Source organism: Anopheles nili, chromosome 2 (genome assembly GCF_943737925.1).
Source record: "Anopheles nili chromosome 2, idAnoNiliSN_F5_01, whole genome shotgun sequence".
Classification (NCBI taxonomy): Eukaryota; Metazoa; Arthropoda; class Insecta; order Diptera; family Culicidae; genus Anopheles; species Anopheles nili.
In genome coordinates, this window is record NC_071291.1 from 36,658,979 (window position 1) to 36,730,879 (window position 71,901).

Consider the following 71,901-nt stretch of genomic DNA (forward strand, 5'->3'; position numbering starts at 1 on the left):
AGGATGGAAAGCCAGCCAAAGAAAATGTTTTCCCCGGTTGCACCATAAGCTGGGGTTGGTTACGGTTCTAAGAAGGAACGGATAAAAAGCTTACGAGTACTGTTCGTCCGAGTCGAAAATAGTTTGATAAAGATTTTAGCCAACCAGACAAGATGTGCTCATTCACCGGCAGGTAGCACTTCAAAGAATGGCGCTGGCGCCGACCATCTCATCGCTGGAAAAACATCCTTCGAACGTTCCACGAAGATCCCATACGTCTGTGAAGCTTTTAACGTATCAGCTACTCACTGTTACAGCCTGTAGTAGGAGCGATGTAAGCATGAACCATATTTCGATTAAAGATGGATGGACACACTCCAGCTTAGTGCATGCGTTTTGGAAATTCTATTTACCCTTTCACGATTACAAACATTCGAAACAATCGCTGCGCTGCTTGTCCGTGTTTACAGAGTCAACATAAATACGTTTGAAATGTATTTGCGATTTGTTCACGCTTACGAGCATCCATGTTCCACCAGCTTAAGCAAAGCATCGGCTTCGGTACAGGTTCCGTGTGTGTTGAATAATCGAAAACCTGCGATAGTGGAGCGTGCTGGAAAGTAAATACACGAATGTGTGTTTGCTCTTAGGGGGCAATCCCGAATCGGGATACTCCTCCACGTACATATCAATACGTCAGCTTTGCGGATTACGATTAATGTTGCATAGCGTGGCAGCGCGCGCGAGAAATAAAAAAAAAACACCGCGATTGCAAATAATCACCACCCAAATGTTTGTGCTCGCACCGATCGACAGGCCGTGACCTCGTCCGATCCACGGACGGGCCAACGTTCCGCTGTCGACTATCTGCTAATCTCGACTGGCGGTTTTTAGAACGGAGCTTTAGCAGCCGTACAAAAACGATGCGATTGCGAAGGAAACCACAAAACCAACCGCCGGCCAGCAACCGGTTGAGATTATTTGATTGGCAGTTAAAATCGCGTTCTCGCTGAGCCTAAACTGTTATTAATTACCACCGCAGTGCACCTGGTGCGGCGCGCGGCTTAAAGCTTTCGTTCCACGCTTTAGCTTGCTTTCTTGCAAAGCCGCGAGCGGTGGTGGTATAAACGCGGTCCCCACCGGAAGCTTGAAGCGAAATTTCGAAACACGCCAACAGACGCCACACCTTGCCGAAACTGGGCCAGATTAGAACAGATTAGAACGCGATAGCCGAGCGGCGCAAGAAAGCACGGATCCACGAGGCCAATCTAGTTGGTGAAACTTATTCACGGTAGCCTTCTTTCTTTCGAATGAAGTTGCAAAATGTTTGCACGGGGCAAAAACGTAGCACACGGTTGCGGGTTTCTGAAAGCTTGATTCAAAAATCCCGGATTGATTACCGATGCCAACTCAGGCAACCGAACAACCCGTTCGATGTTTGCTGCTCAACCTCACGCCGTGGTCATCTCGAACATTAGCTATTTTTTGTCACGAATATCCCTCTCTCTCTCTTTGTTTCTTCCCTCAAATGCCGGCTATCGTTTCGGTGGCCAACACTTCCCACATGCCGCTGACAAATCCGAAAGAAGGGTGCGCGCAGATTGGGATTTTTATTTATCACCGTTTTACATATGTTTCGTGGCCTGAGCGCGATGAGAAAGGAATCGCGCAGCTTATTGCCGGCACTCGGGGGGACTAGGGGTTGGACGATAAGCCGGCTTGCAATAAGAAGGAGAAAACACACACACACACACACCCTCACGCGCGTAAAAAAAAACATTAAAGGGGAAGACGCCGGCACGACCGGCCAGTGGGGAACCACACTCGAGGGAACCTGCTCCAACAAGCAAACCGGTTCCCGGGGTTGCCGAGAATCCGAGCGGAACAACCAAATCGATCGACGGGGCGGCATGGCATATGCATGAGGTGTTCCTGCAGCCTCCTGTGGTGGGGAGGGGGTGGGGCGTGAAGTTATCCCCGGGTAGGGGCGGTAGAATATTAAGCCCGGCTCAGAGGTGAGAATATTTTTCGACATCGAGTACCATTCGGATCGGCCGCAGTTTGAATGCATGATTTACAAGAGCCCACCCCCCTGTGTGTGCGCTGGTGTGCGAGAGCAGGTTCGATGAACTCACCCTACACGGGCAGCATAAAGCTTGGCTTTGTGGTGGAATGCAATCTTCACCGGTGAGGTGTTGCGTTTTTGCAAATCGAGCAAGCCCGTTAACCTTCCAGAACTGGTGGCTTTTGGTCGTCGAGGACGAACGAACGACAATAGGTTCCGCGCGAGCACAATTCGCAGCAAATCCTGTGTGGAAATTCTCGAGACCACAGTCGGCTACAATGTGGTGTCAGGTGTTGGAAACATACCCCTGGGACTGGTGCAGCCACAAGAACAGCATCTCCACGAAATGCGGGCGCGTATTTGCCAACCAAACCGAAACCATACCGCTGACCAGCATGAAAAGCGGCAAAGCGTCTTGTTTGAGCTGCTTCTTACAAATAATCTCAGCAAAGAACCCGAGGCATAAGATAGGGCGCTCCTTGCGGCGTGTGCCCTTTGCCGGGCCCGGGAAACACACATTCATGATGGTATATTTTCTCCTCGAGTTAATCGAGCGAAAAACCTCCCCAAACCCCAGCGTACCGGGCGCAAATCACGCCCACGAAGACGGTCTTGACGAGGTGGAAGCGGTCCACGAGCAGGATGCAAATGATACCCGAGAACGCCGACAGATAGTGGCCTCACAGGGACGTGGAAGGGTCTGCGTTGATGCGAGCTTGCCGTAAAAAGGCCGCGTGCAGGGGTGGAAAAGTCCAATGGCAGAGGGAAAGGAAAATGCGAAAGGTCCAATCTGGCTCAAGGATGAGGCGAAAAAGGAAAAACGCACGCTCCGTCCGTTCGGTCGATGAAAAGGTTCTTGCAACTCGGTGAAGCATGCATCGGGCGGCTATGAGCAGATAATTACGTCGTTAGCATATCCTTTTCTTGCCCTTCGGCCTTTTGCACGTGACCCTTCCCCGGCCACAACGTGGCGAAGAGTTTTGAACGGGCCGGATGTGAGCATTCGGTTGGGTGGTTGTTTGTTTGCTGCCTCTGCTTGTGTATGGCTGGTGTTGCACGTTGGTCGGTTGGTTGGCTCTCGGTGGGCCTTCCTGAACGCCACAGGACCTGATTATGCGATTTTCTCCCGGGGAACACCACGCAGTACCCGGAATCGGTTACTTTCTTTCCCGACGGCAACAGCCCGGCGGCCCTGGATGCTGCACCTGGCGGCGAAGGTGTGCCAAATAACTGCTTTTATTTCTCCCCGGTTCCTGCTCCAGTGGGTCGTTTTAGTTCAAAGGGATCCGTATCCGGCACCCGTTTGACGACTTTTGCGCAGGCTGCACTTGTGGGTGCCCTGGTGAAATGGGATTTTCCAGGGAACAAGATGGCCTGCCTGTGCAAGAGGTACCGACGACGATAAACTTGTAGCCAACCGTCGGTTTTCTTGCGGGATGATCGTTTGTACGGCAGCATCCTTGCTGCAGTGCGCGATGGCGAGACGGTGCTGGATGCGCCAACATATATTTTATGCTTCAACCGAACACGGCACATCCTGGCGTAGGATGCGAGATTTTCCCGTCATCGAAGCATGGACAGAGTGTACAGCGGGTCGAGTTACAGCGTACTGCACAAGGGTGGTACAGCGACATCGCTTGCAGGATATCGTGTTTATTGGAAAACGTCAGGATGCGCTAGCGTATGCATGCGCCTCGTCAAACATCATTAGTAGTTTATTTATAAACCTGTACGCCCAGCAACGCCATAATCAAACGAGGAAAGTACAGGTAAATGTGGCACAAACCTTTGCCTGGGTGCAGCGTTAAAAATTGCATTCAAAAATTTGGCTTCACTCGCGCTCGCATATTAATTAGCACAAACAAACACAAATGACAACAGCACCGAGGTCGCCCATTCCCACGCCTCGCGAAGAAGCGCGATCGTGGGGAAATCTATTAGCATGTTTATTCGCGCCACTCCCGCGCTCGAAATAAACAGCACGAAAGTGGCCCATCCGCACACACAAATGAGTTCCGTTGATTTGGTAAATAATTAACAAATTAGCTTTTCCCATTCATGCGTTCTCATTGTGCGCACATTGTGTGTCTGTCTCGCTGATCATGAGAAGTAGACCGGCCCGGGCGGTTTGGGGGACGGCACACGCCACAGCAGCTGGGGTAATTATCCTTCCGGCTGATGACAGATCGGCCACGGGACAGGGAGCGAAAATTGTCAGTGCGCCTCCGTTGAGATAATTTGGTGATTTTAATGAATCCATTAGCCCGAGCCTCCCTTAATAATGCATGACGTCGAATTGATCATAATGCGTCGGTATTTAGATGGGGCCCGGCTGTCTATTTGAATAGATTACGGATTGCATTGTCTGATCATAACAACCGGTATGTGAATAATTTGGCGTGCGCGGCTATCAAATTCTAACTTAAATGTCGAGACTAGTGAGTAATTTTACTTGGTAGCACTTTAAGCATCGTTTTACCGTTTTCCCGTTTTCCCGTTTTACAAACAAATATTACTTTAATGATAAACAGCTTCTAATACCATATATAAAAAGCATATCAAAAAGGAGTATTTATACTAACTAACGAAAACGATTCTTTAATTCGCATATATTTAAATGTGCACGTTAAACCAATTTTACTACAAGATCAAACCAGAAATACTCCAATGTTCTTGCGAAGATGTTAGAAACCTTGGGACGTGTCCGGAAATTAATGAAAGCATTATTGATCGGATGTGGCCATCCAAGTGATCACACGCATGCTATGCTGATGCTTTATGATATTCTTACTGTTAAGTTTCTAATGCATACTACCGATGCTATCGGGTGAGATTAGTTTGAGTGGCATGCATAATTAGAATGTGCAAATGCTCGGTTGGTTCGGCACGTTCTACGGAAAGACGTCCCAGTCAGCTGGCCATATAAACATTTTCTGGAAAACTCAAACACATGAGCAACTGGAACCCGAGCAGTAGATAAAGGCTGCATCGAGATTTTTACCGGTAGAATACAAATATTGAAATCGATATTCCTTACCGGCTTAGAGCTGTGAAAACTTGAGGGATCTCTTTAGTCAGTTCGGGTAAGCTAGCAGAAGAACAAACCCACCCCGACGCTGACGTGGGATGCGCGTTATTGTATCGAAATTCGACCGAAAAATAAATGGCACATTCGGTGGATTACTTGTGCCATTCAATCGATTGACAATAAAGATTATGCCCGCAAGTTATCAGGTCCTTAAAAGACGTATCCTGCCATGAACCGATTCGGGTATAATAAAAAAAAGCTTGCTACATAGCTTCAACCCGTGGTCCGTTCACCCGCTCTATAATCGGGTGCGGATGTATGAGATGAAGGATTCGGGTACTTCTGGTGGAATCGTCCATCCACCCTACCACCGTAACCGTCTGCTCCACAAGGACCCGACCCGACGGCTCTTCCCACTGTGATGCTCCTTCAGTCGTTACGGACAGATAATCGTTATTAAACGTGACATGCACGGTGTGTGACGACGTGCACGGTGGTGAAACTGCAGACGGTCATTGAACGAACGCCGTCATTCCCCTTTGTCGTCATTGCAGAAGGATTCGATCGATCCGTCGCATGAGCGGTGGGTGGAGAAAGCGCGTGCTGTGGCCTGGTTTGCTGTCTCCCCCATCCAGAAGAAGAAGGCTACACGCTCGATATTACGTCCATATTTCACGGACTGCAGAGCGCCATTTGCAGAACACCCGGCCCTGGGACACACCGGGAGTAGGAGAACGATTGGAATTTGATGCTTTTCACGACGTAATCGCCGGTTGTGCAACAGGCACAGGGGCACGTAAGCTCGGTGCGCATTTCCCAAGCCTGGCCCGAAGGCTGCTGGGAAGTAGAATCGAAAGACCGGGGCTCGACCGCCCGGTCGTTATCGATAATCGGCACCATATTGGTAATGTGAACACTCGGCCGGCTCTTTAAACTTTGTCAGGGTTCGTTTTCAGACGCAAACAATGCCTCGCCAATGCGTCCAATGAGAGCGCAGCATCGCGTCAAGACATCTGCAACAAATTGTGCCCAATCGGCAGCTGTGGCGTGTGGTTTTGGGGTGGTTATGTCGCGCGGAAAAGCACGTGCGCGAATCGGCAGTACTTGAGCGGGAGTTATTGGTGTGTCGGTCATGTCGGGATGTTATTTGTTTTCGATACTTTGGCGGTCTCCGATGCGAGTCTGGGGAAATGAACCACACGAGCGATGATTTGTTCCAGCGAACCGTAAACATGTTTTCAAGCTGGGTGCAATTTCTTCTTCACAAACAAACAAGCGAAATCAACGCGTTTGGCCGAGCAAAATAAGTCGTTCGAAAGGGAAAGTGGAGATATGCAACGAAATGTTCCCGAAAAAAACAGAGGATAACTTTATTTTCAACTACTACATCAAAAAACACACATAAACTCAATTCAGCTAAACTAGACCGTCTCTGGGAAGCGAAATTTTTGTCAGAAAATATCTGATGTACTGTTTTATACGGTAATTAACTAGTACAACAGATAGCGAACTGCTTGCGAAGTTCGGGAAATAGAACAAGATCAATTGGGCACACTTGAAAGCGTCATGAGATGTTACTAAACAGTTCATAAGAATTTCGCAACGAAGTAACGCTGAGCTGTTCGCAAAAAAAAAAAGCAGATCCGTACTACCGCACGAACCAAGAGATAGCGTTTCTGGCACTTGAAACGAAACGAGATACGAAAAATTCCTTCAAGTCATCAATCGTTCTCGACACTTCTTGTCGCGCCATTCACCGGGTCAGCTACCGTGCGACGACAACTTCATCGATACGGGGTCCCACCAGCAGCAGAGGCGAGTGTGAATAAAAAAAATGGCAAAACTGGCTGATCATTGGATGTCAATTTGTAGCTGCAGTCAACACAAATCGGAAAACCTCGACCCACACGCGCTCGTGGAATAACAAAATCGTTCATTCGACTGGCAAGCAAGTTTTTCTTTCGTTCTCGGCTTCCTAGAGCAATCAGTTGTGCTGTGTCTTTTGCGTCGTTCCATTTATGGCAAAAGAAAGAAACTATTGAAAGACGGTTCCGTATGATCGAGAAACGAATGCCCGCTGGCGTCGGTGTCAAACGCCGACCGAACGAAGAAAGAGTGTTCTGTTTGCTGGCTTTAATTAGATTTGTTTTCTTTCCTTTCATTTCGTATTGGATACGGGCGCACGGTACGATCGCAGACGATGCAGGTGGCAAAAGCAGAATATCAAAAACGACGAGGTGAATTTTATTCACGTTGGGAGTTCGTTCCCAGAAAGACGCTGGTATTGGATGTATTTTGATTGACTTGGAAAACAATGAAACAATGTAGCGATTTCAATGTAGCATGTCCATCTTGGATCAGTTCTATTCTCTTGACTTATTTTTTTATGATTGTTATTTACGACTTTTTGATGATCGCTTGTGCGCAAAAGAGCTTGAAGAAAGTTACTCCAACTATACCACCATGCTAAGTATCATTTTTGCTACCAAACTCACACGACATTTTCTACCAATATTATTCTCTTTCACGATCGCTTTAACTTTGCCACTACTCTCATCCGGTGTGCTGATATGATAAATTTTATCGAAAACAGAGATAGTTAGAGGAGAGCAAAAACTGCTCAAAACTTTTTCACATACTCCCGGACTAAACTTCTCCAGCCTCGTAACTGCAAATATTAGTCATTTCGCATCAAACGTCGTTTTCTTCTCAGGCATGTAAGCTATCACTGCCGAATGATAGATCGCATACAATTTCGTGTCGAATCCAAGTGCCCCTTAGCGTTTGCAACAAAACAAAAACAGCAATCAAAGCGATATAAGCACCGTACCGTATATCAACGCAATCCTGTCCGGCTCATTTTTCAAACGCGTCCTTGGTGCGATTGGCCCAAGCGCATCGCGCTGGGTGTGAAGGGGTTCCATCTCCCAATTTACTTCGATCGTTCTTTTTTGCCCACGCCGCGAAGACGGCTTTTACGCCCGGTCGTCCGGATGTGGCTAGAGCAACGACTTTCCGCACAGAATCGTGCTTTTCCCCATCCGCACCAACACCAGCGCGTGCGATGAGTGCAACCGAAGTTAATGGTGCTTTCGTAAAGTCCTTTCTCACTCGAGTTCTGACCGGAGCTTTGTATGAAGCTGGTGAAGAATTTCAAGAACCCTGCGGGTACCGTCGTGCTTCACCACCGTACGGCAACACTCTTGCCGTATCAAAAAGGACGCTCATCTTCCACGTGCACGCCAGCAGGCGTTTAGCTTTTTGTTCCGTTTTACTGTGGCACTGTTTCTGTTGGGGGTTGAGTGTCTCGGCAGCAGCCGCTGGTTCAGCTTTTGTGGAGCCGTGAAGAACGCGCGAACGCGCGAGGCATAAGACACAAGCCGGCTTTTGCATGCATATTTTCGAGCTGGCGGCGTCGTAGCCGACGATGGAGGATTAGGCCGCTGACACGTTTCGAGCACACTCGAGCCATCGGGGCGAAGCTTGGTGTGGCCTGTGCCACCGGCAGCACCATCGCACCATCGATTGAGCCGTAAAGACGATCGAGCCACCCCATGGAGGCGTCCCTGAGCGAGAATGCGCTCTTAACTTTCTTCAAGACTCTTGTGGCATCATCCCGCCACGAAGCCGTCTGGTCTGGTGAGTGCGGCGACCACGATAAATGAAGAGTCATGTGCTTCTCTCGAAACTTCTAAACCACCCGCGCTCACTAACGCCTCGACTGGTGCGCTTAGGTTCACTTATAAGTATCCTGCCCTGGGGTGAGGGAACGCCAACCGACCGGAGGGAGCCCCAATTGTGACAGTCGCTTAATTAAAGTATCGTTTCGAAATGAATTCCCCAAATTGGTGCGCGACCTTAGACACCGCACTGCACGGCACGACATTGTCAACGCAACACTAGGCCTCGGTGTGGCGGCGCGATACGAACGACGTGAGAAAAGTTGACATATTTATTGCCCAGGCTCAGGCTATCGGGCTTCGCACGAGCTCTCCCTGATCAGGGGCTATAAATTAGAATTTTATCAAAGTCCGCTTATCGATGGTGGGCTTTTTCTTGCGGCCATCCCAAATTTTCCTCACCCTAGTTGATTGGTTGGGCGGCATGGAAAGCATTATGTCGCTTTGTTTTGCAGCACAAGCAACAAAATACGGCTAGTAAGCACGTCAGCAGCAGGAGGGCCATCGTTTATCTTGCATAATCATCGAAACAATGCCACATTGCAAGGAATGTCGGCTGAAAAAGCTTTCGTAAATGCTAAAGCACCTTTCAAAGTGGTATCGATCGGTTCAGCGGGAAGCTCGAATTAAACGCATCATGCAGGAATGCCGTGCCCCCCTTCATAGCAATAATCACTGCGAATTTCCAGTAACCCAGCATACGCGCGATCCCGGTTCTGTTCGGGTCATCTTAATTAAAACGAATCCGCTGAAAGGGACAGTTCATGCAGAGCGCGAGGCAAAAAAAAAGAAGGAAAACTCATTTATTTCCAATTTACTGATGCGTCCAATTAACACGGACACGCATATTTCCCCCGTGCCGTTGTAGGAAACGAAATATGCGCCACTGCACGGGATTCAACTGAAGACAACCCCATTACCGGGTGCTTTTCCGCTGCTTCCCGTTGGGGTGGGGATCGTGCTAGCGGTAAAACGACCCCATCCCTGTCTGTCAGTCGCAATGCAACATAATTCGACAATCCCGGAAAACGGATACAGTCATGCAGGATTCCTGCAGTCCTTGCTGCACCCGTGAAACCGTCGTCGATGATTAATTGGGACCACGATAATATCAAGCTGGGGCAAAGTAAATAGATGAAAAAAAAGAAAACACCCCCAATTTTGACCTTTATGTGTGTCTGTGTGCCCATGCAAACAACGCCCGAAAAACGAAATTGTGCCACCCGTTTTTCCAGACGTGAAATAAAACGTGGGGCAAATAGACGGCGCGAGCGCAAAATAAATATTAGCCCCACGCGTATGCTGCTGGTGAGTTTACAGCGATATACGACAACGGCGATGGGTTCATTAAATTCGTAGAATTTTCCGCTTCAGCATGGACGAGCCACACATCAGGAATATAGCTGCAAACGGCGAAAGAGTGTTAACATAATAGCAGCAGCAAACAGAAGCGCGATGGGAAATGTTGTTTCGTTTAATGTAACGTAACGCGAAACCACGCGAAATGACGAATCGCTTCCAATACATTACGCATCGTGAAGCGACAGGTGAGCACGGATAACTGAATAGCCCATCACACAGCACCACTAAGTTGAACCCAACACAGGGAATTATTGGAAAATCCGGCCGGCGGCTCACGAGTCCGGTGTGAGCAGCAAACATCGATAATCCGACTTGAATGTCACGCCAAGGCGCTGTTTGAGGAGAATTTTTTTTTTCGAACATAGTCGACATGCGTACGGATCTGTGAAGATAACCGTAGAACGATAGTTCGATTTAGTCGTCGAACGAGCCGAACGGAGATTAAGCGGTGGTAGCCGTTTAAGTTTCATTTTCCCCCCATGACGAGTTGCCGCAAGCTCATGTTGAGTTCCGTGCCGGTGTGACCATTTTTGGGCAGTGTCACAACGAAAGGAGCTATATTTTGGCCAAACTCTCATTGAACAGCACTGGAGAGGCGGTGTATTTGTTCGGTAAATTGAACTCGATTCCTCGGCATAACGCTGCAAAGTAGAATCGGGCGCCCACAGTTTGTATGTGCTGCAGAAAAAGAAAAAGCCCCCTACGTTTATTTTTCTTTTATCGTCATTTTCCTCTACAATCTCGTTATTTCACGACAGGCCGACCGCCGTGTGCCTGGGAGTGTCCTCGTTTTCGATGCGGCAACTTTTTCACCCTCTCTCTCTCTCTCTCTCTCTCTCTCTCTCTCTCTCTCTCTCTCTCTCTTTGGCCCGCCAGAATGCACTTCATCATCCAGCCGGCGATGGTTTGAAGCCGACACGGACACGATCGAGCTTCATATTTCCTACGAGACGGTCCATATAAATGGATCAAACCCTCCAGTTCTTTCACCCAAGCGCAGGGTCGGCGGCGGTGGACAATTTTCTTTTCGTCCGCTATTTAACGTGCCACACAGACGGTAGAAGGCGGGTGGGTTTTTGTTCATTTCGCTCCACCCAGGGGGAAACCGATCCATCATGCTCGTCCCATCGCCGATGGGCGGGAAATCCCACCCAAAATCCACCCGATCGAAGAAACTCGACCCGCCGGTTCCCCGGGCTAGCGAGAACGAATCAATAAAATTGTTGACATTTCGCTATTGTCACACGGTGGAAAGGAGAGAAGCGCACACAGCAAAAAAAAAGGCATAAAACAAAAATATGCACCGATCCACTTTCAAAACCCGGCTCTGATGGATGCCGGCTCTCTTCTGCCGTTCGCTCGCTGGTGGCAAAAACGATAACTATGGATCGCATGATGAAGGATTATTTTTTACGGTGTGCATATTCCATCGGCCTGCTGCGGAAGTGTGCGCCATTTTTGTAACTATTTTTTTCTCGCTGTCACCGGAAGGGATTCTTCACAGGACACCCACGGGCAGAGTAGCTTTAGCACCGATGACGTTAAGCCACAAACAACAGCGAAACATTGAGCCGTTCGGCCGCTCCATCGCTGAAACGTGCCGGAAATCGGCTAATAATCATTTCCGGCTTCGAAGTAACGGCGATGGGGTAGCCGGTTGGATAAGCAGTCCTGGCCATGCATAGCCGGCTCGTTTACATGGGATGGTTGGAGACGCGAAAACAACCCAGCTTCGCTGGTGAGCGATTGATCGGTGTTTTTCCACGCAAGAAAAACAACGTCCTTATCGTCTCGCTGGGCGTCCTCGCTGGTGATGATGTAAGGTATTGATCGGGTCGTAACGTAAATCTGCTGCAGCCGACGTAAAGTATCTCATGCGGTTGTATAATCCATTGGCTAGTAGAACAACAGCATCAAAAAATGCTGGTAGATATTCGAAAAAAATATCTACTATTTTCAACAATGAATGGAAAACAGATGCTTATGAAGCTACTACTGCCAAAAATGCGGAAAAACTTAAACATCACTTCCATGGCATTGAGTATCTTATTTTCCTCCCTATAGCAGCTTCTATTTCATGCACATTTCAAGCATACAGATGAGGTTTTAAATACAGTTACGGTTTAATGTACGGAAATAGCTCAACAAACGTTTTAGAAATGGAATAATCTCCATAAAATGTATTTACCATAGCTTCAAGTGGAAATGCGGTTCATTTAAGCTGCTGGTACAATTATTATTGCGAATTTTCGCCACAGCTTTTGCGATTTCCCGCTCTCCCATACATTAGTAACATTTGGCTCACGAAAAGGATAGAACGTGAAACCGCGAAATATAAGACGATTTCGTTCACCCACGGGAAACGACTTGCAACGAAACTTCCTCCGAGGCAATAAACGATGTTGTAGAAGCAACAATGGTAAACAACTTACAACTTTAAAGTCCACCTCTCAGTGTGGGGCAACAGGACGTGAAAACGGCACTATGTATAAACTTCTTTATAAGAGCTTTATAAGATCGGAGATCCTCAAGCAGGTTAGCGATCGTTGGTGCATTCGCTAATGATTTCGTACTAACTCTGCTCAGCTCTATTAAACCAAACATAAAAAAAAAACCCTCTCATCAAACAGATTCGTATTGTTTGCACCGTGTTTTGCACGTATAGTGAAACTCTCCACACGGTGCATCGATCGATCGATGTTGTTCGGAGCAGATGGCGGGCACTCGAGAACACCAATCGTCTACAACACCGATAATATGCAATTCTGTGGGGCATGCAAAATGGAACCCGTGGAAAACGGCAGCCTGGAACCGGAAGTGCGTGGTTGAAAGCATTCCATTCCAGCGTGCGACCTTTCCCAATCGGAGATGCCACTCGCAAATTGATTCGCGAAACGTATTAATTAATTTATACCGCCCCCGGTAACGTCACGGTTCCGCTTTTCCATTGGTGCAAACAAACATTCGCACCGAAGCCGACATGGGTGTATTGTTGCCCTATTTTCTCCGACAAAACACTCCCCAAGGAGGTAAATGTTGCTCGCGCAATACAACCGGCACCGGGTTCGAACTTTCGAATTGGAAGTGAAAACTTCAGTTCGAGGTATCGATACTTGGGCGAGAACGCAACGCTACAGAACGAAGGGCGCACCGAAAAGATGGGAAACTTTGCGCATGAAACTCGCGGATGGAAATGTAATTGAAATTTAATTTTTTGCCCCCCCCCCCCCCCCCCCCCCGCTCTGACCGTCGCCGTTTTCCGAGAAAGGTTTGTTGATTTTCGAACCACCCGCGGAACTGGAAGGCGGAAATATTAATCTCCCGTTCTCCCGGACGGCTCGTCGAACCGAGCTGAAGGTTGCGGCAAGCATGGTAGGTCAGCCCGTTTGACTTCCCACTGGGAAGCATCACGAACTTGCCTTCTTGTAACGCTTAAGGGCAGCGGTAGCCTTCCCTGGTGGTTCTTAAGGGCCGCTGGTGGCGGCACCCAATTAGTAGGAAATTCGCTGCAATTTCATCGCAAGCGCAAAGTGTTATTCGAGCTTTTAATACGCCGGTGGTAAAACTCCGGGAAAACCTGGCTGTTCCGAGCGTGAACCGTTACGCGAGGGGTAATTTTGGGGGAAAACAAATACTTCTTCTCGCCTTGCGGATATTAGCCATGGTAGAAATTGTTGGGTTTATGGCAGATCAATATTTATCGAAAAAAAAAAGAGTACAGCAATATCAATGCAGTGATAGAGATTTTTTGGTGTAATGCGAGGGGAGATATAAATAAAAAAGCTCGTTTCGAACGCGGTAAAATATTATCTGATGAAAATAGCATGCTCGTGTGAATGAAACGATAAAAAAATTCGTGCAAGTTTAAGCTCCACTGGGTTCGATACGCAACGGATGTAACTGAAAAATAAAAATACTTCTTTCAAATAAACTATTTTATTGCGATTGAAATTTTAAATTTGCTTCAAAACTAAAATGAGCGACCAACCATGGAATCACTACGGAAATCATAGACTTGCTGATTGGAAAACTTTTCAAAACTATCATGTTCTGAAGCAGGGCAAATAAATTTCAACCATGTCCTGAAGCAGGTAAAAGCAGTGAAAATGGTTTCTATTTCAGTACTATTCGCTGCAACCGTTAAACAGCACAAGCTCAATCAAATCTAAGACCGTACCATGATGCATGATCAAAACACCCGCACCATCTGCTGCCAAAGTTCACTTGATTAACTTTGCTCAAAGCCACCCGAAAGTTTCAACCGAAGCTCATTGGTATTCGATGTGAAAGGGCGATTTAGCTTTGGCGCCCATCACAGAAGTTTCCCAACAACGTGCCATCGACAAAGGCGAACATATTTGTAATGTCAAAGAAATCTCGTTCTACAGCCGTTCTGGGAAGCGATGGTTCTGGGACCACAAGCATCCCATTCAATATGCCGAACAATGCGCTCACAGTGCACAGCGGCGATTGTTTGCAGTTGCCGGTCCTAGCACGAAATTTACAAGTTATGATTGATTAACTCAGGCTGGTTGCCGTAGTTGTGGCTTTTTCGAACTTATCACGAACAGATCAAAACCGAACATAGTTTCGGTGTAATGGAGAATAGTTTGAGCATGAGTCACTGGTTGAAGTAGAAACTTATTTGCTCTATAAATGCGAACTGGTTCAAGGGGGAAATATGCTCTAAAATTGTATTATTATTGTAAGGTACAGCCTGCGGAATTGGTCCCATTTTATCCAGCTTAGCCCACATTTCACCCGATGCTCTAAAACAACGTCGCATTGTAGCCAAAGGAACTAATGAAGCCGTACCGGTTAGTTGGCTGATTAATTTTCCATCGAAACCCCTGCAGGGAAACTCGCAGCTACTCCCCACGCTCAAGAAGCAATCCACTCCCGACCCAGGGACGGCGCCTTTGTAATTGATCATTTGTTTACGATTCGTTTAATTAACGCATATCAAATGGTTGGTGCTCGTTTACGGATCGCTTCGTATCCAAGCAAACGCCGCCTCACTTGGTTAGCAGCTCAAGTGGAGCCTTAACCGCCAGGTCTTTTAGTTTCCGACTATCCCAATCCGGTTTCCTTCGTTTGTTTGTTATCCTCGCGACATCGGTGTGGGGGTTTTCTGGTGCATGGTAATTGGACGAGTCGGTATCTAATTGAAATGCCAATTTCGTCAGTCATCAGCCAATTATCATTCGCCCGGTACGACCTCCGGCTTTCATGGGTCATCCAACAACGTTTGCGGACACGAAAATACTCCTGCCCATACGGATGATGGAGTGACTTCCTCTGGCAGTACTTCTCGGTTAGACATGCCAACCCCCTGTTACAAGTGCCCCGATGTTAATTTTGACCTTTGAACTACGGTCCGATTGTTCCCAGGAGGGTTTGTACCTTTGTAGGTGGGATAAAAGTCGCGTTTTGCTCTGGCAATAAAACATTGCACCGATGAGGCGTAAATTTCGTAATGAAAAACAACACAGAATGGATCGTTTGCATAACGCCCAGTGCAACCATTGAGCTTAATCAAAACGAAAGCTAATTATTCTCGAATCGAGCTTCGATCGAGTGTGGGTGTTTGAGCCATTTGAGTACTAAAATGGTTTGTTCCATCCAAACTAAAGCATCAGAATGGGTTGTATCCTGCCATGAGCATTTATTGGACCCATCTGCAGCACGTTGGAGCACCGTTTTGACATTGAATGTAGTGACTCTCAACAACAGCACAACATCTCGTTCTGTGCTTGCTCGGGGTCAGGCGGACGTGCTGACCAAAGAATATTCATGGCGCATTTTTGCTACAGCAGTTCTTTTTTCTTTTTTTGTTGTAAATTCTACCATAATCTGGCTTCACTTCCCTTTTCCGAACAATTAACCTCCAATTCATCCGAGGGTTTGCCGCTTAGCGCTCACGTTCCAACGCCACTGTGGGTGAACATGAAACTTCCGGTAAAAAAAGAGAGATAGAGAGAAAAAAATGGTACAGCACTTCCGCCCCTAACCTGTTCGGCTCGAGAGCAACTGCCCAACAAAACGGCCGTCCGAGGCCAATCCCGTCACCACGCGAAATACACCCTTCGCACCCTGGAGGCGCGTTCTGTTTTGTGTTGGCAAAGTCGTGACTTTTCACAGTACGTGACTCGCATAGGAGATGATCACAATTTTTGATCCGCGTACAGCGTTCGGTCTCGCTCTGCACCACAGCTGGAAAAACGGGGGCTTTGTGTGGTTCACTTTTCCACGCCCTGCCATGCATTAGCGGGCCGGCCGGCTTTTCGCTCAGGTGGGAAAATCTGTTCGCTCTTGGGGGAGCGCACCGTGGAGAGAACTTTTCGTTCGTCTTTCGATCATCTCGTCAATCGGAAAGGCGCCACCTCATGGCAAGGGTGCAGCTTTGCGACCGTCACGGATTGTAGTTTGGCGAATGATACACAGCATTAGGAAACAATTGTATCGATCAATACGATTTGAGGGAATGCTTTTTTATAGTAACATTTGGAAAAAAGCCCTTAGGATCACATCGATTCTTTTTTATCGCCTATTAGCTTATTGGGCTTGTTTGAGGTGGCATTTGTTTGGAGCTCTAAATGGGGGACAATTTAACAACACTTAAACCAGACGGTAACACTTACGTTAATAAGCAAGCTGATGAGCGAGCAAACAAATTGCAATACTGTACACCTATTACACGCCAAATTTTACTGCCAGAGCAACCGGTAAACGTATTGCACCATTGGAAGAAGAGAAAAGTGTGTTTGCTTTTCATCCGAAGTACGGCAATCTAATCGAAGCAACGCTTACAAAATGCTCTTCTTACTGTAAGACGCAAGGAATTTTTTATTTGTTCTTCAGCAACAAACAGGACTATTAAACGCCCGAGACCATTCAGCGACTATGTGGCGTCTCATTAAAATGAAGTGAACTATAAAAAAAACCCAAAATACCTCGACTTTCGGTGCCCAGGGGGTTTTTGGCTCTCGGCACAAAGCTCTACGAGCACGGTGTTCCTAAAACGCCAACCGAACGAGGCCATGGAGGTCGACAAAATGGGGGAAAAAATGCAACCACCATGACGTATGTACAGAAACTGGACCATTTTCGGCAGAGAAGCCACGGCCTTTGGCTGAATGAATTCGCACGAATGGCTCGGCATCCGTGGCTCCGGATCGGATCTGACCTCACGGTGAAGGAGATACCGTGGGAATGTAAAGAAGAAAGAATACCAAAAACCGTTAACATACGTGATCGTCGTGTTGTGTCGTCTACTGCAGTGTGGATTTTTTTTTGTTTGATCTGCTACTTTTTGCTGTTGCATTTTAAGCTGTAATGAACGAGCAATGAAAATTGCCTTTTTTTTTTCGAAAGAAGAATATCCATTTGTACAGGAGATACAGTACAAAACATATTCCAGTGTAAAATTTAAAACAGCTGCAATCCCTTTTGTTTCAGCTCATACAGCGCAGAATTTAAAGTTCTACCACAAAACCCTCAAGCAAAAGTTCACAAAACCCTCTCGCCATACCTTCCAGCAAATCGATTCACTTCAAAAGCCTTTCACTTCCACGGCCAACAGCGCGATAATCGCAAAAGAAAACCGGAGCACACGCAGGCGGCAAACGTACACAGCAAAACAGTACACTCACGGGTCGCAAAACCTCCCCCCGAAAGTCGATCGCGTAACACAAATTTGCGCGGGCCAACGAACTCCCTGAACTTGAAAGCGTGGAAAGCACGCGAGTCGCGGTGGCGTGGAAACGCGACTGCTGACCGTTGGTGTCAATTTGCCGCCAACGGATTAACCGTTAATTTCATGTTCGAAGCTGAAAGGCGACCCCGCACACAAGCACGAGGAAGGCATACTTTTTTTTTTGATTCGTCGAACCCAAGAAAACCCAGTTCTGGTGGGAATTTTCATACGCACTGTGGGCCGGATTTCGATTGGAGTGCACAGGCCCTAGGCGGGAGGCTCAACTCAAAGATAATGAAAATACGAATGGTAATGAGGAGCCATCCTGCGTCACTGTCGTCAGCGTTTGCTTTGCGGGCTGAACAGAGACCTGGGGTTCCAGCAAGAGAGAGAGAGAGAGAAAGTGAGTGCTATTTCTAGAGCACCACGCCACGAAGGGCAACCGAAACAATTGCCAAACATATTTATCTCCGGCGCCGAGGGCCATACCGCGCACTTGCCAGGTTCATTTACATTTCCATTCAACTTTCGGGAGGGCTGTAATGCGTGCAGCGAGCACCGTTGGCCAGTGCCGGAGCGCCACGGGACCGGAATCGGCCACCGGAAATCTGTCAATTTATGTCCGCGTGCGCAACGCTTACTGAAATGTGTTTGCAAACGAAGCAAATGGCCGGGAAATGCAAACGGCTCGGGCTTGGCGGGCTTGATTATTACTTTTCCCTGGCCACCATTTTAACGTCCGCCCGTTTACCCGCGGTGGGAAAAACATCAGAACAGAAAACACCAGACGGTGCGCGAAGGACCCGAGAAGGACACGCAGCAGTGGAAGTTTGCAGAAAGTAATCCGAGCGCAGTACAGGTGCCGTTGGCCTGTCGTTTGATATTCCACCAACGCAACGTCAATGTCGTTTGTATGTGTGTGGGTGAGCTTTTTTTATGCTTCTTTTTTTATCACAATTTCACTTCGACTTTGTTATAATTCAGCATGGCTTGCAATGGCTTCCTTGCTAAGCGTCTTAGCAGGCGAATACTCGATAGCGGACGTGAACGAGGCTAAGGAAGCCTTTCTCAAGTGTGCATATGATGTCCTGGCAGCCCATAACCGCACCGAGGAAGCCCCACCCCTTTGTCATCCGCCCTGCGATCGGATGGGTGCGGGTGCGAGCGCTACATGGTTTAGTTATTTAAATATTGCCCGCTCAGTTGGAAGGCATTGTTATTACGTGATGGCACTGAAGTCGATCTCCATATCCGCCCGGCCCGGTCGTCGCTTCCGACACTCGTTGCATAACGCCGCACTCCAGAACGCTTCCGTCCCGGAACGCCATAGGATACGGCCGTCGACACCGGCACCGGAGCGAAAAGTTGGCTTCGGGTGGGCAAACCAAATGCACACGCTTCGCTTTGCGATACAATCGTATTTGCAATTGAAACGAACTGGAAGCAATTTGTTCTTTTCAGGCCGTCGCGAACCGTGTTGGTGTGGCGATTGCACAATGTCTGACGCGCAAAGGTGTTTGCGCTGACATGGTTCCTTTCCTACCGGTAGCACTTTGCTATTGCCGGAGTGAAGTAAGTGACATCCCTGATGAGAAATGTGCGCTTACTGAAGAATGGTTACATGCATTGTTGTGCAATGTTGCATTCGAAATAAAGCAGGGATAATATAACAAACAATTTTCATATAGAACTTCCCTCACGACGAAAATGCTATTATTCATATATGTGTGAATAATGAAACTCACTTTCATATCCTTTATCCATTCGTTATTATTATCAAGCATCTAACAGCTGTTGTAAGCTAAAGTATTAAATATGACCAACAAATTTTGCAGAGAGCACAATAAAGCCTTTGCGCTGATGGAAAAGAACTGCTCATTTTTCAGGAAGCTACCACGGCATTTATGTAGTTTTATTAGGTTTGTATTACAACACCATTTTCTTTGGACCTGAACCTAGAAACTTTAATTAAACATTCACTTAAAAACACTTTATTCAAAACTAAAATTTAAAAAAAATACTCAACGTCATCTGGTCTCTTCGGGTGAACCGTAAAGTATTTCATAATTTTGCCAAATGTTTCAAAAACTGACGGAAACGACCGAATAAAACAAGCCGAATGTATGCATTTCTCCAGTTACATTATGGGAAAGAAATTTAATGGCATTTCAAATGTGCGCATTCGTTGTGCCTGATTGGTTTTCTATCCATATTGCCTGACGTTCTTAGTGAGTGCTTTCTCAAATAACAGCATTTCTAAGTGCAGCTCAATGCTTGGGAAGTGAACACGTTTGTTCTTCCAGGCCACAGTTGTGGTCGACCAACGTCGATCAGACGGAGCCTGGTGCATCATGCTGTAGCAAACACGGCGTATTGGGCAAACAAAAACGACGTCGCCAGCTAGAGCATGCTAGTGCTGAAGCAGGTTACGGGCGGATTATTTCACTTTTATTTGGACTGCATGATGAAACGAAAACATTACACCCACTCTCGCCTTTGGGTGTCGAAAATGGGGAAAAGAAAAATTCGTCCAACATTAGGACGGAGAAAGAACGGAAGAAACATGTGAAATGACGCCAGCCAAACAGGGCGAAAAAGATGCATAGCGTAAACATTCGTTATCCTTCTCATTCTTTACAATTGCGCCTGTGCACAATGGCACAACCTATCAATCTGTTACTAAAGACAAAATGATCATACCGGGGATCCAGTAGAAAAAGGAATGATCAATTTATAAAAGTAAATTTACTTTAGAGTGAAAAACAATAGTCTTTTTGTCTATAAAATCCGCGTTGCCCAATACAAAGCTCATTATAGAAAGTATTAATTCCAGCCATAAAAGGAAGAATTCTCCATACGTGTTACTATTTATATAAAGTGCTTAAATGTGATTATTGTAATAAGATGTGTTGATATGAGGTAAGGTCATTCAATATTACTCAAACAAAACTAGCTGAAGATGAAAAAGACTTCCACAATAATAGCTCCAGCTCTCTGTAGCTCGCAATGAATGAATACCTATTTAATTACTTTTTACAGGAAAAGGTTTGCAAAATTTGAACTACCTCGAATGCCACATGCCAGTCAGACGGAGAATAGAGGAATTCCTAATGGTTTTTGAAGGTTGAATTACCTCTTAAAATATTAATGCTCTTTGTACTGAGTACAGCTACATACAAATATGAAGTGTATTTTTATTTTCTACGTGATTTTCTGTATATTTCCTCAGAAAAATATGCAGTGAACATTGTTTTCTAATATCGGTGGTTTCGCATTAATATTTTATAAAGAATCACCATCAATCATCTTTTATATGTTGGTAATATAGACTAAATTTTGAATGTCATACATGATAATTTGGCTGGACTTACCGGCTAAACGGGTAACGGTGAAAATTAACGAAGAACAGCTGCAGCAGTTGGTCCTTAAATTTTTGTATCTGTTTACCACGCGAAGAACCACAATCGCTTTGACAGAAGGAATATTTTTGTCGAAACACTAGACTTCACGGCGCCCTTAGTAACTAGCCTGGCAGCCTAACCACTGTCGCGAATTGCACATACTATTCGATCTCGGAGTAGTGAACGTTCTCCGTCACAGAAATTGCACCATTTTTTGCACCATGAGTTGGATACTAGAGATTTAAATACGAAAGATTATTTTGTTTTGAATTAACAAATGCTAAATTCCAAAAGCAAAGGACTCTAGTGTGACACAGAGAGGAGCCCGCGAGAGAAAGAGAGAGCGAGAGAACGAACGAGAGAAAATAATGCACGCATACAATCACACTTTACTCCTTTTCTCACATGCTTCTCACATGTTTCTCACAGCAGCCTATGTTTTAGCACTATTTTTCCATTATTTTGTTCCCAATTTGTATCCCCTTTCATAACACAGAATATACGATTTTTATTTATCGATTACACCCGTCCATTTTGTTGCGATATTGGTGTTATTTGTAAGAACATAAGTACTATTGAAACTATTCTGTTTATTAATATTGTTACCATTCATGCTCAAGATAGGTCCTTAATTTCAATTCGACTTTGTTCTTTTTTACGAAATCTGAACATTTACGTATTGGTACTAATTCAATTTGATAAAATTTATCCATGAATTGTTGATCTCGGATCAGCCGTACGAAGAGCAATAAAATAGTTGTATGGAAAACATAGACCAAAGCAGGTAACAACGGATCTTATAATGAAGGTGAATGAGGACAACAATAATCGCGAGGTTCACGCACGCAACTGGCACGGAAATATTTTCAACTATCAATACCCTCCCATCACAAAATATCTCCGTATCCTTTTTTACTCTTTTGATGGAGAAGCCAACACTCGTACGCAACAAATCAGCAGCCAAACACTGAACACTACCGCGCCGCGTAAACAAACAGCCGAGTAACAACGGCAGTGTTGAGATCGGCTACAACGTCAAATTGGTATTGACCTATGCAGTACGCTTTTGCACTGATTTGTCGCACAGTCGGTTGGAGCTTCATAGCCACCAAGGTTCGCTCAGACAGGATGAAGTTGTCTCAGCCGTACGTCAAACGTCAAACATTTGAAAGTTTTACTGTGCCCAGATAAAATAACGGAAAGGATAACGTTGAAGAAGATTATAGATTTCATGATTATTAATGGTTCAATAAACGGTAAGTGGCTTTGCGTTTTAAAATATAGTGCATACTTAATTTAAAAACTGTATATAGCTACCAAAAATAGGAAGCACGTTTGAATTTCGTGAAATCAATTGGAGCAACCAAATAAATCGTAACGTTTGCAACTGACCTGCAATGTTGTAGTGTGTTATTTTCTTAGGTGATTTAGAAGGACAGAATTGGGAAATATGAATCCCAATAGATGTGTGTAAGAAATTACCATAGAAATTTATGAATTTCTTACAACCAGGCAAACATTCAAAAAGCGAATTATGTTCCATATTAACCTGCTTGAATGGTATAACAACCAGCAAAGGTTCTAAATGTTACCGATACATTGCCTCATTTTCATCACGTCATTGCATAATTATTCTTCAATTATTGGCATTGGATAGACAATCCGGTAATTGGTGCAATTTCAGTTAAATATTTTTGTGCATGAATTAAGCGTCGTGGATAAGCACCTAAGATCAGCTGTCAGAAAACGAGGTTTTGTTTACGAATTTTTTCCGTACACCGGTGATATAAGCATAACATTAGAAACGTATACCCTGCTGGAATTCTGGGGCTAAAAATTGAAGTGAGAAATGTCCTTCCCGGATAAAGACGCACGCGAAAAGTGTTGGACCGCTCGGGATCAGTACTGGGCTTGTTTAGACAAGTACGCGCCAGAATATCAATGCACTTCCCAGGCTCCGGAACCGAAGGAGTGCTTACACCTCCGTAAGCTGTATCAGCAGGGTTGTCCTGCCCAATGGGTGAAGCATTTCGACCGCAAACGAACGTACGAGCAGTTCAAACAAAAAATGGCCAAAGGATATGAACCATTGAACGAAACAAAAAACTAGTTTTAGAGCAGCAGCAGCTCGTGTACCATACTTATTAAGACTCTTCATTTCATTCGTTAGACTATCGGATGTTAGGAGTGCGATGGAATAGTGGGTGATTACCAAATAAAGTTATGTATTCACTTAACGAATTATTGTTTGTTACCACGTAAATCGTCCAGTATCGTTTCGTTCTTCTATTGACATTATGTATCGTCCGGGTATCATGACTAGACCGAGAATTCGTTCTTCTCCTCCAATTTCTGTGTATTCGCTGGTGGACTGTAACACCACGTTGGCGTCGGCATCGGTGCATACGAAATATCCGACCAGTATTCGACCGTCCGTCATTCTGATACGAAACAGTTGGTTGAGCCAAGATTTCAGCAACTTTCGTTTGGGATGATCCTATTATGACGTTTTTTAATAAATTGAACTGTAATTCTCAAAACATTTTTTAAGAAAAAATACCTCATCTGTACTACTGTTGTTCTCTGCCAACCAGCGGGTTCTTTCATCGATTTCCATTTGAGCGAATGCTTGATTTAAAACCTGTTGGTATTTCTAAAACGAACTGGATCAGTTCTAAGACAACAAAAAACTTTGTTTGCTACATACGGTTGCTTGTTTTGAAGAGGACACGGTCTCAGGTGTGTCGTTTTCTAAATTCGAACTTTTTTGTATGCTCTGGGGAAAGAATCATGAAATATTACATTTATTATGCAACATTGTGCAATTTCTAGCTATGAAAAAACCTTAAAATATTTTGTTTACTTCGTTCATTGTTGCTACTAATTTGATATACGATACAACCAATATGTTGGCTAAAAATTAACTAACAGGATGCGTTCCCCTAAAACTTTCTCTGCTACTAAATAGTAACCAGCAAATACCGACAACTTTCAGAACACAAGCCGTATTTTTTTATATAATTTAATTCAAATAATAAGATTTAGTTAAAAATGTACAACCAAAACATACATACACAAACATAGCACTTTGACAAATGTCAGATGTTTTTTTTTCAAGTATCGTAAAAGTCATGGATGAAATCCATGAAATATCACAAAACACAAATGATTGTGACAAAGTGATTTTTCCTCAAATAAAGTATCCTCTTTTTTAGATTAAAAGGATACATACTTTTTTATATGAAAAAAATGAATGCTTTGGAAAAAATGTTTACTTACTCCCTTTTTTCTGTTTATCGATAGAAACGCTTCGTTTTGAAATCATTCTAAGCGTTTTTGAATTCTATATTGACAATTCAAATTGCATTTAGTTTACTGGTTAATGTGTTTGATAGAACTATGTCTATAACTATGTGTTTGATAGAATTTTTATTTACCAGATTGATCTGATTTATAGAAAGGGTAATTCGATGGTTTCCACTTGCAGCATAAAAAGCGCTAGCAGTTGTTACGCTTCACAATCTCACTACTAGGTGGCGCTAGATATTATTTGAATATCCTAGATTACAACGTGAAACGTGAAGCATTTGGAAAATAAACAAAAGTAGTAATAATTCAAACGGAACAATGTCTGAAGCTTTGCTAAACCTTTACAATAAATTGCTTGACAAATTCTTGAAAATTATTTTCCCTTTTTGCAATTTTACTTACGCACATTGCCAATTTTGTGTGCTCAATACCCTCAAAGAAAGCCTTTGCAGCACAAAAAGGCACTCTAAATTATTCAGCTCCGATTTGTTTATGGTTTGATGAACATCAAGCTGGTGATGATGGGAATGCTGGAATACTTGAATACAGCTTCCTTGTATTAAAATGAAGTTTGACGGTGAAACTCTATTTAGTAGTTTTCAGAGTTCAGAGTGTCTGGAATCATGTGTTGGTCTGTTTTTTGGTAGCATCTGTTTTTTTTTAACTATCTTTGATGGAAATACCGTTGGTGTTCTAAACAACTGATTCAGGTTAGCAAGATGATCGATAGAAAATTGAATCAATTCCAATTACTTTCAGCCAAGCAGGGATCATTCTCTGCCCATTCTCAACCTGGGGGTGTGCAAACATGACATGAATCGAGCCCGATGCCGATGCAGTCCTTGCATCACACCGAACACCTTTTTGCACACTATCACAGCACCACTGTCTGCTGTTCACCGCACACTAATTAATCCTTCGGATTGGCCACGGCAACGATACGAAGGGTGCACGGCCGGCTGGGCCATCTGTTTTTCGCCGCGTAATGGGGTGTAAATGATTTTGTTCGTTCGTTTTTCGGTGAATGGAGCAACACAAAGAAGAAAACAAAAGGCATGTGCCTGATTATTATATGTTTTACCACCCCCTACCGAACGGGCCCTCGGACAGCTATTTTGGTCCAATTAAACCAAATCGCTTCTCTCGCCGCTTGTGTGTGTGCGCGCGCGCGCTGTCAAATACAAAGAATCCTCCCAGTGGCCCCGGAACGGGTTCAAAGACACCCGGAGGAGGTCCTTTTAAGGATTATGTTCTCGGTGCTCGGTTATTCCTCCTCGTCGGGAACCGATCGACGACTGGAGGGTGTTGGGGGAATTTGAATTGATAGTATTGACCCGACTGGACATCCTTTTTTTTTGTTGATGTTGGCGAACCCCCCCATCCACCCACAGCCCACCTACTGATTTCTTTTGATGAGCGCAAATGCCACTGCCGGTCGGGGAAAAGAATTTTCCACCCACCGAGGGATACTGCCCCGTTCGCATCCAAGGGCCGCTATAATGCCCAATTGCGCAGAGATAATTTGTTTTTGAGTGTGCGTGAGATTGGGGATTTTATTTCGTTCTTCAGGCGGCATGCAAATTTCCTGTGGAATTGCTTTTGTCGGGGAATATTAGAATTAGAAACAGATAACGGGGGGTGGCGTTTTTTTTTCTCTAATTTCATTCGACATTTTCCAATATACGCACAGTGTCGTGTTGGTAGTCTGTGCACCTAATGCACCTTTGCAAATTTCATTTAATTATCTACAGCAAAACAGCGGAAAACCCCAGCAATGGCGATAATTCGCGCGAGAAAAGCCCATGCCAAATCCCAGCCGCAAACACAAGCCTACGAGTCGCTCCCCAAGGGCCTATGGTTGGCGACTTGTTGATACGCGCCACGACAAAACTACTTCGGCCACGGGGTGCGAAACGCCAGCTTCCAACACCGAGAGCCCGTAGGACCGTCGGCCGTTCCAAAGCCGACCAACCGGACGGAAAGAAAACCAGCCAATTGTATTTGCATAAATTGCGCCACTGCTAGTCCCGGTTACGGCACCGGGACCGGTTCTCGGCCAGTTTGCTTCCACGCGTGGCCCTCCGGCCCATTTTGTCCGTTGGGTTTTTTAATTTCGCACGCTCCCATCCGAGCTCGCGCGCCAGCCAGGGAGGGGCTCGGGGCCTGCTTAAATGGAGGGCAAATAGTTTTAAACTCAATGATGAAGTTTAAATCTAATTAGAGCTTCCGGTGTTTAGCTGCGCATTAGTCGTCGCGTGGGGCGTGATGGGCCTGCGGGCACAAAGCTCGCGAAACGAAAACGATGGGAAAATGGAGGGCCCTACCCAGGGCGGATCTGCGTTGCATCTGCGAGGTCGGGTGCGTTTTTCCGGTTGATCGGCTGAAGCGCGTGCTGGAATGTGGGTCTAGTGTTTACAGACGGTTGAGCATTGCTGTCGCGGTGCTAATTTTCTTGCTGTACCGGTGTAGAGAGAGCGAGAGAGAGGGAGGTTAGTAAGAAACCCGAGAATGATAGTACGAACGTTGGTTGGCGGATTTCTTTTTACATGAACAATTCAAGATGAGCAAGTTGACTCACGAAGTACGGTTAAGCGTGGTGTTGGATCACTTAAATGGACGAGAAGGTTCGAAATCGTAGAATGCGACCGAAGATTGGACAATCACGAGAGCTGGACTTAACTGGATAAAGAAAGCCTTTAAAAGCAACAGCGAAACATATTTGAGTGAATTCTATAATGCCGCTATTTCAAAGAATATCACTACTCATGACATCGAACTAAATACAATCATCTTTTTCAAAGCATAAGAGCTTCAAAATCAAGTAAAACTTACGTACTTACTGGGCATTACATCCGCTTAGTGGTCTTGCGAAACCGGAACCAATTGCGGTTGAGCGCTATCGTCCCCGACCTTCACTAGTTCTAATCGTTTTGGACAAAGTCTCCTCGCTATAATTCGACACTGAATCATAGTAGTACATAGTAAATAACGAGAAACAGAATAAAAATTCAACGTTCAATAATGAAGCTAATGAGCAATTATGTTTACTTGTAAAAGAAACCACCTAGAAAATATTATTGTTATTAAACTTTGAGCATTCAACCAATTGAAATTAAAGCAACGTTTTTTTGTTCTAAAGCTATCGATAATACGAAAATAGAATTTATACCATATCATTCTCGATTAAGCTGAAAACCCATACGAAGCTAAAACTGTGGATTAAGATGTAGTCAACCAATGTATAGCGATCGTAGTTGATAATTAAAACGTCAGTGTTTCTACGGACAAGGACATATCAGCAGGACGATAAGGGTTAAAAAATGAGGCTATTTTATTTGAGCACACCGACATACAGGTCCACTGTCCATTGCCATCGCATCCGATGAAACATTATAATTTAATTTCCACCCTTGGGCCCTTCAGGGGGAAGCCATTCGTCACTCCACTCCAACATGGTGGACCAATTTCCCGATAGCCCACGGTGTGAATTAGAATGAACCGTAGCTCGGGGGAATTAACGCGACTAACAAACAACCCGACTCGCCGACACCGGCAATTCATTAGCATGTGACAACAACCGATAAAGCAGCACTCGCCCGCAGTTCCGCGGTGCACCTGATTTGTGGCCCAACCTGATTTCGTCCTTGCCAGCTGCACCCGCTTGAGTCGACAATGCACTCGCTGCGGCGAAAAGCTCGAAAGTGGCCGCCGTCTGGACGGGCATGTTCCGGTGAATCGCGGGGTGGGAGGGGCCTGCTGGAATTATCACCAAAATTTGCCCATTATCGCCACGGTCGTGGTGTTCGGTTTTATCCTGGCCGATCCGGTTCAACCTGAAGCCGCCCTTTTACGGGTTTCGTTGCCATCGCACGTATCGGTGCGATGTTTTATCAGCCGACGCCAACGTGCTATTGTTGTCGCCGGAATTCGCACCGGCACTCGAATGGGGGAGGGTCTCGAAATCACCCCGTAACGATGTCAACCCCTATTTTATTGGGGCACGCGACACGTGGATTTGTGCAAAGGATAATGCACTTCGTACGCCTGGTTGGCGCTTTTGACATGCAGCGTCCCCAGAGAAGCCAGGTTTTGTGTATGTGTGAGTATCCGCGTGCGTGTGTGTGTGTGCTGTTTTTTTGTTTTAGACAGATTTGCATTCCGCCGTGTGTTTCGAGCCCCGTGTATTATAACGACCCGCGATTCACGGCTAATTGAGTTTGGTGCGGCACACGGATGACGGAAGCGAACCTCGGAGCTCCATTGATCCGGATCACGTGGGCCAGTGGTTTGGATCGATCGCTTTATCGGCCCGCTTTATTCGGGGTGGAATATTCGGCACCTTGCAGTCGACGCCATTGTTACCTGGCCGGTAGGTAGATAAACCCGATCGTACGCATTGGGTTTTCGCTTTTTGGGCGAAGCATTGAGCTCACAAAAGAGTGGCTCGGCCCAATTCACGTTGGCATGTGAAATCCCACCGATGGTGGCAGGACTGGGAAGTGGCTTTTCGATCATGCCTGGTACCATTTATTTTGTGACGCGGATTTATTGTTCATACAATCAGATCAGTTTTTTTGAGGCTAAATGTACAACGAGAAAAATTAAATAAAAGACAATCTTGTCAAAGGTGTGACAAATCTGAGCATTTCGTGGATATCTATAACTGAGCGTTACTGTATAAGCCTTCATTTTCAGTGTACATAGTTAAAATATGATTTTTTTAAATTTTCATATTGCATCCCTCTTCATATAGCTTAAATCATGTTAATTTTATTAAAATATAAAATAAACTGTATAGTAAAATAAAGAATAATATTTTTCTAATGAGAGTTTTCCTTGTATAAAATATATTAGTTAATTTTTCATGTGGATCAATACATTAAAATACACCAAGTACATGTTTTAAACGACAGGCATCAACCCTAACGCTTCGTTCTTTAAACCAGCTTGCCTTTAAGGTGAATAAAGAACCTTGCAAAGCGCAAGCAACCGTTCTTTGCCCAGCCCAATCAAAGCCCTCTCCATCGCGTTTAAAATTAATTACGTTTGCTCTTTCCATCGGTGCAGGGGAAAACCTCCAAAATGTGTTTTATCATCGCCGCGCGAAGGGCTTGTATAAGGTGTGTGTGCGTGTGTGTGTTTGCATCCAGCAATTATTTGGCAGCAAAAACTCGCAGCTCCGGTGCGGTTTCTCGGGCTATTGTACGCTCGCGTAAGGGTGCCATAATCATAAACTGCGATGCAAGCGCTGAGCTCGTTGATCTCGCACCAAATGGATTAGTGAGCTTCGTGCTGGAGCTTTCCCAGCGCCACCCCCAAAAGGGAAGGTTGCGAAATTGTTGTTGGGGGCGGCATATGTTGCAATGGCGGATCGACGGTAGCCACAGTTCCCATCCAACGCGCATGGGTTCGAAAGGGTTATGGAGAATAAAAGCGATAAGCTGCGGGTTGTGCGGGTGCCTAGAGAACGTGCAAACAACACCAGCAACTCAAGCATGATCGCATCGGTTCCTTTGGGTACGATTTGCTCGAAGCTTTCGATTTCCCCCAGCAATCAGCATCGCGTACTTGCCGTGTTCTTTCCCGGCGCTGGAAGCAGGAAGCGGATGCGGCACACAATTGACGCCCGTTGGCCTTCGTCTAATGCACTTTCGATCGACGCGTCATTGATCACTTCCGTTGGATCCACTAGGGGACGCCAGTGGTGCAGTGAAAAGGGAAGAATGCGCGGGTTCAAGGCTGGGAAAGCCGTCGGAAGATTGAGATTTTCCAGCGAACAAAACGCTACTTCCACACGGCCACTCGTGTTCGGACATCCGTGGAGGCGTTTGAGGAGTTTAACCGTAAATTGCTTCCTATCTCTGAGCAAATGCTAGCGATGTCCAACTGGCATACGGTTGGCTTACAGCTGCTTGTTACGTGGTGCGTCAGAATATTTGTAAAGTGACTACAAATCCATCCCACTATGAGCTGTACTTAATCGTTTAATGGGTAACATGGTAGAAAAAGAGGTAATATATATCATCGTTATTGCTATGTTATATTCGAATCAACGTTATTGCTGTTGATTTTTGAAGGTTGAACTTATATGAATAATATTTTACTGAAGGATCCAAAAAATATTTAAAGTTTTCTTTAATGTTGAAATAAGTTCATTGATTTTTGATAGAACATAAAATTAATAAGAAATAATTAAGAAATTATACGCAATACTTCAGCATCTATTTTTGCATACATTTAAATTCAGTTCAAAGTAGATCTGCTTTCTTTTATCTTATTCTAATTTTAAGATACCCGAATAGTAATTCATTCTATGTAATGATTGTTAATTATCATAGCATAATATGTTTCTTTTTCTGCATCTTTTATTGTGCATTAAAAAAACATTGTTAGCATTGGTTTCTAAGTCGTTACTTGAAATCCCCTTAAATGCAAAAATGCCCTAAATTGTATCGAAACCCAAACACCATTTTACCGAAACAAGAAACGAGAATTCCGCATAAAACTTCAAAGGTGTTGCTCAAAAAAATGATAAGATATACTACCGCTAATAAACTATCACACATTATGCCAACACATCTGCCACCGCTTTGCTCAGCAAATAGTACCAACATTCAAAGAGCAATTTGTTCGGCACACTGTGCCCAGCCAAGAACGAGCGAATGGCCACGGTCTGCGGCAGAAACCTCCAATTCCGACGGCACGCTCGTACCATCCGACGCGCATGCACCCACTCAGGTGGGTTTTTTGCTGGGAAAATGCATCGCATTGCATAATTAGCATTTTCATCTCGCGTGTGTTTGCCCTTTCCAATACACGCTCTGAAGTGGGAGGTTGTGTTTAGTCTGGGAGGCAAGCAGATAGCTGGCAGAATATAAGAGAATGCAGCGACTACAGCCGACAAACAGTAAGTGCCTATCGTTCAGCTCAAGCCAAAGTGTGCAAGTGTTGCTAGTGACAGCCGAAAAATCTACTCGCACCCATACAACATGAACGTGCTGGTGAGTAGCGGCTCGTTGAAGAGCCGGCGTTTCACAGGATTCAGGCGATGCGCGAACGAAATACCGATGTTGTGACCCGTGCAAAAGGAACGGCTCTTGTCGCGCGGGACCACTTGTTTTGGGGTTGTGAAAATTCAAACGACCTAAAACTAATAAGCCACGCCGATAATAGTGCTCGCAATTTGGCTGCTCGCTTTCATTCCGAGCTTCTGAATTCGCCACCGGATGGTAGCAAAAAGAAACCCACAAGACTAAGATGCTTTCTCAGTTCTCGCGCTGGACAACCGTGCAAAAGAACGCGTTCTCCTTTGTGGCACGGGGCGCGTTCACCCTCGGTGGCACGGTGTCGGTCGAATGAAGGATATTTGCGTTTTGGCAAAAAAAAGTTGCCAGCAGTTCTACGACGGCCGTCGGCGATCCAGCAACAGGGTGGACTTTTCGGCGAAGCCAAAACTTTAATTAGCTGTGCGACAAACAGTTTTGACGCGCAGTTACTTATCGCTCGCAAAGCACTCGCGCGAAATTGGAGCTCGCGTAAAAGCGCGCCGTTTTTTTTTTGCGAGCTTTCATTTTTCTCGCACCACTCGCTGGCGTCCTGGCAGCTGAGGCATCGGCAGGGGTTTTTCAACCGCGAAATGCTGTGCACTGGCCATTTTCCGCTGTACCCGTGCGGTGGTTTTGGCAGAAGATTTTGCCCGATTTTATGAACCCCCCACCCCGTTGGCTGGCACCCGTTGGTGCAAATGGGTCGGTCGGTGAAAAATTGAATTTAAATTGAGATTTTATCCTGCCCCTTTAAAGGGCACTCGGTTCGGGGTTTTTTGGGGGCGATGTTTTAAACGGTGCGCTGGTAGTGCGCCTCCGTACGTTCGATAAAAAGGACGAACAACTAGTTTTTACGATCGCCCATTCACCCACCCATCCAACCAGGGGGTGGAGCGAAATTTCGCCGGTTTCGTTGAGAACTTTAAATCCCCCGCACGGGTATGGCGAGCGGGGAGTGGGAACAAAGAGGAGGGGGGTGTTTGGGTGGTCATAAAATCGATAAGAATTTGATTTCAGCTTTCGCCAACGCTCGCCCTTCTCACGCCACTGTCGGGTGAGGATAGTTTATTTGATTTTAATCTCCCTTTACGATGGCACCGGGATGTGGCGTTAAAAATTCGTGCAGCACTGTAAAACCCAAAAGGGGGGTTTTGAAAACTGGAAAGCCCACCATTCTGAAGGCTTTTTCCCTTGGCAGCCCGAAGGGCGTTTGATCGGGGGCTTCTCGTTAAGCACCGGCTGAGTAAAAATCACCGAATCAAACCGAAACTGGCCGGTGAAAAACGCACGTACCATAATAAGTGCGCTCCGTGGTGTCACAGGGCGCGAGCCTGAGTGGTTCCTGCGCTTTCACCGTTTGTTCTACTTGCTTCCGTCTCGATCGATCGATCGATAATGAACCTGTCGAGTGATGGCGGGTGACGGTAAAAGTTAATGAAAGCTCCTCTTCCGTAGCCCACAACGGGATGGCAAGTGAACCGAAAAAAAGGAGGAGGAAAAAACCAGCAGCGAACGGATTAAAAGCCCGGCTCGGCTTACGGTTGGTGGAGGCCCGGCCTGCACCATCCGGGTCAGCTCCACCGCCACAACAGACCGCAAACCGCGGCGGAGGGTTGAAGAAAATGAGAAACTGCTCATTTGCCAGCATCTCGGTGCGAGTGTCGCAGGCAACGCGCTCGAAAGGCCGGCATCGGAAGGGCAGTAAAAAAGCAAGACGAATTCTGGCATCCTGGGCCCGGTCCTGCGGGTGTGGATAGTCAAACCGTAACATCGAAAAGGTTTTCCCGTGTGTCCTTTGGCCGGGGGGAATGGTTCTGGCTTTTTTTTTGCCTCCCCCACCCACCCCATTTCGAAAGCGGCGTTTATTTTTTATCCCTTTTTCGCCCATTCGTTCGAAAGGGCGGATTTTTTTTTCTTCTACTACTGGCCCTTTCGCCGTTGATCCTTTCGATGGGGAATGATGGCAACTGATTGCGAGAAAAACGGCACACTTGCAGGGTGTTGCGGCTGTGTGTGTGTGTGTGTGGGTGTGTTTTTTTATAGTTTTTCCAAATGGCAACGCTTCATTTGAAAGTTTACGGCTCCAGCGGTGAGGCTAAGCTTTCGCATTCGCTGGTTTAAGCCCCCCACACACACACACACCTACGGTTTGATTATTCATCTTTGGTGGCGTCATTTCCCCAGCGGACGGTACGAGTTGATCGAGTGACTTATGGCGCTCGGGCCAGGGTTTTAATGGACGTGTTTTCGTGTTGCCGTGGTTGAAGAACGAGCATCCAGCACCAGAGCAAACAAGCGAATTTGTTGAGGAAAAGTTAACCGATGGGTGTGCTGGAGAAAGAAGCTTATATTGTTTGTCTAAGTTCGTTGCCGGAAATTAACACCTTTTGCATCACGCTCTGGGGAACAATGTTTCTGAATGAACGCAAATAGTACAATAACTTTTTCCCGTAGTCCTTTTCCCGTAGTGTAAGCTTACTGGTGTGAGAGATACTATTGGAGCCGTTTCAAGAGCTTTTGCTCACAGCTTTGCGTGCTTTTAAAATCATGTGCAAATCTCTTACAACTTTGTTTGAGGTTTTGCCGTACAATGAAAGTCGTTTTGGGCACCAGATTGTACCGAAAAACCTTCGAATGTTCCCGCACAACCAATGGCAAGCACCAGGACGGGTGGCAAACTTAATAGAGCTGCGAAAATCCCCGAATTCGAAATCCAATTCTAATTAAAACGTGCCCTGTCGGAGGTTAATTAGAAGGAAAAACGAACCACCGCCAAACCAAAAGGAACCACCATTCCGAAACTGTCGTTAAGTGCACGCCAACGATGTGACCGCCGCATGCATTCGCGCAACCCATCCGTGCTGCTTTATTTTAGGATGCCAGCACTCCCACGAGCGCCCAGTGGCCATGGCCATGGCCAGCCCGGCCCCAGGGGGCAATAACGAACGCGTGTAGGAAACGTCATCACCTGGTCCGGTACGATCATCACGCTGCAATCCGGGGTCGTCCCGAAACTTGTGGTCGCCCGTTCCGGACGTGCCGCGTGAAGTTTCGCTCATCCACCGCCAGATGGCGTCCCGGAGATGTTCGCCCCACGGGGGTTTGCCCCGGAAATGCTGGCCCGAACCAGATGCTGGAACACCCACACACATACATGTGCACCGACATATTGCGGGCGACTAATGAATATCTACTGGCGTGCGTTCTTGCGCGGTTCACGAGGCGCTGTGGCTCGGTGGCACGTGGCGTTGGCACTTGGCGTGGCGAAACTTCATTACGCCCAGGCGAACGGGTGGCCGGATGGTAAAGTTTCGAGGACCCGGACAAAAGTTTGCCACCCCCCGCGTCGTCGTCGTCGTCAAGAGGCACACCGCTTGTAACGGATGATCCGGATGTTGTAGCGGAACTGGGTGCGAGTGTGGGAAAAGTTTTCCTCACCGAGCGGGTGGAAAATCTCTCCCATGGGAACGGTTTACAAAAAAAAAAAAAATGGAGCCATCGGTTTATGGTTCAAGTTCGCGCCAGCTCCCAGTTCTTGACTAATTACGAACGAAAGCGAGCTGGTGGCTTTGCGTGCCCCGGTTCCATGGCAAAAGGAGACATACAAATTCCCGGGGTCGGAGGGAAAGAAAATTTTCAAATCTCGTACCAAGTGGAATCCGAGCCGTTTTTCAGCAGTCCACAGTCATCGTCCTCGTGATGGTGGTGGTGGCCTTCCAAAGGGAGGCCCCATAATCAGGGCGTACAAGCGCACCCAGCCACCCAGGAAGCCGGAAGTGCTCGCGAGTGGGTCGGTTTTTCCAGCGGCGTTTTAGTGGAATTTACACGTTTTCCATTCCGTCCGCTCGCTCGCAAGAGAGACGCTCTGTGGAGAGTGTGGGACTAAAAAGCTTTCGCAGGTATTCGCTAAGTGAAATCGGTGCCTCGGAAGTGATGTTTATTTTGTACTTTACCGTCACTGTCGACGCGCCTCGTCGGGACGGACCTGACTCGGTTGGGTCCATCGTGTTGCCGGCAGGCTAGTTTTCCCTTTTTCCTGGCATCATGGCGCTTTTCGCGGGCTCATTAACTTCAGTCGAACGGGATGCGATAGATGCCCGTTTTGGGGCCGCGTTTCCGGCGGCGCTAGTCGACCTTATTGCGTTCCCGTCGTGACATCGTGCAGCCGTTGGAGCCGTTCTAAACCAATCATTCAATCAACTGGCGTGCCAGAAAGCCTCCAATCTGGCAATCCGATATGGCTTATGGCCACGATGCAGTCCGTACGGTGGCCAATGATCGACGATGGGCTCGTTTTTAGGTGCCATGGCTGGATCCTGTCCGATTTGCATTTGCTGACCAAAGCTGACCATCATTCGAGGCGGGTTGCGTAGCATTGATTAAAATTTCATCGCCAGGGGTTTTCGGCCCAAATTCCCCGGGGAAGTTCAATAGCTACGACGATAATCGCAATCGTATCTGAGGATGGTTTACCATTTTGCATAGGTAGAATTTTAAGCTGATCTAACAACGGTATAACGCGGTAGGAGCTTTTCATTGTTGGTTCACCTTTGAAGCTGGAGTTGATTTAAAATCCAACAACACCTTTCTTATGCGATCTTTGTCTCTCCAGGTATCTCTCTTCCTGGTGGCGTCCGTAGCCAGTGTCGTCCTCGCTGGTCCTGTAGCAAGTCCGCAGCAGCAGCAGCAACAAATCGCAATGGCGGAGGTCGCGACAGAAAAGCGCCAAGAAAAGCGTGGCATCGGTCTAGCCTATACGGGCCTGTCCGGATTCGGTTGGTACGATGGCTCGATCGGGCTGGCCGCTTATCCAGCGACCGCATACGTCACTCCAACCGTGATCAAATCGACGTACACCTTGCCGGCAGCAGGTAAGGGCGCGTTCTCGTGGCCACAGTTCGCCAAAAGCCATCTCAATCTCACGCATTTTAACTTCCTTCCTTCAGCTTCCTATCACACGGCGGCCTACGATGCGGCTCACAGTAAGCTCGCGTACGGTGGCTTTTATCCTGTTGGGTATGGAAGTTTCGGCACGGGAGCTTACGGTGCTACGTTTGCGGCTCCGGCCACATACAGCAAGATCGTCCATCCGGCACCGAGCACGTACACGAAGGTTATCCAGACATACCCGTCGGCGACGCTGGTTGCGGCCGGAACGCCCGCCGTTGCGGGTTACACCGGTGTTGGCAGTCTCGGAGGCTATGTGTATTAGTTGGCAAAGGAGTTGAAGAAAACGCACTGAAGAAGTATTCTATGAAGGAAAGCTTTTTAAGCGCTGATGTATGGAAATAAAATGTCTGAACATATGGTAGATCGGAGCGTTTTAATCGATGGCTAGATGAATTCATTCATTCGAGATGGCTGATATGGATGACTGATCAGATAGTACAGTGCAGATAGCGACAATCAATAGACAACAACTTTATATCACATTCGTGCCATGCAATAAGGTTTCATCTGTTGGGACAAAAGATTCGTTTGATCTGCCTCGAGTACCATCTCTCGTACTAATTATTGTTGCAGATAACGGTAAAATTATCAAACAATTATGATGGCAGTTTCCATTTTAACTGCTTTTCAAATGTTCGTTACGTGAAGCTATACGACCGTACGATCGTACGTTGGATTATAATGGATCATTACAATCATTTCATAATCTTTGACGGTGATGTGAGTCGTGCATATTTTTCAAGTTTTTAAAGCTTCAGTGTACTACTCATATTTTGCAAGTGCTTTAACAAGCTAGTATAGTCACGCCGTTGTCTTTTTGTTGAACACTTCTCGATTTAGTTGATAAAAATTCGCCTTGGAAAATGATTTTTGCCGTGTTTTAGAGCAATACAAAAAATACAAATTTAAGCTAGCATCTAAACCACGCCATCCGTTAATCAATAATCCCTGAACGATGAAACAACCATCCCTGAGCGCCCGAAAGTGTCGTTTCCATACCTCAAAGATCCACTCGCTGGCCAGCCATCCATCAATCAACGCAATGCCCCTCCAGCAAAGCGAACTGCGAGTATCGTGTTCGCAGCCCGCCAAGACAACTCATCGATAATTTCCACCCGTCAGCAGTGCATGTTTAGCGTGCCGTAATGCATCCGAACCGCAAGCGCTACTTGAAGCGGCAGCAATCGGATATCGGGATTCCCAATCGACGGTGGCAATTACGCTTCACCCTGTTGCATGCAGATGCACGCGACGGTCGGATGCAGCGACCGCGGAAACCCAAGGCATCCATCAGATCGACGCGTCCTGCCATAATTAATCAGCTCGTCTTGTGTGGCGTCTCCGGGTGCACCTCGAGATGCGGTTTTGCCACCCGACGACGGAAATGGCGCAAGGCACGGTAGTGTTGGTGTTGATGGTGTGCATGCAAACCGGTGGCCAAATCGGTGAGCCACCAGCGGAGGTAATTATAACCCGGTACTGGGTACCGACGATGGGGAAGTCTTCCGTTGGTTGAATATGTTATCGAATGCAGCTGGGTTGGGGGGCAAAAAAAAATTAATACTGCTGCATTTGAGCATGTGGTGGAGCTTCTGGTTGCGACGGAAGCCACCGGATACTGCTGGCCAATGTCGATTAGAGGGCGCATTGGCAACGAGCCGGATCGAAGGGCTTCAATTTGCACCTGACAGGCGACGGCTAGGGGCTATCATCATATTCTCGATCACAGCGCAAATCTGGATCGGGTGAAACTTCCGCACACACACACACACACACACTCCACTCGAGTGGCATCGTTTGAAGTAGTGTGTGGTGTCTTCTAATTTGCACCGCAGCCATCGCGGTTGGCCGATCGGTTCCGGAAAATGATTAATGCGTTCCGTTCGCTTGAGTGTTTATGCCGTATCTGTACCAATGGTATTCCGGACGATGTATTGATCGCAAAAGGGGCTCAAATAGTTACGTGGAAGTATAAGCCGCCCTCTTCTGAGAAGGTGACGGAGGATTTATTTTGAGGACTTTGACGTACACCTTTATTTATAGACAACTTTTTTTTGCGTTAATTAAATCGAGCTGATCTTGATGCTATTTTCAAAATTAATTTATCCTCAATCGATAAAATATGCACTGTGATTATCATTAAATAATCTTGAACATCCGGTAACTATTATTATAAACGTTCTTTTTTTTTAATTGATAAACAGTTTTCGATTGTGATTGGGATGTATGAACCAGCGGTGTTGATAGTATATTAAGAGCTTATGTAGATATGTTTAATAGCTTCTCGGAAGAATAAATATTTTCTATTCACAAAGCCACCAATTAGTTGAATTGAATGGACTCAAATTACGAAAGGATTCAGGATTTCCGATGAAATAAAAATAGTAGAATCGGGTTCAATACGGGCCTAAAATTGCACCGAAAGTGTGCCACACATACAAAGTTCGTTACCATTAGGAATTAAAAGTTTGTTTGCCTTACTAAAGAAAACTCCCCTTTCTGCTGCCAGACATTATGGGAAAAGGAATCTACGAATGAATGGAGAAAAACACGCTCGGTTCACGCTTAATCCGCTTAAACCCACCCGTGCGGTAGACACGTTCCCGCGGAGCCGGCGTGCTAAAAGGGATATCGCAATCTTATTTATGAAAATTAGCTATTATAACCATAAAAGAAACGTAACGCTTCTTCGTGCGGTGGCGAACGGTTCACGGAAGGCGCGAAAGGAACGTCGCCCGGAAACGGGTAGCAGCATCAAAGTCACTTAAATAATTGGCCCGATTTGGCGCAATTATCGTCAGTGGTGGTAATTATCAGCTTGTTTTACCTTCTTTTTTTTCACGCCCTATCCACCTTCGTCCCACGGTTCTTCCGGTCGCTCGGTGTGCGAAAAGATGCTCGAAAATGTTATCACCCAAGGAACGCGCGGGCGCGCGCCTTCGAAGGGTCGCTGGAATTGGCAGATTATTGAGCTTATTTTTTTTTTGCCTTCCGTTGCCGTGGGTGGCGTTTTTTTAACTATTGTGTTTTCGTCGACCTCCGCTAGAACCCAGGGACCGTTCGCTATAATTATGCTCACACTTTTTTGTTGCTGCTGGATGCAAAGTCCTGTTTGATGTGGGGTGATGCTAGAATACAAATGATTTGTTCAATTTTGTGTTGTGCAGAAAGATGTTTACAAAAGTACAGCTGTGAATCGTAATACATCAAGTTATTGAAGTTTTATTTGAAAGCTATTAGGATAATACGATTTTATAACTGACAGAAATCACATACGTGTGTGTGACTTTCAAAATCATGGCTTACTTTACATCCAATCGAACTTTTCCACCAAACTATGCAAGATTTTGTTTTGAATCTTTCTAAATAAAAAAAAAAAAAAAATGTGACAATCAGTTCCCGTAAAAATTAATCAAGGAGCAGTTGAAAGTAAATAAAGATGGACTGCTAACACTTTATGCTATTTTGTGAGTTATGCTATTAGCATTCAGATGATCTGTTGATCTGTGCAAAACGAGGCACTGTGTAAAGCATTTTCGACGTATGACTCTTTATATCATTTATTCGATTATTATTTTACAGAGTGCTGTTTTGATGTGATTCTTCATGAATAATAATAATAATAAATAATAATCATAATAAATAATAAAAATAATAGTATCTCTATTATTTTAGTATCCTTTTTTCCTGCATGTGGAGCAACTCTCAGGATTAAGCAATCATTTTAAAAGTTTTTGCGACAAACAAATACGGAAATAACATGTAAATCATATAATTGTTAAAGCGCTTCGATTTCGAAACATATTTACACTACGATTCATATAGCTTAGCTCTTCTATTATACATCTCTTCATCGTTATTCCTAGTTGTTTATGTTTTCTTCTTCTCACTTAGCCCAGGTACGCATTTCTGTAGGAAATCATACGGACGCGCCCGCCGTTCTGGCTCACATAAATTGTGCCCTAAATGCAGGGCAATCGCAAGCGAAACAGAACCAAATTTTACAATCACCTTCTCCCTGGAGCAGCCTCCTCCTAGCCGTTCGATTATGCCACAGATGACTCGTGTTGTTGTTCCTGCTGCCACGGTTGTTGCCTTCTATTTTTTTCCCTCTACTCCTGGCCGTCCTGCGCATCCCGCGCTGCCGAAACGGCGCACCCATGTGCCACCCGTGTGATGGCAATTTGTCTTATTAAGTGTTCCATTTCCATTTCCGACGCCGAGCGGAAGCACCGGATGGTGCCCTCCACTGAACTGTGCTGTAATGCGATGGTTGTGTTTTCAGATTCTTTCCGTCCTCTCGCGTACTTTCTACCACCTCACCGGGCACGCCATCCCATTGGGTGCCATCTTTCCATCGCCACGCGGATGGGCTTGGAAGAAGGCCTTAAACCGTCGCACGGCAGCCGAGAGTGGTGTTCGATGGCGGTGTTCTACGGCCGCAAGACGCCGTAAAGTTGGGCAAGAAATGATGGACAGATCTAACAAATTTGAGCGCAATTGTTTATGCGCTCGCAAGTGCTTGGAAGCATGAAATCCGGGACATGCCGTTGAGGACACGTTGGTGGCATTTCCCCGGTTCGATCCGGCCAGGAGGTGCGTCGTTAGAGCAGTGTTTTGTCTCGTCTCGGGTGGTTTTTTTTTACTGGTCTCTCTCCCTCTCTCGTTACAACGGACTGTTTTTTGAACTTTCAGCGGAATAAAGCCATCGTACCGTGCGGCATGCGGTGGAGCGAACGTGATTGATTGGAGCCAGACGGTCGACGGGCGTCGTTTGGACGACAAACGTCGTTTTCATGGTGGAAACCTTGGATCAACCACATCAACCGTGTCGTGGGTGGGAAGAATACGCGTTTGATCGCCCTTTTGACCAGGATGCAAATATGTGCTTCTGCTGGTACGGTCACTCGCTGGGCAAACATTTGTAGTCACGGTATGTTCGATGATGCGCACGGGAGCACATTTGTCCGATGATTAATTTCTTGGCCTTTGTCGGAGCACACGATCGCAGGAAACCGAACCGGTGTTTGCTGTACGGGCGAAGGATTCTTGTGGCAGTAGAGCATCTCCCACAGGATAAATGCCAACCGAACCGGTCGCTGTGAGGAAATGCGAGATGTGGGAATCATCGTTTGTACCGTAAATGTGTGTTTTTCCGGCGTTACACCATAGAAGCTGATTCACCGTACCATTCTATGGTCTTTTCAATGTGGTTTTTCTGTAGAAGCAATCACATAGTTCACGGTAAAAACACAAGCTGGCACGTTTTCAAAGGAACAGATGGGTTTCCTAGGACAAACGTTTCTTTTTTCTATTAATGTGTGCTTACGTAATTATGCGCAGGGAATGCGTTTATATGAGCCATAACGCTGGAAAGAGGAATTAATTAATTTAATTAGCGTTGGTACCAAGTTTCACATCATATTCATATTCGTGAAAGAATTTCGCAGCCTTATGGAGTCCTTTGATAAAGGTGTTTTTTGGGGATTCATGGAGCATTTGCAACCTAATGCTAGAGCTTTCCTACGAACTAACTTACCAAGTTATTATATAGTACATAAGATTGCTCGTGGACTAATAATAATCATCCATTATCATTTCGTAATGCAGTTTAAAATTCCTGCAAGATACGAGATATCATATCGTGAAAATCCTTTCAAAATTCTTACGAAATTATGAACCTCACCAACATTCTGCCAACGGTGTGTTACATTCGTACGTTTCCAAGCGTATTCTCGTGCTGCATTCTTTCAACAGAATGCTGTCAAGATAAGAGCCCACATTCACCTGGCAGCATCGCGAGTGGAACGTCCCTACAACCAGCTTTAGAGGACAAAATTGTCAATCATCCTTAGCAACGGCCAGCAAGAAGCAAGCCAGCAGAAGCACATAACGTGAAAATTCCGCATTCGTTCCCCAGCGGTTGTGCGGTACCGAGATGCACTTTCGCATTCTTTCCTGAATCCTGGTACGCTACGGTGCGCACGGAAAAAAGAACCAATTCCCCGAAAAGCTTGATGCCGGCAAGGGTAATCGCACCCTCTAGTTAGCGCTCTCCTTGCGCAAGGACGAGACAATGGCCGTATTATGGTGTTTGGTGTTTCTTTTCGGAAATTCGTAGACGTGGACGTGAGCATTGGAGCATCTGCTCAACGTACGGAAGCTAATGAAGGAGGCGTCTGGGTTGGATGGCAACGAATAGCAAGCAAAAAAAAACACGGACGAAATGCCAGGAGTAACCTTGGGAACGAAGTTTGGTGATGAACACCCACCCGGTGAGGTGGTGTGATGTAATATTGCTTCATCAGAAATTGGGTGCAAACTTCTGCATGTCTGTCTGTAACGGTCCGTGTGGCTGCATTGGATCCATGGTGGAGAAAAATGGAACGCAAAAGTTGCACGTTTCCCTTTCGCTTCTTGGGTGAGAAATTACCGGAACTCATGACCATGAATGACCGTTGTTTAGGTGACCGATCTTTTGACCTGCCACGCAGCTTGCCGAGCGTTGATGGAAACTTTGCACCGCAGTGAAGGTGTAATCACAAATCATACAGCCCGGTAAATGGTGTCTGGTTCTGGCAACGTGCCGGAAGCCGTCGGTTTGAAGCCCGGGGAGCACCATGCCATGATACGGGCAATAAGAGATGAACTTAAATTGAGTTCGCATTCCTTTGTATCCTGGTCTTCGGGGAAGTAGTTCGATGTAGCAAGAATGTATTCAAACTTTCCAGCAAGCGTTTCCAATTGCGTTTTGATGCAATTCTCTCTTTGTATCAATTCAATTTGGGTATAACTCGTTCGTAGGTCTTTCTTGAATCCATGTTCCATACAAGCGCTACGCTTTTGTTCTAGTTTTGCTCGACAACCGCACAGTGGTTTTGTCCTCGTGGAAGTTATTTCGTGTCCTTACGGAAGCTTTACATGAATTCAAAGCAAAACGCAGTTTTGTTTGAATCGTGTTTTTCTCGCGAGTATATGCGCGAATATGACTTGCTTCTGGAATTCGTTTATATCGCTCATTTTAATTACAAAATTTCAAACTTCAAAAGAACTTGCAAATGTGTACCGAGAAAAGAAATAAATTCAGCTGGTAAATCACTTTCACGTCGGTGGTCAATCGGTGCCATTGCAAGTGGTTGGATATTAATCAAATCGACCACAGAGTGAACCGACAAAACAGTGCAGCACGGCATATAAAAAAAACCTCATTAATTATTCGCGGGAACGCTCGAGAGCGCTGCAGCAATGGAATTGTATGTGACGAAGTCTTGCTGGAAATGAATCGCTTCTCCCGTGAGACAAAACCCGTGAGGCATTCGAAAAGGTACCTCTGTTAGGAGCTTCAGGAATGGGGGACAGTGCTTAACGTAAAACCGAACGTGAGTCGGAAAAATCAAAGAAAAGTCATTTCTTCATCATCTGCGGAACTAACCCTCGGGATTCTCAGGAATAACGCCTTTAACGGTGTGCGGCAATTCCAGGAGCCGGCCATGCCTCTCATCGAACCTCATTAGCAATAAATTAGAGCCAGTTGCAGAGCCCTCCTCGTGAGCAATCGTATCTGCGGTCGCCAGAAATGGCCGAAAGCTAGGGAAGCCATTTCCTATGGCTTTAGGCTGTTGTACACGAGATTTTGAAGTGCAGGCATCGTGGGTGTCGGTTTGGAAATCGTGGGTGGTTTGTTTGGGCCGTGATGGGGCGCCCGAATCGTGAAACAAATTAATTAAAAATAATGTTATTTCGTGGAATTTCGCACGGAAATAAAAACCACGCTTGGCGATAAATTATGCTGATTTCGTGCCGATCGTCTGCGGCGCAGGATCGTTCGGAAAGCTCGCGGCGCTTCCAGCTGCCGGTGAACGAGTGCTGTCTCGTTGTAATAATAATTTATGATAGCCCAGGTAGCTCAGTGACTGTAATTGGACCGCTGGTGTTGCCGGCTCGGGGAAGATGTCTTTATCGAGATATCCTACCGTTTGCGTTGTATGTCTTGGAATGGAAATCCTGCTTTAAGCCTGCGAAAAATGGCTGGCTTCGAATGTGGACGGCGTGTTTGTGCCAGTGGGCGAGCAAGTGAACAGATGCGTGGGTGAAACGCACGTGCCGTGAAATCTCCTACCACTAGAGAAATTTAATCCCAGTCTGTTTTGATTGAAACGGGTCTAAAAGCATTTCTGAATTAGATTTGTGAACGAAATTTATCCTTGTTATTTGCTGAACAAAAAAAAAACATATAAGATAATTCTGTGATACAATTGAAGAGTGATATGTTTTTCTAATGTTGAAAATTGACAACCCATACAGTGTAGAGATGAAATTCACTTTAAAATGAACAAATAAACATCATTAGTTGCATAAACTCACACGACTGTTGATGGTATTTTGCTTCCCCAACGAGATAGGATCCACTCCGGTCGAGAAATTAATGGAATGTGACCCGGAATGGCTCCCAAACACCACCATCGTAGTTCATTCGCCCTTACATCGCTCATAACACACTCAGGAACGAGCCTTGCAGTTGCATTTTGAACCAAAAAAAGGGGCGTGTGCATCGCGAAAGCATTCCTCCTAACTATCACTCCTCCAATTACACGTTACACAGTGTAAATGTGAGTGCTGGTCTGGTCCTAAGTAGGATTAAATTTTTGTCAAATTAAATATTTACATTAATGGCACCCCGAAAGCATGCAACCCCTACGGAATGAGCGGGTTCGGTGGCGCTATCATCCCTTGGCCAGAGCATCCACATGGCTGCCTGTTGGAGGGACTTTTCCCGCGCTCGGCAAGCTCTCGCATCCCAAGCGCTCGGCAAAGCGCTGGCGCAGAAAATCCTGCGGTTGGTTCTTCATTAGCACCGTTTTATGAAATAAAGCTTACTTTTATGTGTCACTTTATCGTGCGTTCCTGGCAGCGAAAGGGGCGGTTTTTGTATCGACGGTTGGGTGTTATGTGCCTGGCTTACGCTTCGTGGGCGAGCGACCGACCTTGGATGCCGATGCTCGTGTCGACTATTCCAACGGAGATAAGGAATTTTGAGAATTTATGCTTCATTTCATGCGGAGCGATTTACTTTTTCAGCTTTCGGGAAATTGATCTTTTGGATTTTTTCGTAAGGAATTAAACGTTGTTTTTTTTTCTTAAGAAAAATTATAGCTTGCGAATTTACCGTTATCAATGAATTATCGTCTTTGAAAGAATCGTTGTTTCTAAGAAGCCATTTCACACGTTCTAAGCGCACCGCTTGTGTGAATCGCAACCGATTCAGGGGTTTCTTATTTTAAGCAGAACGAACGTTACGAAAGAATGAAAGCTCCATGAAGAGCTAGAGCACCGATTATCTCAAGCTTCTCGTTCACGACTGTGTTCGGATTGGCACATACAATCCAACCCGAAGCTTGCGTCCAATGTCTCACACTTGACGATGATGATGATCATCAGCATCACCACCGTCATCGGTGGTAGCAGTTTGCACGCAATTCGCAACACCGCGAACACAGGTGAAGCGGCAACCGGATCAAAGCGCGATGTGGATGATATCGCACCGTACTAATTATTGTGTAACGAGCGTCGTCGCTCGCATTCCGTGATAAGGGCCCAAACTGGGCCCTTGGGGCACTCTTTGAGACACAGACGGAAATCGGTTGGCCGAAGCGGGAACTCGTTAAGAACTCCCAGGCGGTACGCGGTTCGCAGTGAATTATGACATTTCGATAAGATTATTTAATAACGATGGCGATGGCGAAAACACAAGCACACAAAATTGAACGGTCCTTCGCCGACCGAGCGGGCAATCATTCCGAGCTGCCGGTTGGCAATGGCGGCAAAAGGAATTTAATGAATTTAATCACCTTGTTGCGATACCCGCCTGCGTGGTGGTTGAGCTTTTGCAGCGGAACGAGAAGCCACTGGCTGGGTCGGTTTGTTGGTTTTCGTCGGATCGTAAATTTTCTGCTCTCCTTCGACAGCAATGTCACAACCGTAATCATAATCCTTAAGCGCCGTTCGGTAATAGATAACATGGCCGCATCGGCTGGAAATTATGCGAACTGTTAATGAGGAGAAAATATGGCCCAGCTTGCCAGCATGGCGGTCGTTGGGGTCGGGTATTTGGTTAGGGCTTCAAAGGCTTACCGTGCCTTTGAAGGGTATCAAACGGTGACCATTCTTTACGCGGTGTCAGCGAAAGGTGCTGCCGGTGGTCTGGGTGTAATTGATAGCAACAATTTTATGAAGTTGCGCCGAACGCGGGTAGCCTCGGTTGGAAAAGTAGCAACGTGTTTTGCTTATTTAAGGATGCCTTTGGTTTGGCGTGGATTGAATTTGAAGTAATTGATTTACTGCGGTACCCATTTGTAATTCTTTCAGGAGGAAAATTAATGCTGTGGTAGAGTCTATTTTAATACTTCAGGCTTCCGAATGTAGCGGTCGTAATGTATACAGCAAAATACCGCAAACAGGTATAACAACAGTTGGGCAATTTAACAGATACGTATGGATTAATATTTTTTACACTGAATCGTTGCATAATATCCTGGTTGTTTGAAATAAAAGTAGCAGATTTTCCTTGTTCAAAAAAGCGAAGAATTATGAAAAGAAACTCATTCTTTCTGAATAGATGAACTAGTAAAGAACTAATAATCATCAAAACCGTTCCAGGCTAAAGCATTGGTTTGATTTCTAGCGCATGATGTTTAAACACACCAAACACCGGTAGTGGATTTTCAACTGTAAAAGCTTGTCAAGCAGCAACGCTCTCGGATGTAACAACATCCTGCAAAATCCTGCGACACTGTATAATAATTTCCTGCCCAGCACAGTGCTACTGGCGCCGAGCGGAGTAGGAAAACAAGGAAAAGCTGATCCATGTTCCACTCGTGATACATGAAATATGTTTCACCATTCGTTTTCACCAAGCACACATGGGAATTCCGGGAGAATGCTAGAAATATTCCATTCCTGTTCGTATATCCATAATTTCCTTCAAAATATGCCCCAATCGTTGGCTGACTCCTTCGGCGGTCACTTCGCTTCCGCTGGTCGAGCAAATATGCTGAAACGTAGATAAGCATACGGGCATGCAGTCACACAAGGCACACTTTCGACACAGTGGGGGAATTATTTCACCAAATGGTTTCGTGTTTAGCATGTCGAGGCCCGATGTCTGATGGTGCCATTCTCCTGGCGCTTAGCCGTCGAGCAAGACGTCGGCAATAATGCAATGGATGGGTTGACTATTTGTCGTTCGGTGACCGAAGGTGAACCGTTCATCGCACTATCATCCTGGGGCGGGACCGCCTATGCATGGCATCAGGCAATCAAATTGTGTATTTGCCGAAAGGGACAACCCCTTTCCAACAACAACCAAAAAAAAAAACTGCTGCTCTTAAGCCGTTGTGCTATATTGTCGGGCTGGAAGTCGAAGCAACGCAATGTGTGACATTTCGGAACCGTTCGAAGTCGAGAGCTCCTCCGAGGGCTTTCATTCAAAAATGTCGCTCCCCGAGAGGAACCGGGGACATTGTGGCCGGTGATCGGGAAAAGCAAACACCACGAACGGGCAGGATGAGGCAAAAGGAAAAAAAAAATTGGCTCGAAAAACCCTCCATTTCCTTATCATCGCTCACACTTTGCCCGCTCCAACGGAAAAACCAGCCCAGAAATCAACGTTTAATCTGTGTCTCCTTCAGGGGCTGCGTGTGGCGCGTAAAGAAGGAAATGGAATTGCCAATCGGCCACCGAAGAGGCGGGTGTCGGGAACCAAATGGAAACGGAACACGCCCCGTCTTTCGGTGGTCGGGTTGACGCAGCAAGCCCACGGGAAAGGAGCCCGGAAAAACGGGCAACCTTTTTCTGGCCATGTTCGTCCCCACATTCTGAGGCGGGCGTTGAGTAAGCAGAATGTGAACACGGTTGGTGAGGGGTGGCGAGTTTCATAATTTAAGGCCAAACTCGGGTGCTAACACCGAGCGAACGGTGGGAGTGTTGGCCCGGAATGATAAGCAATCCTTCCGGGGGCGAGCTGGAAAGCGAAAGATACTCGACCGAGGTTTCGCTGCCCCTATCTGATGACCGGAACAGGCCGATCTGGCCGCGGAGGGCAGCCTGGGCCGTTCTTAAATACGTCGAATGTGGACCGTGTTAAGCGCACGGTTAAGGTGCTGTTTTTTTTGCTCTCCTTCTCGACACAATGGTGGCAAAAAGTTCCCGAACGGCCGGCGCGAAATGGTGATGGCCGGTGGTGTTTGGGAAAATGGGCTAGCGATCGAATCACGAAATAGCACCGGCAAGCTGCTCATTCGGCTGGCGGCGTCGGGTGTTGGTTTTGATGGGAAATCAAACACGAATTAGATTTTAGATAGGACGATGGCGCCTTCGTCCTGCGAGGCATCGGTGGGAAAAACAGTGCCGGCATAAAACGGTGCGCTGTTCTCGCCATTTTCGAGAGGGCGTGCAGCTTTTAGCCATGTTGCGCTCGTTCCCGGTCGGCAGCGATAACTGGCGGCAGATAGCGGTGGCATTATTGAATGATTTTGCTCACCGTCGGAATTGCAGTGGAACCGATGCAGAAGACTGTTAAGATTAGGCGTTTCAGATATGACGCTTGACGTTCCGATTAAAAGCTCCCGGTCATGGTTCGTGTGGCCATTAGATTCAATTTGGCGCCAGCGATTGGAATGGTTGGCTGGAAAAGAAACGCATGAAGTCAAATGAAGTGTAGCATTTGAATAACAACTATTTGATGCGATCGGCAGCAGGAGAAATGATAATAAAGGATGCTTTCAAATACATTTTTTTGAATCCAGCATTCGAAATCTATGCCTGCAAACGATTCGAGAACGAGCTTGAAGGTTTTCCTACGAAATAAAACACTTAAGATGAAGACCTCGCAAAACTCAATCTTAACAAGTTTAATGTATTCTACGACTTAATTTTGACTTTGAGCCAATTACTTCTAAGTACGCATTGAAGAAATTAATGACAATAAATCTAAAGCGAAGGTAAAGTAAAAGAAAATAGTAAATTAAAATTCCATGAAAATCGTTTAATGTTGACTCCTTCAAATATGAAACGAATTTCTAAAAATTTTCTTTGCAAAACTTGTTGTTGTGATTTCATTCAAATATCCAAATCGGATTGGTAGCTTTAAAATCTTTTCCTTCTACGAGTTGTATTAGACGTTTGCTTTCCGTTCTTTAAATATATCTCAGTTGATTAACCTTTGCTTGGATAAACTGTCCTAAACAACCTTATTTTAATGATGAACGTCCTGAAACTTACCGCCAAGTACAAATGTGTTTTCGTTAGCTTGAACAACTGTGCATGGTTATTTGTGCTGACAGCTGTGTTAGCTTGAACAACTGTGCCTAGTCATTCGAGAGTTGGATGAGCTTTACACAAATGTTTGAAAAAAGCTGTCAGAAACAAAGTTTGCTGCGCGCTGCATTTGCAGAAGATGCAGAGAAAAGTGCAATTATAATGAACACGTGTTACGGGTCTCATTAAAAAAAATTTCCCTCAGAGAGCAAGGTTAAAGGTAAAACAAAAAAAAAGGGTTCCCTGTTCAGAAGGAGCTGGTGTGTGAATTATATTCTATACTTCATCCGCTCCTCCCGATACCTTCTAATGTTCCAAATATTTCATTCCTAGCCCCGGGTGCGGTTCCGGTTCGGGAGCTCAGTTCAGCGACTGCCAGCGTACCTTAGAATCTGTGTTTGTGGCAAGCGAATGAGGCAAGAATAATAATCCATATCCATCGCCAGCCGGCTCTACTTTTTTGCTGCCAAGCAATGCAGCTCCGATGCAGTAGTTTGCACCGTTTTGTTCGTGTGCACGCTCACGCTCCCATGCATCAGCTCTTTCCCACGCCTACCTTACTCGGGATCGGGTGGCGTCACGTCAACTATTAGAACCGTTCAAGACCCTTCTTTGCGCAATGGCGTGTGAGGGCGTTGAGAGGGCGATCGCGGTGCAACTTTCCGGCTTGCTGGCCGGAAGAATGCACCCTCAAGGGCTCGGTGCATGCTACTCCAAACCACGCTCGCATCACCAGGAAGGAAAACAGTGTTTCGGCCCTTATCCAAGGTTCTCATCGGTTTGCCGGCCGGGAAGTAAATGAAGTCAAAATTTCACCTCGAACCGAAGCGCTTGTCGGACGCACTAGTAGCTGAAAGCACTTACTTATGCCCGGGCTCTCGGTGAACTTCCGGTTCGTATTAACTTCGTTTGATGCGAGGTTAGGGAAGGGCAGCTGTTTTATTTTTTACCTCATTCTCCATCAACTAAGGAACTGACCGTGCACCTTTCGAGTGGATAGCATATGTAAATCTGTATCGTTAGCCGCACACTTCCGCCTTGCGAAAAGGGGTTCAGGTTCAGGTTCGGAATGGTTGGGTGGTTTTTTTTTTCAACCTGTGCTCGTGTGAGCTCCCTTCTCGACGTTTCCCTTGTGAAGTGCGCTCAAATTTACGAATGATTAATTGAATTTATTCAAGCAGTACATCGAGGTGCATGTACCGAGCACGAGCACGAAAACTTGAAGCGATAAATTGAACGAGCGATGAAGATCTCATAAATCACATCATGCCGGCGCTGTGTGAAGGGAGAAAAAATTACAGCAAAACAAAAAAAAAAGAGTTAGCCTCCGAGTTGAAGTTGAAGTCACGAAAACGGCTTCACGCGCAACGGCTTTTCATTGTCGCGTGTGGCAAAATATAATTATTGGCCCGTTTTGGATGGCGCGTCAACGAACGTCGTTTGCCCGTTGCTGTAGAAAATGAGTGGCTAGAGACCGTATGCGAAAGCAAAAAAAAAAGCGAACGATCATAATTAAACGCAAAAGCGCGCTGGAAGGAATTAAAAATTAACGCTGCATCTTCAAGCGCCCGTGCGCGCGTTGTCAGCGTACGGTCGGTTTGGTTTCACCATTATCTGCCGGCAACCCAAAGCGGCCATAAACTCCGCCATTAATTTCACCGAAGCTCCATGTGCTTGTGCTTTCAATCCCGGCGCTCTTCGTGACGGCTCCCGGGCGGCGCTTTCGGTTAGAAACCGAACGGCAGGAAATGGCCTCGAAGCAAAACCCAATGGTGCATCAAATGATGCAATAGTTTCGAGTTCATCGGCCAACCGCGCGGGCTATGCAAACAATCCAGCAAATGGAGTCGGTTCGCACGATCAATGCAAACAGTGCCTTCCAGCGGATGGCCTCGTTCCGGTGTGGCAAGGTTCACGCCACCCTCACCGATTCAACGCCCTTTCCCGGGCGCTCGGGTCGTGTATTTACTCGTGGAAATGAGCTAGATGAGGTAGCTTATCTTACACCCTCGTCGAAGGGCGAACTGGCATGGGAACGAGGGTGACCGATCGATCTCGATTGGCTACGGAATGAAGCTCGCAATTTATGCCCGCGATCGCACCGATACGCCATTATCATTTAATTAGATTTTTCAGCCCATCCGAGGTGAGGTGGTTGGCATTTTTACTGCGTCGTTGTGGGGCAGCTTCCGGCTGGTCGGAAGAAGATGCGCATGGCCAATGACACGTATACGTGCGTCCGTCGGAGGAAGTGTATTTTGTTTCCGCATTTTCCGGAACTCCACGCTCCACGGAAGATGCCTCCGATCGGGCTGCCAGATCGCAAAGCGAGCGGCCCGGACGTGCCGTCTTTTTTTTTTTTACAGCACCCGGTGGGCAATCATCGGCCAAGCGAAAAAGCAAACTAATTGTGCATTCAATTTTTATCGTGTTTAGCAAACGAATTTTATTAATTAATTTGCGTCGCGCACGAGCGCGTCCTGGGGCGATCCTTAATGTGGCCCCTTGTGGGAGGAAGCATTCAGCCGGGCCAGGTTGGCTCATGGTGGGTCGCATTTTTTTTTGGGCTTCGATCGGGCAAACCAACACGAGGAAAATGCTCCCGGGGCCAATTATCCAAACACCGGCCGGGGATACGTTCCGATACGCGACGCGGCTCTGATGAGGCCCACCAGACGTAGGCACATTTTCTGAGAACGCAGGGACGCAGGCACTTGTTGCTGTATTTATTCTTGTCTATTAGGAGGCTGGAACGGCAAGAGTGTATTCACGAGGAACGTTTGAGTGAATTCGTCAGGCGGACGGTCTCTTTATTATTGCTACTTGGTTCGCTTCTTTATTCGCTTCGTCAAAGGAAGTCGTTGCGAACTTTTGAAGACGTTGCAGTCGTGGCAGGTACGGTACGCTTTGATGGTTCCGGTTCTGACCACTGGCGCATCGTAATGATGTTCGGAAAATGGCCCTTGACGATGAGCTTTCGAGAGCAGGAACAAAATTCATTACTCAAGTAGAAGGTAAATTTCGGAGCTATTGCCACATAGTTTTTGATTTCTTTTCCATCGTATACATTGTTCTGTTCCAGGGGAAAGGATGGACGTTTGAATTAATTAAATTATTTACTGGAGCTATATTTGCCGTGCATAAACAAATAATATTCCTAATTTACTGGGAAAGCAAGCAGCAAAATCAAACAAATTTATTTCCTGTATTTGCAAACAAGAAAAACCAGATTTTGAGCAAAAAAGTCACTTTAGAAAAGTGTCCTTAAATTTCGTAATTTTGTGTAACTATTTGTAAAACAGCGTGTTGAGAGATTAGGAACGTAAAATGATGAGAGTCCAAATGAGATCTCTTTAAAAAAAAGGTGGTGATCGAAAACAAATGATCACAACTAAAACTCATGCTGCGGTGATTCTAAGCCTTCCTGGCACCGACCTTACCAACGATAATTGAATGCTAAAGTTTCGAGTTTCACTTGGTTAATCACCCAGCAGAAGAATCAATACCATCCAGCCCCACCAGTGCGGTGTTTTGCTTTAATTAGTCGCTCCCAAAACCAAAACAACCCTCCGCATGGCACCGCACAAGTGATCTGCATCGGCGATCCCGGTGAAAATGCACCGCTAGTTAGGATTTCCCGGCCACTGACACACTCATTAGAGACGCGCGGGCGCGCGTAAGGTTAAAAGCCACTCCCGGGCGCTCCTTACTGCTTTGTTTTCCCGCGATGCCGGTTGTGCGCATTTCGTATGCAACCGGCATCGGCCGTTGCAAATAATGGATCCCGTAATTCATAATGAATCTCATTAACATACGGAGCGCATACGCTCTCGCGGTTCCTCCCTTCGGGCCGGGACAAATTCGCGAGTCATTAGCCACGGCGGTCACGGTCACCCGGACCCGGACCTTCATCTGGCTCCCTGTGATGCCGTGTGGGAAAAGCACGCTTCCCTTAGGGCGCGCTGCATGACAATTCCTATTTCGCTGAATAATTTAGCGCTCTCCGTCTGCCGTCGCACCGTGGATGAGTCGACTTCGATTGTCGACAACCATCCGTCCGGTGGGGGTGGGCCTGCTTAGTGGTGATGTCGTTACGGGTGCCTAAATTGGGCGTCATCCTGCGGCATCCTGCGGACCTGACAGGACCTACCGTACCCGTGGGCTGCAAAAAGCGCCTTATTTGAGGTTGTGCCGCCTCGGGTGGCTGGAGCGGATTTCTTTGCCCTCACTCGCTCGAGAAAGCTGCTCGGAACAGGACGCCAGGACTGCCAGGACGAGTGAGCCAATGATCTCTAGGGAATGTGTAGAGTGAGCACACAGTTATGGCGAGAAGAAATGCCACCATGGCACCATGGTGTGCGTGTGTAAATATTTGCTAAACTAATTTTAATTCTGATGGCTACGGCGGAGCGGCCCAGCAAAAAGGGCACAATGTGCAGGACTAGCGATGTACGGTGGACGCGGCTGAACCGGGAGCGGCAGTTAAAAAGCGATTAAGTTTTGTGATTGTAAGATCGCGCACCATTTCCAGCTAGAAGCGTCGAGGAGGCGAGCGCAATGAAAGCGGACAAACCACGCCACAAAGGGCAATCGCTGCGGCAAAAGCAGCGAGCAAGTCCGTATCTCTGGGCGACCGGGCCGGGCTTCGATTCGCCGAGCGAAAATGCATGAGAGTGGAAAACTAATTTCATTCTCGTTAAGTTTTCTGCCCCCATCGTAAGGCGCGCGGTTTGCATCTCGCATCGTATGATCGTACGACCGCCAAATAAGCAGACGAGAAATGAAGACATCAAAAACAAAGCCACCGGAGCGCGATTGCGCGCGCGGGCTACCATGGCAACGGTGAAATTCGGTGGCAGGATAAAATAATCACATTTGCCTGTGGCAAGCGTGCATTGGGGTGGTTTTTTTTTCCATTCGATCCCCGCACAGTGCTTCCGAGCCTGTGCGCGGCCTGTCGTCCCAAACCAAAAAACGGTCGAACTTTGTGATTACATACTGGCGAAATGACCGTGGGTGCCATCGGAAGATTTTCACAACTCAGCAAAGTGTGCTTAATGCGAAATGGCACCGAATGGGAGTGTGGAACGCACCGTGAAGCGAACCCTTGGTCGTGTCCCTAAGGATTCATGGAGTGAACGAAAAGCACATCACGGAGCAGAACGAAGAACGTTGCAAAAAGCCAAGGTTTGCGGCCGGATGTGGCAAGGATGTGTAGAGCAGTGGTTTTGGGGATTCCGATGCGCTAAAGAAACTGCTCCGGATGAGCGTTTTATATCTCGGGATGATCTTAATTTCTGCTGTTAAAGCCCATTGCGGTGGTGATGGAATGCTTGCTATCAATCATGCTGTACGAATGAAGTCCAGAAATGGCGCATCTCGTTACCTTCGGCCGCAATTGCTAATTCCGTTGCGGTGAGTTATGAGGCGAGTGGAAAGTTTTCGCCATTATTTCTCTCTCTCTCTCGCTCGCTCTCTCTGCAACAAAGCTGATTAATAATGATGCTGCAAGGAGAGCTTAATACGGACTTACAAATTTACGTTAATTGAAGGTGGGTTTGCCTTGATCCAGTAAAATATTATACTGTTTCATTTGTTTGCTGATTTTGATGCGTCGGTACTACGCCGTTGCTGGGAAATGACCGGTCTTTTGGATGAACCGAAAATTCAATTTGGTTGAAATGAAATATCAAACGATTCGGCATTCTATACGTGAATCAAATTTTGATGAATTTATTAAAAGAAACTCTCCGCAAAAGTATATAGCGCAGCCGTACATGGAAAAGGTAAATCAGTGTTGCCGACAAACATTGATGCTGTTTGTAAATGATGGATAACGGGAAAATACCTGTTGAAAATACTGAAAGACGATAACTTTTTATTAAATTGTTGCGAATGTCGTTGACAATTGAATTGCATTGTGTATTTTTGACACTTGCACGAGCCAACAATCCTACGTTATTATGATACTATTTTCAAACACTTTTTGTGCAATACAAACCGAACAAATGAAGCAAATGGATTGTTAATAGTTTTTTCCCCCCCGACCAGAAACAGCCTTTTAAAGGGCGCTAACCTACTCGCATGATTAATTAGCGCAATATATATATTTTTCCCATCCCCGCTCGGGTCCTTCGAGGAAAAGTTTACCACGCCTGCATTTACCTCGAAACGGGTGCGCAATATAACAGAAATTAAAGGAAAGTAATAAGAACGGTTTATTGCTCCTTTCAAAATAGGAAAGCATTCCCCGGCTGCGATGGGGAACGTAATTTACGACAATTTTCCCGGCTTGTGCTGCTGCACCCGAACCGATGCTAGGCAAGAAAAAATTAAACTTCATCCCACGCCATTGCTGGGCCGGGAAAAGGATTGTAAATTACTGGCCACTCGGATCGAGGCCCCACAGCCGATGCTCCCCGGACGCAAGTTCCAGCAGACACATTTTTTCTCTCCTTAGGGTGGCAAGTTTCGCAAGTGGAAAACTTTTCCCAAACATTTCTCCATCGACCAACGGCATCGGTCCATCCATCGTGGCAGCTAAGCTCGATCCATTTATTATTCGATTCGGTATCATAAGTCGCGAACCGAACCATGCGCCATCATATCGTCCCCCTCAAGGTCCTGCCAGGTTCAGGCCCTGTGACGGCCCTTGGAGCCAGCTTTGATGAGCAAAGTTTGATGCCCATGGTGAAAGCATCCCGTTCTGTGTCTCGTGAGCCCGATCGAGTGGATTCGGCAGCTCATCCGTTATCCTTCCGTGAAGGGCAGCCGGTCGGGTGTCTGTCGGAGAAGCCGGAGGACGTAATCACCAACACAAATAGCTTCTCCCAGGACGCAGGGCCCGCTCGATGGGAATGATTCGTGACCGTACAACCGTGAACCGTACACAAGCTGCAAATAAACTGACACACTGACGAGCGAGTAATTTGCGCTCGCAATTTCGCCGGGCCAATGGAAGGAATAGGCGCGATAAACGAAACAAAAAAGTACGCGCATTACCGAACTACACGGTTTGATGAGACTTCTTTTGTTTTGCTTCGGGGATGCAAAGCTTGCGGAGGGAATTGGTAAGGACATAGCCTGGCACACAGAAGACGCTTTGCTTCACCGACGGATGCCAAGATTTGTGCCAACGGAATAATAAAACCGTGATCCATATCGGATGGTACGATGCACTTCGATTTCGATCAGGTTGGCAAATAAAATCCACCCCGGGTGTATTGTTTCGCCACCCGAAGGTAGCTCGCTGCAGTGCGATGATGTTTGCCAAGAGGTTTCTCGCTTTCCTCGGGTTTGTTATTTCGTTCGGTGGGGAAATGCATTCGAACGAATGGTAATGAAAAGACGAGATCGAATTGGTCGATTGTGGGAGCATACTTTGCCAAGGGGAGTGATTGCTTCTAGGTTGCCTGCTGTTTAACCTTGCAGTGGACGATTCGCAGGTGATCGAACCACAATCGTGGAGAGACAATGTTTCTAATCTTGTGATTAGATTTGAGCTGCACGTGACATTCGATGCAGTTCAGTAACAACTCCCTTTCTCGTTTTGTTTGGGTCATTTGTAGGTCAGATGAACTGCAGATGTAGTACGAATAGATTTTTTTTTGAAATTATTTAAATACGAAATGACACGCTTTATTTAGCGATTCAGTTTTTTTTTTTCAGTTTACTACAACGAACTAATGATTTTCCCTGCCAGATAAAAAAGCTTTAAAATTGAGGAAAAAAAAAATTTCCACCAGCTTATTTAAAACAGTGTCATAGTTTTCTGTAACGTTCGATGAGAGTGATATAAGTGAATTTATCCGTACGGCTCTTAAGAAAATGATCAACATTTACATCAGATTGAACATGGAACAGAAAATGGATTGTTCAACATCCCTGTCGACCAATTACGAATGAATATGACATTAATGTGGCTTTTACTCTGTCACATTGCAACCTCCCTTGGTAACAAAGCCTTCCTGGGCTTCTCATTTGGGAGCTACCACATGTTCGCGAAACACGCCACGTGTCGTGTTGTGGGAAAACACTGCAATTCCATGCTTACACCGATCGTTTGTCTTGTCAATCGAGGGTGACGTTGGCCGAGTGGCTCGCAGGATGGCGGCCTGTCCCTAGAAATGCAATCCTGGGTGCGATCCTGCCATCGGAACATTCCGGAACAATCCAACCGGGGCATGTTAACTGTCCGGCATTAGCTCGGGAAAACGATTTCCCCAAATGGCGCCGACACCAGTCCGGCCGTGTCGGGTGTCGGGCACGTCATGTCCGGTCTCATCTCAGAGCGACCGAGGCTTACCGCTGTTGGAATTAATTAAATGCACATTCTCGCATTGCAAACGATGCATCCGAAGGCGTGGGGGCGTTGCATTCGGCAAATGCGTGTGAATTCGTTGCGTTTTTGGATACTGTTCGCATACGCAGCGAGCCGTTTGCAAGCGAACACTAATGACTGTGTAAACGGTCGTCATTTTCTACCAGTCCCGGGACTGCAATTCTTCAGAACGCTGCCTGTCCGCGAGGTCCCAACGATCGGTCACAACGGTACGGTTGGCTGTGGTTTTGCTGCAGCTCCGGAGGGAGCATTGTTCATTTGCGCCCGCGTTGCTGGCAGATTGGCAACCTTCAGGGTGATGCTTTTCGGAAACGTTGGCTCGCCTCAGAAACGGAAACACATCGGCCCGCATAAGGCCCGGCTTTATTGGGTGTAATTTATGCACCCGCGTAGAATGGAAGCCGATAAATGCGTTTTATCGCACCGTTGGAAGGCGTACTGGCTGCCTAAGCTGTTCCAGAACGATGGGCGATGGTGTTTGCCAGCGGTAAGCTAATAGCTTCGCGGGTCGAGATTTGAGCACAAAGACATTTATCATCCCGTGCAGTACAACACCGTATAAATTATTATTAATCAACAACTGAAATTAATTACTTCGCGCTCAATCGTACTGCTTATTATCAGTTTCAAATGCAGTTCCACAAGGCTCCGAGTTCCTGAGAGCAGAAGTTAACGAAGTGGTTCATTAGTGCTATTTAACTCGTAACTCGAGCACAACAATATTGAAAATGCAATACAGCCAACTGTAGCAGTGCGAGACGTATTATCAATTGAATTATGCTGGAGAGGACGTAATTTATTTCATTTTAAATCGACTCACGTTTATCAATTTGGACCCATAATACCGTCAGCATTAGGTGGCCGGCGCTGGCGCCCTTTTTCCCATTTGTCACGTGAGCTTTCGCGTGTGATTGAATTACGCAAACAATAAGGCAACAATTAGCAATTGGACGGGTGGCGGCCGGAATGTAAATCATAACGTCGATCCGCGTATGGCGCCATCGCAGTGAAAGTGCATCCGAATGCAGCGCAAAGAGATGCACTGTGTGTTTTAATGATTTTTATTTCCTCCACACCGCCAGGTGGGATGCGAGGGATCGGTGGTATCGATAATTATGCAACAAATAATTGCAATTATTGCAGGGCGTTCCATAATGATAGTGGCAGCAAGTGTGGCAGCATCCGGTGCTAACGATGCAGTAGCGCTACTCACGCAAGGCTTAATAGAGGAGCACTTTGTCATTGCCGTGCAGGCTGATAAGCTCATGTTATTTCTGTTCGTCTGGCGTCAGGAGTGAAATTGAGATTGATATGAAATAAAATTGCGTCTGTACAAAGCAAAACACATTCTATGTAGAACAGGGCGCTTAGCGAGCTGGTTGCATTGTTGTTTGCATCGGTTTGGAGATCTATGTTTGCAAAATCATATCATGTTTTCGAGTCATGAACAAGCTGCAGTGAATGGTTTTGAACATACTCAATATGGTAAAAAGAATTGAAAATATAGACAGCTAATGCAAAACAAAAATAACTCAAGACACTTTTAACGTTAGTTATTCATTGGTACCGAATTGCGCAACACTGAATCTGTTTTATATTTATATGAATAAACTGGGATTTTTTATAATGCTATATGTAGTTTTTTTTTCAAAATATAGCTCATACATAAACACGTTTGTCAGCATCACTAGGGGAATTTACTTCTCACAAGGGATTATCATCGGCGCAGAGACGGTTTTGCTTGACTGGTAGCAGTCCTTATCTTTCATTGAGCCTTGCTTTTGATTTTTTACTACATTTTTGATTTGTAATGCCTATCCACCATTGGCTAGCAGAAATCCTGCTCATTTCTTAAGATGCATTCCAACTGCATAGCAGTGCATATGGCACCGCTAGCAATTATTTCGATTGCATCGTATCCCAGTACCTTGATCCCAATTATGCTGCACGATTATGTTGAGCGCTGTGACTACCCACTTCCAGCTTCTTCACGGGGCTTTCCACCCTCTCGGGAGCTAATAAAGCTTAATTTTAATTTGCAATGAATCGAGTGCTGACCGCAAGGCAGCGCTGCCATCGCGGCACCGATTAAGCCCGAGCAGATACGGAGCTGTGCCGGGTGCTCGCAAAGTGTGCGAAAGATAGCACCCAGTTTATGCTGCCCAGCGCCAACCCCAGCGCCAATTGGGTGGGGGTTTTCGCGCTTGGGAGGAAAAAATAAAACAAGACCTAGCCAAGGCCGTATCCGCCCGCGGACGGTTGGGAAAGCAGACGATACAAACGCGCTGCAAGATGGTGCGGAGTAAGTGAAAAGAAAAACTATCCCACCACTGATCTGGCGATCGCGTCGCGGTTGGGGTCGTATCCCCTTCGGCCACTTTACGCCGATGCTTGGCGTGCATCGCTGGGCAAGCAGTGCATTTGGTGCTGATAATAACGGGTGAGAGAGAGAGAGAGAGCGAACGAGACGGCGAAATCAAAGCTTGTTGCATGCCCCACCGTCGTGGATTGCGTTTGTTCGCTTTTCCACCAGGGTGGGCCGTTCCCACCCTTCAAATGCATCCCGCGGCTGGCACTAATTAAAATTATTACATCCATATAAAACGGAATTGTTGGCAAAATTCACTTTCAGTTGAATGTTTACTCTCCCGCGGTTGGTCGGTTTTTAGCTGCGGAAACGTTTTGCAGTTTTTTTTTGGTTTCGTCGCTTCCAGCGATCGGAAGAGAGGAAGGAAAAAAAAACAACGTCTTCAATATTGTGGAAATTTTTCCAACGCTTTAATCCGTCCTCTCCGTCCTAAGCCGGATTTGAAGTGTTTGTTCTGAGGCGAGGCTGAAATTATATAAACCGTTTTGTGCGTTAACCGACCGCGTGAAGTTGATGGAAATGAAGTTTACGGTACGTGAATGGTGATTGACTAGATTAGGCTGTAATCTCTAAGAATACGCATTATGTTTAGTAAAAACGTTTCCTCATGGTTCAACGGAAGCTTTGTGTGATTGCTGCTTCTGAAACAAGTAACCAGCAAACAAGTGACACAGTTGGTTCAAAAAGACATCTAAGAGATGGGATTACACCAGCAATATGATGGCTTTCTTATTTTGGCATTTAAACAATAGTTTAACAAAACAGGATCCTTTAACGATAAGAGGATACGTTTACAAAATGGGTAACAACGCAGGTCAAATACAAATTGGGTGAATATTGCTAGAAAACATCCCATTCATAATACGCCGGACAAACGTTTTTCCTCAGTTTTTTTCGTATGCACGTTGGTGCTACAAAAATTACGGACAAGATATTTCCACAAAACGTTTCACAAATTTCTTGCCGTACCAGCGATCTCCGCTGATGCCAGCACCTTTGGTCGATGTTCGAGTGAATATGAGGTGCCAGAAAGTGCATACGGTGCATAGGAACACATGCTCTGGTGCGCGGCACTGACGATGACACAGCGAACACTTGTTACCGTCCATTCGCTAAATCCGTCATTCGTTCGCAAAAGCTTAGCAACTCACCTCGCCACGATGGGCAGCTGCTAGGCAAGCGTGCAAAGGAGTCGACAGGCGTTCAAGTTTCAGGCACGGATTAGCCAACTATCTCACCATGGCAACCGTAAGCTCGACAGAGCGCTTTTCCACACGGCAGGGGCGTCGAATGGCGTGCCAACGTTCCATCCTTCATGCTGGGGACCCTTTGGGAGCGATTGTGTTCAAACCTTTGTATTATGTACGTTTAGCTTTCCCTCACGTTGGTGGATCAAAAAGAGATGTGCATGTGTGTGTGTGATTGTGTGTTTACGTGTCTGAATGTTCACTAGGGAAAACAGGGCAGGTTGAGTTTTAGAGTGAGCTGAAAGGATTAAGATTTATCAAACGAAGAAATAATGGTCTTAACTATAAAATATGGCTTCCGAATGCGATTTACTATCAACGCTCGGTTCGCGCTAGGATTTTATTGTGCTCCGGCTTGTTTGGTGTGCGTGTATGTGCGGGTGTATATTTGTTCGTGTCTGTCTATTCGTTATCCCAATCCGGTTGACCGAACGGGAGCGAGTGTCGGGCACAAAGGAACAGGAATAAAACCCCTTTTCGAAAGCCAATGGCGAGCCAAAGTGGAAAGTGCGCTAAATAGGATTAAATGGTGATTCCTTCCATTTAAGGATCTGGTGGAAAGTTGAAAACACTGCACCGAGCTCAGCACAGATGCCATGAACAAGTGGAGGTTGGTCAAACGAGGAGAAAGTTTCGCTAGCAGATAAGACAAGCGCAAGCTGAACTTGTGTGTTCGGTGGTTGTGTGGTGAGGATGGAAAAGTTAAAATCGTGATTGGAATTGATTATTGGTGATCTTTTTGCATGGGTTTTTGCGCGACGTATGTTCCAGCGTTCGGGAAACAAGCGCAAAACGCTGAATGGTGGATAATCATGGCGAATCAATGACGGACGAAGCTTAATTAATGATGGATAATAAAGTTAATAAATGATTGACGTGCGATGCAAAGCAGCGATGAATCGGCAGCGAGGATAGATGGGAGAAACTCCAGTCCATCTACTCGTTTAATGAAATGTAGAATATACAATGAAATATGAAGGATCGCTGTCCAGGAGAGATCAGCTATAATAACTTGATGAGGGATGAGCACTGCTTGATAGGAGAAAATAGATATTGATGAGCGTCAAGTTTTCCATGTAAAAGTGCCAAGGAACAAGAAATGAAGCATGATATTGATTAAAAAAAACATTCTCTTCTACAAAAGTATGCATAATAAATTAGAATTATCATTCGCAATGGAAGCTTGTCAAGTTTAGGAAAAAAAGGATCCTTTTGCTGCTTACGATAGGTTTTGTTGAATTTAGTAGCAGTTTGGTAGCCAGAGTAAAACAGTCAAAGTGTGTCGGTAAGCCAAACCTGCTACCGTGTATTCATCCATCCATCATCCGGTGCAATGTGGTTAAATTATACTTCTGATTTATGGAAATCATTGCAAGCTCCAAATTGGCCTTTGGCTCCGGGAGGCTGCCATTTATTTCGCCTCCAAACGCATTGATCCATCGCCCGTGCCGTGTCGAACGTGCGGGATGAAAAATATGGTCGGCATTGGACCAGCCGTAAGTCGGGCGGTCAGGCGAAATCGATCACCGACGTGTGCATTAATCCTGAGCAAATGGGCAGCGAAAAGTTGCAGAAAAATGCTCGCCCATCCGGCAGCCGCTGCATAAACCAGCTGCCGCACGATGGCGACCAGAGGTGGCATCAAAAAAAAAAAAAGAAGAAAGAAACGGTTCCATCCTGTTGATAATCCCATCCATTTCTTGAAGCCGGTTTTGACATTTACATACGTGCAGCGAAATTCCGACAACGTGCGGATTCCGACTCCAGCGCATTATGGATGCTAACCAATCGAATGGGGCCTCCAGGCGAATGGTAGGAAAATTGAAAAAGAAAAAAAAAACGACCGGAAGGAAACGATTTCCGTGTTCCGAACGATTTCAAAATCGAACAAAAAAGAAAAGCGAGCAAATCAAAAAAAAAAGAAAAGAAGAACGGTAAATGCCGGCACACGTGGAAGGACTTCTGCCGACAGATAGGATTCCAACAGGTGAAACAGGTGGATGTTGAAAATGGTAAAATTCGATTTGTTCGCCGTTTGCAGGTCGCAGAAGACCCTCCCGTCCTGTGATTGCCAATGCACAATGGCACGAATGGGAATGGTCAGAACCGGGGCATCCGGTGAATGCAGAATTGCATGTCAGTGCCGCATTAGAAGGCATCGTAACACGGGGAGGAAATAAAAAAAAACGGGAAATCGAACAGATACGTCACTGCACTTGGTGTATTTCCTTCTTTTTTTAACTCTCGCTTATTCATTTCTGCCCCACCGTTAAATGGATGGTGGTTGATGGGAAAGATTGTAGTAATACTTCTCTTTCTGTTTGTTCGAGCGCGTGGTTTGCCTTCAACGGCATTTCATTTTGAGCCGTTTTTTTTTCCTTCAGGAACTCGAACTCGAAGCCATTTGGTTTGTGTTTTTTTGTTGTTGTACGTTGTACGTTGTTGCGTAGCCCTGCCCATGGATTGGTTTTCTGTATGGGAAGCGATATCGTTTTCCATCGGTTTGGTTTCGGACGGGGATGAAAAACAAGTGGTTTGAATAACATGAAGCACGATTAACTTGCAAGGGAAATTGATGCTGCCGTCCGAAGTGCTTGGATGCTAGGTCGGATGAGGATTTTTTTCTACGTTTCGTGAAGCCTGAGTATGAATTTTTAAACGCAAAGCACCAGCAAGCTTCAGTAGGAATAATAATGAGGGAGTGAGATGATTTACAAAACAAACTGTGTGGGAAAAAGTCCGTCTGCATCGTTTGGATACGAAGGATCGTTAAGAATCAATGTGAATATTACAGTGTTCTTGATAATTTTGAGTAGCGATGTATACGATTATCTTTTTTCACGCTGTATATTTAAAAAAAAAGATCATCAAAAATTTACCACATTTCGATAATATGTGTCGTGCTACGTTTGACCGCTCTAAGTACAGCTAACTTTCTAAGCAATCGGTTGTTCAATTTTCCCTAACCCGTTCCTGGCTGGCGTGCTATAAAAAGAGCTTTCCAGTTTTTCAATTTATCTTCCCCCGTTTTTTTACCAACTACCATCAAAACTAAATTACGGAATAAACGACAGGTGCCCGAGGTGCAACAACGCAAAAGACGCTATCGTAAAATAAAAGAAGCATAACAAAAAAACAACACAATAGAAGAGATGACGATAGGCAAATTGTTTATTTATAGGAGGGCGAGAGCAAAAGCGAAAGAAAAGCTTTCCGTTTAATTTGTCTCTAACAGCCATGTTTTTTTCTTCTTCTTCTGCTCACTTTTCCGGTTCCTCATTGTCACATCGCATCCCATCGCAGACGGGCATCCTGTTGGTGGTGCTTCTGTCCTGTGGCAGCTGCCTAGCGGACGGACAACCGCATCAGCAATCAGTGCAACCGGAACCACCCCGTCCCGTGGCGGCCGACGAAAGCGCGACTAAAAACGTCGCGAATGTCGCGGACAAGTCGCAGAACAAACGAGGCGCACCGGAAATACCGGTGGTCGTAGGTAAGGTCTCTCTACCGTCAGTGTCTCACCAGAACTCACAACGATACAATCAGCTGGCATCGGCGAGGTGCGCAAGGATTGCGAAATGCATCCGAGCTCGCGTCGTGCCGGTGTCGCTGATGATAGTTTTCCCGGCCCGGTTCCGTACCGAGTGGACGCAAGGTGCAACCGTCACGTCGGTGGGTTTGAATGTTTTATTGAAATTTATATGTAAAACCGACAACCGGCGGACCACTCCGTGGACCGGCAGCGTGTCGTTAGCGTGCCTGGCCAGCGACCTGGTCGGGACCATCGCGCGAGTGTGAGATGTGTATTTTTCATTCTTAAGCCCCACCGGTGGTGGCATGAGAAATTGTTGCGCCAAGGACGACACCAGGACAGTCCGCTGCCGCACCGGGTGGTTCGTGAACTCGGAAGTAGAAACATTGGCACCGACGTGAAGTGATTGCACGGTGCTTACTGTCCCGGGGTCCATGGGTTTACTACTACTTACCGTGGGTTGAGGCTCGCGTGACCTGTGCTCTTGGACGGGCTTTTTGTCGTAAAATATGCAACGAATGTAAGCTTCCTCCGGCGTGCACACGCGGATGATAGGATTTGGAGCGTATTATCCGCCATCGCTCGGTATCGGTTTCGCTTGGGAGGGAAGAAGTCTGTGTGTTTTTTTCTTGGTTTACTTTCCATTTTCACTTTCGAAACGTCGGCCCCTGCGGGTGCTTGTGCACGTGTTTGGTCTGGTGACAAAATTAATCGCCCCGCTTCGAAGCCCCATTATTCAATTGCCGGTGTCAATAGCGCGGGGTCATATCACGGCATTAAGTCCCCATGAGCAGCCTGAATGCACTGGTATGGAATTGAATTGGATAGCGCGCCCATGAATTGTTGCACGGCTTGTTTTTTCCTGTGTGAGGAGGCTGTTTTTTTGTGTGAATTATTTGCAATTAAGTTTAAATTGCGTTTCAAATAGGTTTTTTTTTCTCTCTCCTGAATTTGAGTGGTTCGTTTGCAAAAAAAAACACACGTTTGCAGAGTGGTGAAACCTGCCGTGCATTGTAAATAGTACACTCATTAATCGGTGTGCTTGAAAAGCGTTGCAATTGGATTACGCTCGTTCACATTTGTCGAGCTCGATCATTATTAGGTCAGTGAAGCGAACCGATTACTGGCGACGATTGTGGACGATGTTGTTGAAACATTTATTAGCGAACCGAAGCGGTTGGATGGGTCAATTTTGAGCGTGATACGATTAGGCTAACCGAATCGATTTCTCGCCCAAGATCGCCCAGGCTTAAGAACGCTTCGGAACATGTGGTCGGAAAAGCACAACCATTCCGGGCCGCTTGTGGTGGGCCATTCCGGGCGCTTCCAATCACATCGCATCCGAAGCGAAACGGCATGTGTTGATTTGACCGTAATCCGATTAGATTGGATTCATGTTTGCCAGCGGTGGCTTCTTCAGTGTCATGTGCAGGTCTCCGCTGGCTCGTGCACTTGTCTAATTAATTACACAAACACAACGCGCCAATCGATTTGTGCCCCCTTTCGATTTGACACATTGAAAATAGATCGCTTTTAGTCCTTTGGGCACACGCGAGTTTCGTCGCGTTTGATGTTTGCGCGTGTGATTACTGGGATGAAAGTGCGCCACTCGGCTGACCACCCGACTCCGTTTTTGTCCGTTTTTGCAGGTGCGCCAGCGCAGCATACCGCGTACATAAATCATCACGTCACCGGAGCAACCGTCGTGGCTGCACCCATTTCCGGCCATACAACGCACGCAGCGCTCGCGTCCGTACCGTTTGGGTACGGGCACGCGGTTACCAGCACCGGACACATTCACGCGACGGCACCTCAGGTGAGTGATGGTGGGTGGGGAATTTTCCGGGGCGTGAAAAATGGACGCACCGGCAACCGGCGACAGGTAGTAGATTATGTTTTTTCCCCTCTGCACCGGTGGCGAGTGGATTATAGCGCCATTTTGTTTGCCATGCAACTGCACAACTCTGCACCCGCGTGGTAAGGTTCGTCGCATCGCCGTGCCATCGATATGGGGAGCCATAATTCAAGAGAGGAGGGTTTTTTGTGGTGCGGCTTTTAGCTGATAAGGTTGGGCAGAATTTTCTTGCGGCAGTGCAACCAACGCGAGCAACGCGATAAAGTTGTACACGATTTTAAAAATATGCTACACTGGCAGCAGCATCAACAAACATCGCTTACAAGAATTTGTACCATTGCGCGGGATAATAATGTAGCGTTTGCTGGGTGAAGCTTCCCCGGGGGCTATGCTGGAATTGAGATTAATCGTGCTTTTGCTGCTTAGGATGGGCTTTTAGAGCGATTACGTGTCAATTTGAGTCGCTGAAATACTGTGGCTGGTTCTTCAGAATTCATTTGTGCTTAGTGCAGAGTTGACTTGAATGAATGGAGGTTAGCTTTTGTTCCGTATAACTGTTGCTTCATGATTTCTTTTTCTTTAATGCTTTGCATTCTCAGCCCCTAGGAGACTTTTGAAGAAATGCGTATACAGTCTTACATACCTTTATGTTATGAGCAAAATGTGTCGTCTACGTCGTAAATTTACCTCCAAAGGGCTTTGGCATTTTCAGGGCATGAAATTTGATTTGCTTTTCCTATTATGCTCGTATTATGGCAAACATTAATTTATATGCTTATCACGCCGAGTTAAAAATATCCTTGAAAAATCCAATCCCATCAACACACGATCAGGGATCAATTTATGCGCTGCAGTGTCACTGCAGAATGCAATTTTTAAAACCGAACGAAAAAAAAAAATAGAGCCCGGCATGATGAGAGCGCGATTGTTTTTCTCAATTTTCACCGATATCATGATTCACTGAAACCCATCTAGGATTCGCCTTGCTTTTTTTTCTGTTCTTCTCCGCTTCCCGGTAGAGGTAGATCGAAATTTTTCAGCCAATTTAATGAAGCCATTAGTATTCATGGAGCAACGTCACGCCGAATCGACGGTTGTCGACGGTTATACCTTTTTTTTTTCTTCTTTCGAGAACTTTTCGGCTCTGCGGTCAATTATGCATATGGGGGCGGCTAAAATTATGTTGCTGCTGGCCCAGCAAAATGTGATCCGGGGATAATTTTCCACCGATCGTGTGGCGGCATCGTTTTGTTTTCTTCACATTTCAACCAATCCAAAACCCTTACGCTGGAAGGCACGGTAAGCAAATCAAGTGAATCGCCAAAAGTGTTGTTTTTCTTTTGCCAAAGAACCCCCTCAAAGGACGCTCGTTTGTAAAAAAACAACAAAAAACACACACACACACACTTTCGCCTTCGAAAGCTCACCGTGATCGGATGCACACGTGTGAAGGGCATGCATAAATATTTACAAGCAATCAGTGTGATTCTTACCCTTGTTGATGGAGAAATAAAACATGCGTTAGTTTGTTGTTTTCCTCCCGTGGATTGGTGGCGCTATTGGTGGGGAAAATAAACTTCCTTCCACGTAGGCCTCCCACGAGCGCTTGTGGGCCGGTTTTTGAGCGCAAAAATTGTTACGCCACCTATCGCGATCATACCTTTATGAGGGCGGGCTCGAAGCGAAAAGCCTCGAACGGGCGGGAAAGCCGTCGTCACAGCAATGAATAATGATGGCAATATGAGTTGAGCGAAAATTTGAATTCCGATCCGAAAAGCATTACCGTCCCCCCTCCGGTATCCTTTCTCCCACCTTAAGGCCTACCCTCCTACGCTAACTTGGCTACGGCATGAAGGAGGTTTTCCACGCAACCCAACTTCATGCTGTTGCTTTTGAAAGATGGCGCACGTGTTTTTCGCTGGGAGTTCTTCTTTTCGCTTTCGCTTCGTTCTCGACCGGCAACACGATTGCTGCAAATTATCACGAAAAAAAAAAGCACCATCCCGATTTCGGGGAGGGTGGCAAAGTTTCCCGTGCGTGATGGAGCCACAGGAGAGAGCGAGAGAGAGAGAGAGAGAGAGAGAGAGAAAGTACCACCGAATCGATCAACCATACGCGATGGGATTTGGAGAGGAACGCGCGCCAAAAAAAAAAGAAGAAAAAGGGCGCAAACGAAAGCCTTCTGACATTTGCGGCCGGGAACAAAGTAGGCGAATTTGCCTGATCGCGTGTGCTAACGATTCTTCAGCGACTATCTTCGCACACGGGCACACGCACACGTCTAATGATCTCTTGTCGTCCCAGGCACACGAGGCACGGGATAATTTTTTAATGCACTTTACGCACCGGTATTCGCGGGATTCCGATTAGGATGCCACACTCGTTAAGCGAGGGCGAAAGAAGAAGAAGAAGAAGAAGAAGAAGAAGAAGGAGAAAAAAAAGCAGGAAAAAAAAGGCGCCACCACACGTGTACGCTCGCGGTGCGTCAATCCCGGGAAGCACTTTCCGGAATTATCACGTCATTTCGCCATCACCTTAAAACTTGCTCAATCAATCTCCCTCCTTGGTTGGTTCTGGGTGGGGTGCGCCACCCTTTTTCGCCGGGAACGAATCGAGGCGAGGGAAGTGCTCGGTTCTTGCTCGCGTTCATTAATGCTGTCGTTTGTCGGTGGCTTCGTCACGAGGCGGGCACGTTGACGAAAATAAGAAATCAATTTAAATGTCATCAATTATTACGCAACAGTGCTGTCAAGTTTTCACCCACCCGTCCGGGGGGGTGTATGAACAACTTCATTGTGTGTGTGTGTGTGTGTGTGTGGGAGGTCGCTTCTGGCCCACCGTTTCCCATGGGAGCGACAACGCCGCTAAAACACATGCCCGTGGGTGGGTGGATGGGTCTCGTTTTTCCGAGGTCGTGGTTTTTCCTCCCCCCCCCACCCCCCAGCGGCGGATGTGCGCTCCGTGCGTGTCTCTCAACCTGTGCGCTGTGGCTTAAGCGAGAAAATGTGTCCGGGGGTTGCGCATTATGGATGGGGTTGGTTTGGTGAAATAATTAACGAACGACGGTTCTTCACCGAAAGCCGTTACCTTAGCCTCCCTCGCCTTGAGGGGGGGGGGGAAGCTAACGGTGGTTGGGTGCTCCCGAAGGATCCAACAACCGGCTGTTTGGCCACGTCCCAGAGGCGTAATGATAAAAATTTGCAACTTCCTCGAAGCGTTCGAGCGCGGGTACGCGGTGGTTGTTGGTTTTTCTGTTTTTTTTTCTTCATCCCATTCGCTTCCCTCCTAATGAGATGGCGGATGTCACCGGATGCGTATGGGGGACCATCGCCGTGTTTTTCCCACTGAAAGGACGTCCATCTTGGTGACGGCCAATTTTCGCGTCATCCAGCGGCACAAACGCAGCATGTGTTGGCTCCGTCGAAAGCCGTACAATCGTGCAGGTTCAATGGAAAAAGTTGGCTAAACTTTTTAACGAGATTTTCCACGCGAAACGCGCGCGCTCCCGCGTTTTATTGGGTTTGTGCGGTTTTGCAGCCGCCGGTGGAGCTTGGGCCGCCATTATTCACTTCCGTTTGCCCCGGAGCACGCTGGGGTGGTAAATGTTCGTTTACGTTACTCATTAGCTGGAATGTTGCGCGCCCCATGCTGGATGCTGCGGTGCGGGCTGTAATCAAGTCAAGACTAAATTGACTTCTTTTGCGCGGAAAATGACGAGCGGATGTGTCGGGATTGTGTGTGTGCCGTTAATTGTTATTTAACTCAATAGTTTTTGATTATTTCATCACAGTACCCATTATGATGGAGCACGAAGTTGACGAAGTCTATCCATCATTTGGGCTTTGTTGTTCGTTCTGCTTGTGCTACCTGTTTGCGAAACTGTTTGTACGTGGAAGAAAGCTTGAAACGCATGAAATTATTACTAACTATTATTGCTTGCCTCAAAGATGTGCAGGATGAAGGGTTGCTGTACTAAAGCCACATGGCCCGTGATTCCTTTTCGAAGGATCAAGCAACTAATATTTGAATCAATATATTCGCATAAGAATGCTTAATAAAAACGATTGTTCGTATTGTTAGCTTCTCCAAAACAATCTAGAGAGCAATATTTGGTTAAATTAATGTAGCGCAATTAACCATTTTTCTTATCATCGAGACGCATTAGACGCATCGAGACGCAGCGTTAGATTCTCATACATTATTTACACTGTTCGATTTAAATGAATGCTTTCGTAGCTATTATGTAAGAAAAGTTTCTTCCCCTTAATGTGGAGAAAAAGAGGTAATTGAAAATTATGATAGTTCAATTAGCTTCTCTTCCATCTGGGTTTACTTCCGCGTGCAGCATCACCACGTGTCGTGATCGCGCAGATCGAGATAAGTTACTGCTTCCTTCCAGGTAAGGTATCGCGCGCCGGACAACGTTTAGCATCGCGAACCGGTTACATCGCACCTCTGGCTGCAATCCACCCAACCCCAAAAACCGGATCTCGGTGAGATAATGTGTGGCTCATTATCTTGCCCAGCGATGCAGACACGCGTGTAAACAAAGCCCACCGAAGGGTTGCCCACGAGCCCTCGAGGGCGGTATGCAGAAATGGCTACCTCCGGGTTTGGTAGCGTTACGCAACGCCTTTACGCGCAAGGTGATGTTTTGCATGCATCCAATTTCACATCACACGCAATTGGGAGCAATTATGCCCGAGTACGGCTACGGAACTCCTGCGA

General features: G+C 46.2%; 4 protein-coding genes across 4 annotated transcripts in view; 3 read left to right on the forward strand and 1 right to left on the reverse strand.

The window, feature by feature from the left end:
- The first annotated feature begins 23,060 nt into the window (after positions 1-23,060).
- LOC128720588 (cytochrome c oxidase assembly factor 6 homolog) lies at positions 23,061-23,435 on the forward strand. The gene has a single exon (XM_053814264.1). It carries the CDS (start codon positions 23,061-23,063, stop codon positions 23,319-23,321), a length of 261 nt encoding a protein of 86 aa, XP_053670239.1. The 3' UTR covers positions 23,322-23,435.
- Positions 23,436-23,462: 27 nt separating this feature from the next.
- LOC128720292 (N-alpha-acetyltransferase 38, NatC auxiliary subunit) lies at positions 23,463-24,195 on the reverse strand. The gene is made up of 4 exons (XM_053813954.1): positions 24,075-24,195; positions 23,919-23,987; positions 23,772-23,864; positions 23,463-23,708 (listed from the first exon to the last, which is right to left on the reverse strand). Exons 1-4 carry the CDS (start codon positions 24,081-24,083, stop codon positions 23,463-23,465), a joined length of 417 nt encoding a protein of 138 aa, XP_053669929.1. The 5' UTR covers positions 24,084-24,195.
- An 11,962-nt stretch (positions 24,196-36,157) lies between these two features.
- Positions 36,158-36,778, forward strand: LOC128722327 (uncharacterized). The gene is made up of 2 exons (XM_053816097.1): positions 36,158-36,437; positions 36,513-36,778. Exons 1-2 carry the CDS (start codon positions 36,158-36,160, stop codon positions 36,776-36,778), a joined length of 546 nt encoding a protein of 181 aa, XP_053672072.1.
- A 26,483-nt stretch (positions 36,779-63,261) lies between these two features.
- LOC128722344 (uncharacterized) overlaps positions 63,262-71,901 on the forward strand; it is a 16,346-nt gene continuing 7,706 nt past the window's right edge. The window contains exons 1-3 of the mRNA XM_053816098.1: positions 63,262-63,282; positions 65,090-65,279; positions 66,968-67,134. Coding sequence (XP_053672073.1) covers positions 63,262-63,282; positions 65,090-65,279; positions 66,968-67,134 — 378 coding nt within the window. The remainder of the gene's footprint in view (positions 63,283-65,089; positions 65,280-66,967; positions 67,135-71,901) is intronic.

Bases quoted from the DNA above. Each gene is read 5' to 3' on its own strand.
- LOC128720588 (XM_053814264.1), top strand. From the start codon at position 23,061: ATGTCCTTCCCGGATAAAGACGCACGCGAAAAGTGTTGGACCGCTCGG.
- LOC128720292 (XM_053813954.1), bottom strand. The intron at 23,865-23,918 runs GTATGTAGCAAA...AGTTCGTTTTAG, and splicing joins CCTCTTCAAAACAAGCAACC to AAATACCAACAGGTTTTAAA. The intron at 23,709-23,771 runs GTATTTTTTCTT...ACGTCATAATAG, and splicing joins ACAACAGTAGTACAGATGAG to GATCATCCCAAACGAAAGTT.
- LOC128722327 (XM_053816097.1), top strand. From the start codon at position 36,158: ATGCGATCTTTGTCTCTCCAGGTATCTCTCTTCCTGGTGGCGTCCGTA. The intron at 36,438-36,512 runs GTAAGGGCGCGT...TCCTTCCTTCAG, and splicing joins GTACACCTTGCCGGCAGCAG to CTTCCTATCACACGGCGGCC.